Here is a 56,604-nt window from a genome sequence, read left to right on the forward strand (position 1 = left end):
AAATTGATTTTCCTTTTCTAGCTATAGGAAATTTTGGAGGGGGAAGAATGGTCTATAATCCCACCTCCCCAATACAACTATTTTCATTTTTGCCTACTTTTCTTAGTTTAAACAGCAATATAATAACATTACAAGCCAGACTACTATTTTGAGTTTTTCAAATCCTTTATTCTCCTCTTTTCAAAGGAGGAACTTAGAGAACCCAGTTCACAGAGCTTTGTAGTGCAGAGAAATTCTGCCTGGCCCATGACAGTGAAGCCAGGAGGTGAGCTACCTGCGCTTGAGGTGAAGAGGGGAAGTGAAAAAAGAAAAAAAAAAGCTCCTTACATTTCTTCTTTGCAAATACAATGGGAGAAGGGAAAGCAGAGTGAGACTGAAGCAGAGTGGACCAGAATGAGGTTTATGCCCCAGTTTCCAGACCTTTGACCAGGTGTGGGGGTCTAGAGAAGTGAAGGTAATTTTGAGGGAAGAGTGGTTTGGATTCCCATAACCCACAACACTGGCGCTGCTTCCACAATATTCCTGAGGTGTCCACATCAACCTGTTTACAATGTATGGAAGGAAAAGCAAGGGGCTAAGGTTTCATTTTCTTTCTGTTCCCCTGCAATGCGGGGGCTGGCCCAAGAGCCGCGGGCAGGGCAAGAGGACAGACCAGTCAGCAAAGGGTAGTAAGGCTGGCCCCCTGGGGCTGTCACTGGAGCACTTGGAAGAGATTCAGGAATCTGCAGCCAGCAAGAGCTGAAGTAGGGCCCTGGCAGCAGGGACTACCAGAGGCTGTGGCCAAACCTGGAGACCAGAGCCTACAGTTGCTGTGAAGTGCAGCACGTATGCCTGCTGGTGAGCAGCAGAGACGTCTTTCCGGAGTCCAGTGGGGTGGGGGTGCTGTGCCTGAGGACCCCACTGCTTCCCGCAGCCAGGAGCACATTGCTGTGCACTAGCTTCCATGACATGGACACCTTTTTCGGGAGAAAAAGGGAAAGGGGTCACTCTCTGGAATACTGCAAACTAGATAAAAGGTTATTTAAGTCAATCCCACAAGAAGAAAGAAAAGTTGATTTTTATCTTTAAGCAGCAGTTGTGAGTTTGTGAAGAAGACCAGGCACATAGTAGAAAAAAGAAAGAAATCGAATATCCATGCAATTTGTGAGAGGTTCATTTGGGCCCCTGACATTAGCTCAAAACGGCTGGACCAGCCCTTTGAACTGGGGAATGAGGGGTTAAGCAGAGAGACCTCAACTCTGGCCCAGCTGGGGCATCCCAGGGTCATAGTCCAGAGCCAGAACTTTGAATGGGGGAAGGGAATGAGATGCCATAACCCCATGGGTTAGTCATCATCCATTCATCCTTTATCCAGTCACGGTCTTTTTAAAAATATATATTTTATTGATTATGCTATTACAGTTGTCCCAATTTGCCCCCTTTGTCCCGCTCCTCTTGGTATCCCCTTTCAGCATTCCCTCCCCTTAGTTCATGTCCATGGGTTGTTCATATAAGTTCTTCAGCTTCTCCACTTCCTATAGTATGCTTAACATCGCCCTGCCTATTTTTTACTAGCAATTATGCTTCTTAATCCCTGCACCTTTTCCCCCATTCTTCCCCTTCCCCTTTGCAGATGATAACCCTCCAATGATCTCCATATCTATGATTCTGTTCCTGTTCTGATTGTTTGCTTAGTTTTATTTTTTAAATTCAGTTTTTAATAGTTGTAAATTGGTTGCTGTTTTACTGTTCCTAGTTTTGATCTTTTTCTTTTACTTAAATAAGTCCCTTTAATATTGCATATCATAATGGCTTGGTGGTGATGAATTCCTTTAGCTTTACCTTGTCTGGGAAATGGAGCAAGTGCCTGGCAAACCTCCAGAAGCCAGGCAGCAGCATTGTCCCCTCCCCAGGTCCTCCCCCCACACAGAGCCACAATACAGTGAAGCAGGTTGCCTTGCCCTGGTGATTACCTAAGGCTCCACCCCACACAATTGACAGGTGCTTTTTCTACAGCAGGCCACAATACTAAGACAAGGAGTCAAAGCATCTCTTCCTAATCTTTAGGCCCAACACTTTATCTGCCCTTCCATTCTAAGCAATAGCTTTGCTAGATAGAGTAATCTAGGTCATAGGTCCTTTGTTTTCATCACTTTGAATACTTTTCTTTTTATCTTTAGCTTTTGGCATTTTAATTATGATGTGTCTTGGTATGGTCCTCTTTGGGTCCAACTTGGTTGAGACTCTCTGTGCTTCCTGGACTTGTACATCTATTTCCTTCACCAATTAGGGAAGTTTTATTTCACTATTTTTTCAAATAAGTTTTTAATTTCTTGATCTTCCTCTTCTCCTGGCATCCCTATGATTCAGATGTTGGCACATTTGGAGATGTCCTAGAGGTGCCTTATACTATCCTCATTTTTAAAAAATCTTTTTTCTTCTTGCTGTTTTGGTTGAATACTTATTTCTTCCTTATGTTCCAAATTGTTGATCTGAACCCTGGCTTCCTCCCCTCCACTGATGTTTCCCTGTAGATTTTTATTTCACTTAGTGGAACCTTCATTTCTTCCTTTATGTTGTTGACATACTTGATGAGTTCTTTGAGCATCCTATTCACCAGTGTTTTGAACTCTGCATCTGATAGGTTGGTTATCTCTGTTCTGTTTAGTTCTTTTCCTGGAATTTTGTTCTGTTCTTTCATTTGGGCCATATTTCTTTGTCTCCTCAATTTGGCAGTTTTCCTGTGATGTTTCTGTGTGTTAGGTAGAGGTGCTTTGACTCCTTGTCTTAGTATTGTGGCCTGCTGTAGAAAAAGCACCTGTCAATTGTGTGGGGTGGAGTCTTAGGTAATCACCAGGGCAAGGCAACCTGCTTCACTGTATTGTGTCTCTGTGTGGGGGGAGGACCTGGGGAGGGGACAATGCTGCTGCCTGGCTTCTGGAGGTTTGCCAGGTACTTGCTCCATTTCCAGTCATTTCACCCACTTCCCATATGCAACTGGCACTCTTCCAGCTGTTGCCCTGGTGGTGAATCACAGAGTGGGAGGGTTGCCTATGTTCTAAGACTGTGCAGGCCCCTTAAAAGGAATCTCCTGAAAATCTAGCAGTTTCTTCCACCACCCCAACTGCCCCTGGTTTTTCCAGTCAGAAGTTATAGGGATCTATCTGACTGGCACTGGAACCCTGGGCTGTGCGGTCTGGCCTGGGACTGGGATCACTCACTCCCAAGGCATCCCTCCCTGTTTTTATCCACCACATGTGAATGTGGCGCTGTCTGTTCCATCGCTGATGCCATCCCGGCTCTCTGTGCCTCACTGTGTCTCTGTGCCTCTCTGGGCAACTCCACCCCTCCCACCCACCTGGATGAATGTGGCTTTTTTAAATCCTTGGTTGTCGAACTTCCACACAGCTCACTTTTCTGATGGTTCTGGGTGTTACTTGTTTTGAGATCTGATTGTAATTTTTTCTATGGTTGCATGAGGAGGCGAAGCGTGTGTGCCTATACCTCCATCTTGACCAGAGGTCCCCCCAGACCCGTCCTTGTGGGACCATTGCACACCAGACCCTGAGCTCCATGGGGAGGACAGAAATGAATAGTAAAGTCTTCAGGAGATCATTCATGGTCCAGTAAGGGAGACTGAGGCACAAAGAATTACCACACAGTGAGATGCCCATCACACATGGAGACACAGACACTGCCTAGGGAACACCAGAGAGGAACACTCAATCTTACCTCTTTCTGAAACAAGCAGGAGGCTTTCGCTGAGCCGACAAAAGTTAGGCTGACTCTTAAATGATGAGCAGGGCTGAGCCAGGGGCGAACAGGTGTAGCTGGAACAGCATGGGTAAATGCCTGGCAGAGTGGCATTTTTAGGTCAAGGCTTCAGAGGCAGGAGGGTATCTTGTTAGAGGCTGAAGATGGGGGCAGGGGGTGGCGGACAGTGTTTGAAACTAGGTTGGAATCATGTTGTATACATCTTTCTTTATGCACCACTTTCTACCTTGAGTTGTTGTTTTCAGACACACCTGCAGTCCCCTCGACTGCAACGCCCAGTGCTGTGTGCTGTGCCTCCAAAGCCGTCAACAAGTATTTGTTGAATAAAGAGTTAAATGTCTCTATCTAGACTATATGGGGTCCAAGATGATGAATTCTATAAATCCATTTGACAAGTGCCAAGACCAAATCAATTAAGTTTAGGGATTTCCTCTGGGGAAGTTAGTAAAATTCTGCAGTCACCTTGAATCCCTTTAGGAATTATTGACTTCTGCGTTTCCCACCAAATTGTTCAGCCTTATCCAGCATCTGATTTTGCCCAGAGATCCCCCTTTTCCCTGCATTTTCCCAAAGCACTGTACCCTACCATTAAAAAAAAAAATTCGTCTCCTCTGCAAGGAAACTCGGCTGCTGCTGAAGGAAGAAACTGATAGCAATCCATTCACTGTATACACTGCCACCATTACCGTTCAGAAACATAAGCAGTCACCACTGGAGGAGACAAGGCCAGCAGGTTATATTGCCCGAAGAGCTGGCTAAGGCCTGGAAATAGTATCTCTCTTCCAGAGAGCAAGCCAGCAGCAGGACTAGAATGCCAATTTCACTGCCTAGCTGAAAGAGTACACCTACCAGTGAGGCATCTTCCTCAGAGTGAAAGGTGACACAGAGGATTTTTACAAAAGGCTGTTACGGTAAGTGGGCACGCAACTCCTGTGAAAGATAATTCAGAGACTTGTATCACAAGCCAAAGATATCCATTCATGCCTTCAAATTCACTTTTAAAACCCGGGCTTAAAGAAGAACCTAAAACTTAGCAAGAGCTTTATGCATAAGGAATGCTCACCATAGTGTTATTTATGTTTTTAAGTTGGAAACAATAAAAATCTTCAGTTGAATGTGGCACAAAGCCATTTTGTATACCCTCCACATTTATTTTCTCGGCAAAACCATTGTGGTAGTATTATCACCTGAAAATCTACCTAGGAAAAAATGGTGGGAGTATGGGCAAGTTATTCTTTCATCTGTTTGCCAAACAATCGAGAAGATAATTTTGTTTTTAAAATTACTTGTATTTATTTTTATTCTTAAAAGGAATTTTTCCTATTTATTTTTAGAGAGAGGTGAAGGGAGGGAGAAAAGTGAGGGAGAGAAACATCAGTGTGAGAGAGAGCATCGATCAGCTGCCTCTGGTACACACCCCCAATGGGGACTGGACCTGCAGCCTGGGTATATGCCCTGCCCAGGAATCAAACTGGTGGCTTTTGATTGTGCAGGACGATGTCCAACTGAGCCATACAGGTCAGGGCCTAAATTAGTTTTAGTAGCATGGCATATTTATTATATTGATATATATTGGTGTTTTATTACTTATATTTATTTTATAGTCAAATTTATTTAAAATTTCCAAAGCTAGAGCATTGACTGATTCGGTTTTTTTAAATTTATTTTTTATTGTATTTTTTTCCCATCACCATCTATCCTTCCCATACCTCCCTTCCCACTGATTCAGTCTTTTCTACAAGGAATTCACAGGTGCTGGAGGGTCTGTGGAGACACATTCAGTCTGAGAGGCAATAGCAGGTGCCTGCTTTCTTGGGACTCTCTATGCAAGTTCAGGTAAAACCTGCCCGTCCACAGGAAATACACCTACAGGAGAAACACAGCCATGGGGCTGGAGAGAACTGACAAGGGCGTGACTGTGAGGGGAGAGAGATGTGGGGAAACAGACAGAGCAGAGGGTGCGGGGCTGAGCTGTCCACTCCCATCGCTTCACACCGAGGCCCAGGAGGTGAGCGTCACCGCCCAGGCCGCACAGCTGCTCTGAACCCAGAGCTCAGCTCCTTGTACAGCTCCATTTTGCACTCCATGCAAAAACACTGCCCCTTGCTTCTTAATAAGGGATGTGTCTCGGAGCCCACTTTTCTCCTCATTCCCTCTCACTGTAGCCTTTCCTCCTCTCCCCCATTCTCGTTCCCCCGGCTTCCCCTCAGCAGATCGGAGCCTGAGGACTGAGGGCTCAAGTGTCCCCAGGAAGGGAGAGTGTGGTCAGTGGTGTCACATTTCAGCACAAGAAAGAAAGATCAAGGATGGAAAAACACACTTTGTTTTCTTGACAAATTCTTTGCAATCAGAACTGCTTCCTCAAAGAACTGTTTTTTTGTTTGTTTGTTTGTTTGGTCTTTTAAGCAAATTACTGATATATGCAACAACATGGTTGTATCTTAAAACACTCTGAGTGAGAATCTAGACACCCCCATAAAAAAGAGAGTACCTGCTGGCCCAAGGACTCAGAGTGGGGATTTGAACCCAAATCTGGGTGGCTTTAAAGCTTACCCTCTTTCCACTGCTCCCTAGGGACCCCTGACTCACCGCCACCCCCTCAGTTTCTAGTCTGAGCTCTAGGGAGGCACTCGGACAAGTCCCTTCCTGTGTCTGAGAAATGAGAAGCTTGCATTGGATTGCTTCTAAGATTCCTTACCGTTCTACCATCCTATGGCTCTGTAAGTTGGATTCTGTGTTAAAATTTACTTATTTTTGACTAGCTAGTAGTCAGATATACAAAATTCCAAAAGTCTGAAGGGCCTCCATGTCAAGGACCACGGAGACTACAGAGACGTGCTGACTAAGTGCAGTGTGGCCTCCAGGGCTGGGTCCTGGAACGGAAAAAGGACATTAGTAGAAAACCTGGCAAAAGTCGGATAAAGTTTGGAGCATAGCTGATGGCAATGTACCGCTGGTTTCTTAGTTTTCACAAAAACACCCTGACCATGTAAAATGTCAACACAAGGAGAAACTGGGTGAGGAGGCATATGAGAACTCTTTGTACTGTCTCTATAACTTTTCTGTAAATCTAAAATCACTCCAAAATAAAAAGGTGTCTGTGTGTGTGTGTGTGTGTGTGTGTTTAGGAGCATATAATGAAGTGTTTTCCTCCCTCCTCTTGTCTTGGGGCCACTCAGTCCCCTCAACCAAGCAACCAATGTTATCCATTTCTGATATAATCTTTCAGAGATATTCAATCATCAGAAAATATTATATTCTATAAATACCATTTCTCAAAGTAGAAAGTATGCCGGTGAGACTAATTCCTGGAAGTGGAATCCTGAGCTGCTAGTTTTGATAGTTATTGCCCAGCTGCCCTCCATGGAAGGTGTGCCGATTTCTTCTCCCACCAGATAATGTGTGTAAGGCCCTGTCATCTCAGCAGCACTGACGGCTGTCTGAGACCAATCCGCTTCAGTTTAAGGGAGACTGTCCACTCTCAGACCTCTCTGGAATGCCGTCCCAGAATGGTGGTTCCGTTCGGAAGCACACAGCTGAGGCCAGTGGGGCAGCCCGGGAGCAGCCGGGCCCTGAAGAAGTGATGGCAGAACGATTAGCCTTCCCAGCATCAATTACTACTGCCCTTGGGCGAAGATGTTCACAGAAGGGCATTGTCTCTGCTCCACAGCACACAAGAAGTCAAGCCTCACGAATTTGCTCATAGTGGGGGGGAAAACACAACAAAACCCCACAGGTCAAAAGTGTTCAGATTACAGGTCCAAGAAAATCCCTTTGCAGAAAGACAGCAAATCCCCAGGGCAGTTGAAAGGACAAAACTTTCTTCACCTCAAGACTCTTCAATGCATAAACCGGTTAAACATGGTCTGGATTTACTGAACATGAAAACAACTGGATTAAAGTATAATCTAGCTAGAAAGGAAAGAAAATGCACTGAGAAAGCTAAGTGACGACAAAGCAGCAGTGTTTACATCTGCCAAGCAGGGATGGCCACTCCAGTTTTATAACCAGGTTCTCTTAAATATTTAACTTTCCTTTAGATGAAGACAAGGAGTCTGCTCTCCTTGGCCTCTTTGACAACAACACTGGTGTCAAGGCAAACTGTGCATGCACCAGGGGCACTGACACCCAGGAGGCCAGAGGCCCCGCTCAGCAGTCCGCAGGCTCCAGCTATCAGGGCCACATGCTGGCACAGGACCCTGCCCCACTGCCCACAGTCTAGCCTCACATGGGCACAGGTGTCGGAATGTCAGATCCAAAAGACCTGGATTTGAATCCGTTTCATTGTTTACTGACTGTGTGACCTTGCGCGGATGACATCAGCTCTCAGTTCTTCTCTTGGTAAAAGGGGGATAATACCCACTGCATAGGGTTGTTTTGAGAATAAAGTAATAACAATACATGTAAAGAGCCCAGGCTGAAACCTAAGCGCTCAAGAGATGGTAGGCTGGCTGTTTCCCAGTCTCTCTCCCTCCTCCTCCACACACAGTGGACAGCAAGCTCCCTGCTCCTCATGGTGCAGACTCTGGGCATCCCACATCACACTCTGGGGTGGGAGGGTTCAGAATCTGTTATTTCCAGGGCTCCTAACTTTTTTTGTACCAAAGATCCCTACTCAGGTGTTTTTAAAATAATACAATAAAATATATAGGATTGCAGAAGAAACCATTCTGTTCAAATACATCTATCAAAGTGTTTTTTTAAACTGGTGATAAAAATGTGTCTCTTAAGCAAGATCTTGGGGCTGGTGTAATAACTACAATAATTTTCAAGTAGTGAGGGTACATATTTCAAGATCTGCAGCAACAAATGTGATATTTACAACTTTTAACTAGCAACAGTCACAAGATCTGCTTTTCTACTCTTAATGGTTTGTTCCTATATTCATAATGGAAGAAACACTAAATTTCACTCAGAATAAATACTAAGTATGAAGATGTGACTTTTTTCCCATTCAAATTCAGACTGTAGGTTAATAACTCAGATGTTATAAAATATCACCAACTCTGGTGAAAACACCTCAAAACTACTGATAAAAGGTGTTTCAAAACTGCTAAACCTGCAGAGACTTTGCTTGGGGTGGTGTGCAGTGTGCAGAAGATGTTTTATCAGGCTGTACACCTGAAACTTATGGTTTTGCAAACCAACGTCACCCAATAAAGTCAGTTAAAAAAAACAAACCTGTCAAACCTGACCCTAGTCAGGTACCTCAGTTAGTTAGAGCATTGTCCTAGTACTCCAAGGTTGCAGGTTCAATCAGGGCATGTATAGGAATCAACAAATGAATGCACATGTAAATGGAAAAACAAACCAACATTTCTCGCCATGGCTGGTGTGGCTGAGTGGATGAGCGTGGGCCTGTGAACCAAAGGGTTGCTGGTTCGATTCCCAGTCAGGGCACATGCCTGGGTTGTGTGGGCCAGGTTTCCAGTAGGGGGCATGGGAGAGGCAACCACACATTGATGTTTCTTTCCCTCTCTTCCTCCCTTCCCCTCTCTCTAAAAATAAGTAATTAAAATCTTTTAAAAAATAGTTTCTATCAATAACAAAATTTAAAGAAAATCTGTCAAAACTGCACTGCTTTATCGCACACTTTTCCTCTGGTTTTTTGAAGATTTTCTATTGGTTTTTGATTTTCTGCAGTTAGAATATGAGATGCCTGTGTTGTTTTTTGAAGTTGTTCTCTCAGCTTCCTGGATCTGTCATTTGGTATTTTTAATTCTGAAACATTTTCAACCATTATTACTTCAATAATCTCACTCTGTTTTCTTTTCCTTCTCGTATTCCAATTTACACCTATGTTATACTTTTTGAAAATGATCCCAGTTGTTGGATGTTGTTCTGTGTTTTCTATTTTTTTCTTTGCATTTCATTTTGGGAAACTTCTATTGACCTACCTACACAGTTCAAATCTTTCCTACACTATTTTGAGTCTATGGACGAGCCCTTGAGTCCATGGAAATCATTCACATCTGTTATGGTGATTTCTAGCATTCCCCTCCTTAAAGTTTCCATTTCGTATTACACTACCTTTCTGTTTTTGCGTGTTGTCTTTTTCCATTAAAATCTTTGACACATTCATCAGTTATTAAAATTTCATTTGATAATTCCAACATCTGTGTCCGGACTGTGGTTCTGATGATTGCTGTATCTCTCGAGGCTGCTTTGTTCTTGCCTTTTGTCATGACTTGTAATTTTTTTGTTGAAAGTCAGACACGTTGCACTCAGTAACAGGAACCAAAGTCAGCAGGCCTTCTGTGTGAGGGTTTATCTGGTTAGGGATTGACTGTGCTTACTGTTCGCTGTGGTTATTGTACCAGAGGCTTCAAATTCTTGTCTTTGCTTTTGTCTCTACCTTAACTTTTGTTACCCTTAATTATTCTTCCTCAAGAGTCTGTCTTGCAGCTTTTACCTGTAATCCACTATGATTACACTAGAGCCCTGACGTGGTAATGGTGGGGGATGGGATTCTAAGCTCCAGGTCAAATCTGTGTTTTGTGGCCTGTGATCTTCACAGGTGTTTCCTTGGTGGTATAGCTTCCCTCCTCCGGCCCTTCGTCCCTTGCCTGCCTGAAGCACTCTCAGTACATTTCCTTTAAGTCTTGACCCCTGTTACATTTTTTCCCCCTTAGGTGAGAGAGCAAGGCTAGATGGGCTGGTGTGAGAAGAATCCCCTTCTCCTAACAGGAATAAGGCTCTGACATCTTTTTTCCTGCACAGTAGGCCTTTGTAATAAAGTTCTATGCATATTTTATGATGATTATTCATCTCCTCCCTGCTAGAGCCATAAGGAAGATCTTTCTTGTTCTTCAATGTGGGACTCTGGTGAGGTTCCTGGAGGTTAAAGCCCAGGAATTTGTGGGGACTCCCCCAAGACTGCAGTCTCCACTCAACCTCCAGCAACTCATCAATATTACCATGTAAGTGTTCCTGCCAGTTTATCGATCCAGCAGTTTCTGCTCTGGGAAAACAGGTTCTAACTGTCTCTAGAAGAGCCTGTTTCTTGAGATTTGGGGGTGGTAGATTGCCCTGCAACCTCAATTCTCTGATGGGTGGGTACACAAAAAGTCATTTTCTGTCTGTTTAGGTATTTCTTGTTGTGAGGACAAGACCTACACATTTCAGGCTCTTTAGGTGTCGGAGCTGAAACCACAAGTCCCCTTTATTTTATTTCCCTCCCCTCCATCTGAACTCCCATGTTCTTGTTGTCCTCCTCACATCTGCCACACCCCTGACCTGGCTGTACCAGCAGTGAATCTTTCAATGACAGTGTCCTAACAAGACTGAGTTTCTTGAGAAAAAAGCTCATGTTTCTTGTCTATGTTAACACTTTGCACATATAGAATGCCTAATGCTGTTGGGTTTTGGGGGGGTCACTTCATTTATGGTGATCATCTCCCAGTGGAAAGCATCCTCTGAACTGCCTTTTGCACTTTCGAATAAATTTGCCAGGCCTCCAAATGAAGGTCTTATTTTCTTAGCAAGGTTGGAATAAGGCAAACTTCATCTACTATAAGTCACTACTTATGAAGTAATTCCTCAAGATCTGATAAGTCCTGACTCTCTTGATTTCCTGGTGTCTTTGTGTAATGACGTAAGTAGCCACGTTAAAGTAGCCAAGATAAAATCTGACCAGATTCCTGGAAATCAAAGGGCGTCCTAGCTAAGTGCCCAAACCTGGCTGTTTCAAAATTATCTGGGAAGCTTAAAAAAAAAATCTTAGACTTAATCCTAGAGAGTAATTGTGGTGCACAGCTAAATTTAGGAAAATAAAATACTTCTGATCAGCAAGCTCTTCATGTCCAAAACCAAACTTAAAAACAAAACCCAGACATTTAATCACTCGTGTTCAGCCTAAAGGATGTAGGAAATGTTACTGAAAATTCACCCTTCCATTCATTCAATACATTTACTGAACATCAAATAAGGCCTGAGTACCAAATCACAGGCACTGTCCCCAAAAGTCAGATAGACTTATTCCAGGGCCATCAACATCCAGACTAACCTCGAGCATCTTTAAAGGAGAATATTATTTATTTCATAGGAAGGTTCTGTGACAAAGATCACAAAGAAACTTGAGGAAGACTTTTATTCTATCCTCCTAAAACAGTTTCTAACTCGTTTCCCAGTCCAAACACTTGCATACTGTATTAAATCCCAGCTAGCATCTATATGCCAGGCAGTGCACTAAGCCCTCTGTCCACCCATACTTCAAACAAATCTTATCTGTCAAGACCTAGGCGCCAGAAGACTCCTCCTTTCATTTGCTACATGTATCCTTGCTCCTGTAACCAGAACAGGCAAAAAAAAAGTGCTGGTGCAACAGGACAAGGACTTTTAAAGCAGAGTGGACCATATGTAATAAGAGGGTCAAGTTGAAAAGCCACACGATGTAATAAAGAGATGTTCTCTGGCACCCCCCCACCAGAGATCTTCATCACTAGTGAGGGTCATGATGGCAGAACCTCTAAGGAACAAACCAAATACCAGCTAAACCCACCCCAAAACGGCCACTGGTTTAGTGGTAACACTTGCTATTACTACTAATGTACGTCTGATTACCACTGCCCTGATTACCACTGCCATCATAGAACTATGATTAGGGTTTTATGTGTCTCAGACACTGCTCTCCTATGGATTTCACATTTAGTTCTCGACAAGTCTGAGTTATTAAAGGTCCCACAGGGGTTTACCCGCTACAACTGGCAGGAGTTGAGACAAGGAAATTGGGTACTGAAAAGGCACAGAGCCTGTAACTTGTGCTGCATAAGCCACTGCCAAATTCACTTCTATTCTTTTGGGAAGACTCTTAAGGGCTTCTGGAACATCCTCCTATGTGCAGAGTTAACAGCCTCTGCAGTTTTACTCTACAGGGTTGAAAGTGTAGTTTTAACATAGACCACGGTTTCAGTTCTTTCCAGTGTTGAGAAACAACACCTCCCCTGGCAGAAACACATTATCTGGAATAGAACAACTTTTCACCTAACTTAAAACCTTCAGCTTTCTTACAGTATGCCTGCCCTTAGGAAACTGTAGGGGTTAGAAGGAAGCGGGGCCAGTACAATTCACCCGAGACCACATTATTCCCTCATATATAAGTGACCCAAATCAGAAGAATTCCATGGTGAGTGGAAACCTCAGCACTACTGACATTGTTCTGTTGTGGGAAGCTATCCTGTGCATCGTAGATTTAGCAGCTTCTCTAACTTCCGCCCACTGGTTTTCAGTGTCCTTCTCCAGTTGTGACAAGCAAAAATGCCTCAGGACGTTGCCAAATATCCCCAGGGAAGGAAGTCATCCCTGGATGAGAACCACTGCTTTCAGAGGCATCATGCCATTTAGCAGAGCTTCCACTACTTTGTTCTGAATACCCCAAACTGACAGACTTTGATTTTATTCTGCTAGCTCATTGATAAAATTCACATTGTTTAGCGTTGTGTGTTAATGCATAGCAACTGAAAGGTCCAGTACTATGGCACTGTGAAATACTAAGGCCTTAATACAGGGCAGCTCTGACTTCTTCCTGTGGTTTCCAGTCTTCTTGGTGGACATCCTAGTTGGGCCAAGATCTAAGCTGGTTTCCTCTCCAATGACTGACTTGTCTCCAGGTGACACTCTGGTGTGGGTGGACAAACCTTCCTTACCTTACACCTTGAGGATTAACTCTAGGTCACAGTGGGTCCCCAAAGCACCAAATGTGCCATTCAAACAAGAGGCCGCATTCTGGCCACAACACAGGTTAGGCAGCACAAAGGCATGTGTTTTCTCACTTTGTATCATACCAGTCAGGGAGGACACTGTGTCCCTCTCCCTTGGTTAAAGAGGACCAAGACTGCCATTATCCCAAGGCAAACCAGAGAGGAAGCATGAATCTGTTGACTGAAAAAGGAGTTATTCCACCTTCGCTAAATTTGTTTAAGCACGTCATGGAGATGAGCTAGGAAATATTCTTCTAAATAACAGGAGGCATGGCACTGATAACCTTAAAAGGGCTTTTATCAAAAGAATGACTTGAGATTATAAAGCATTTTTCAAATACACAAAGTGCTTCATAACGACTCAAGCCTTAAGGAATGCTTTTTTTTTTTTTTTTTTAGTACATCACTTTTTTAGTTGTTTAAAAGAAAATACCTCATTCAAAGGGTGGTGGCATATTTGATATCACCACTGTTTAAAGAGGATTGAAGTTACAGGAATGAGAAGTATATAATTAGTAAATAATCCCTCTCAACAAGTGAGTTAAGTAGAAAAGCCATAAAAGAAGAAAAGCTGGATGCAACACAATCAGTACATATCAGAAATGCATTTTTATTTTTATTTGAAAACAACTTAAATTTTTAGACAAATGATTTTAGTATATAAATTTGATTTTGTTCTTATACAGAATATAAAGATTTCCCTCACTGATCTCCTACGTGAAGGGCACTGCAAGCCTGCAGGGAGATACTTTCAGCATATGAGTGTGTGTCTGATGTGCGGGATGCTGGCGACCGACGGTGCAGGGCTCCTACACATCAATTAGGGCGAGTGACGTCACATATTAAAAAGGGGATAAGAGAAATATCCTAGTTATTCAAGAAGCAAACATGACACAAAAACTGTGCAGATAAGATCAGGTCAGTAATTTTAGTTAGGACACTGGAGCTTATGCTGGAATAACAACGTTGTGAGGCTAGAGAGTGCACCATGTTAGAACAGCAAGGAAGAGTCATTGTACAGAAAGGCTGGAAGGAGGGATTTTCACTAAAGCAAATTAACTTCTTGTCAACTGCCCAAACAAAACAAAACAAAGCAGAGCATATGAGTGTTAGTATACTAAAGGCATGATATACCAGTTTCTGTGCAGCATGCTAAAGTTAGAACTTCTTCACTGGTGCATACGGATCATTAATAGTCACAGAAAGTTTGTTTTTGTCCCCCTTCTCGCCAAATTTCAGGCATGTCTTATTTTAGATGGAGTATAGCTTTTATCTATTATTTCATCCTGTAAAAACATGTGAAGACAACGTTCATTCTGTGCCAGAGGATGACCAGCGACCCTAGGAATAAAAAAAGACAAATTTAGTCCAATATTTTATAAAAACACATATTTTAAGCTTAGGAAGCATAAACAATTTAATAATAATAAGTGTTAGTCTGAACTGCCTGTAAATCTATGCTTTACCAACTTAAAGGAAATTCTTTTTACTTTGGTTCACAAGGATAATTTAGAAAACATTCAGACATGAGCTTTGCACTGCTTCTGGCCTAGGTACCCAATTTAGCTTCTTTACCTATCAGATGGTGCATTTATAAGAAACTTAAATTAATTTTAAAATTAAAAGTGAGTATGTGCTGACTCTAAGAATCCATGCTGAAGAAGGAGAAGGCCCAGCGCTGGAGTCAGAAGCGCACTGGAGCTCGGGGAAGGCCCCAGACAGTGACAGGAGCACGTGCACAGGGTTCTTGGGGGGAGGGGGGGCAGTGGGGCCGGGCTGCTGGCTTTTAAAAATTTTAAAGGTTTCCATTAGACTAAACACAAGATCAGACTGGGCAAACAGACTTCTATTTCAGAATTTAAAAACATCTACTCTAGCACTGCCTTCTCTAAAGGGAAAGTTCATAAAAAGACAATGAAGGATGTCTAAAATAACAAAAGTTAAAGGCTTTATATAACTTTTCTTTCTGTTTACCTACCACTCACAGATCTTCCAACCACTAGACAAAAAGTGAAGTGCTTCTAATAAATAGTTCACACAACCATAGTCTCAATGATCTGACCTTATTTGGTTGATTTTAAGGTCAATACTTAACTATAGTGAACCCTTTCTTGGTATAACTCTCACTATCTAGCTTTTTAAAAATGCCTATATTTTAAATGGAAATAAAATTTAAAGTTACAAATTTTGCTTTGACCTTAGGAGTTTCTAAAGTAAAAGGTAACCTCATCTTCTCACATTTCCAAAAGAATACATTTTGCCATGAAAATTTTAAATGTGCACATTTATAAGACATGCCGATAATACCTCCATCTGCAATCAAACAAAATGATTTCAAGGATATTGTAAGTTTTATTGTTCATACTAGAACATACCTTAAATCAGAAAGAATCATAAGTAAAACTGTATTTTTAAGTGCTGTAATTTTAAATGTAACTTGCATAAATTAACCAAGAAAAACAAATACATACAAAACTTAGGTCAAAACTAAGATACTCATTTCAATCACTAAGTAAGTGTGTTACTATTTATCACATGATATTTAACTTGTTATATACTTTTACTTTGTTTAAATGATACAAAAAGTTAGGAAATGGCCAAAAGGAAAGGCAATATTACAGAATTTAGCTTAATATCAAAATTACTAGCAGTCACATAACATAATCTTAGAGCACTGTCCACTCTTACACCCTGAAAAACAGAAAGAACTTACTTGTTTATAAACTGCTCCAGCCCTTGCTTCCTTTCTTCAATAAAATTGTCATCAAATATTCCATCATCTCCTCTAAAAGGAAGCTGACGCAAAAATGCTTTCCCAGGGAGTGGGGGAACTACAACCTAAAACAACGTAAGGAAAGAAAGTTCTCGAACATGCTGGCTGAGTTGTGGACATCTACAGATCACAACATGAAGAAAAAGTATATCCTCACTATAAGAGCCATCCCACTGTCAAACTTGTTTAAATATAAAAGGGAATTTGTAAAAAACACTGAAAAAATATTCAATTTTTTGGAGACAAGATAACCAAATGCACAAGAGCTGATCAGAACAACTTTCTCTTCAATAGCTGGGCTCCTAGCTTAATTATCACTTTTCCTGGACTTATTAGCAAAGCACAGTACACAAAGAAAACATTTAAGAATGTTGAGATAAAAGCTACCATGCCCCTCAGACAAGTTCTGACGTCACCTGAGGAAGACAATGTTTCATTACAGTGGAAAAGGTAGAAATCAAAATCAACTCTCAATCCAATAAAGAAAAAATCATGTAGGAACTTCTGGCCAAGTTGGAGGCATAGGTAGATACACTCTGCTTCCTCGTATAACCAAAAGAAGGATAATAACAAATTTAAAAACCAAAAAACAACCAGAACTTCCAAAAATCAAACTGTATGGAAGTCCAACAACCAAGGAGTTAGAGAAGAAACATTCATCCAGACTGGCAGGAAGGGTAGAGACAGGCAGTCAGAGTGGAGAGCACATTTGGCAAGGCAGCGTCTGGTGGTCCCATATTTGCAAGCAGATAAACCAGGAAGAACAACTTGGGAGGGAGACAGACCGTGCAACTCAGGGTTCAAGTGAGGGGAAAAAAAGCCTCAAAACTTCTGGGTATAAAAACCTGTGGGGGTTGCAGGGGCAAAAGAAATTCCCAGCTCACAGGAAAAGTGTTGGAGAGACACACAGGGTCCTAGAACGTACACAAACCTATCCACACCCAGGAATCAGGACCAAAAAGGCCCCAATTTGCTGTGGGTAGCAGTGGATGTGACTGAAAGCAGCCGACAGCCCAGCAAATGGCACTGTTCCCTCTTGGACCCCTCCCCCACATAAAGTGCCACTAAACAAAGCAATGTGGGTCCGCCCCCACCCTGGTGAACACCTAAGGCTCTGCCCCTTACAGGATAACACACGCACTGAGACAAAGAAATATGGCCCAAGTGAAAGAACAGATCAAAGCTCCAAAAATAGAACTGATGAAGAGATAGCCAACCTATCAGATGCAGAATTCAAAAACACTGGTAATCAGGATGCTCACAGAAATGGTTGAGTATGGTCACAAAATAGAGGAAGAAGTGGAAACTATGCAAAGTGAAATAAAGAAAAATAAACAGGGAACCAACAGTGATGGGAAGGAAACCAGGACTCAAATCAATGATCTGGAACAGAAGAAAGAAATAATCATTCAACCGGAACAGAATGAAGAAACAAGAATTCAAAAAAAAATGAGGAGAGGCTTAGGAACCTCTTGGACAACTTTAAATGTTCCAATACCTGAATCATAGGGGTGCCAGAAGGAGAAGAGGAAGAGCAAGAAATGGAAAACTTATTTGAAGAAATAATGAAGGAAAACTTCCCCAAACTGTGAAAGGAAACAGACTTCCAGGAAGTCGAGGAAGCCCAGAGAGTCCCAAAGAAGTTGGGCCCACAGAAGTACACACCAAGCCACATCATAGTTACATTACTTAAGATTAAAGATAAAGAGAGAATCTTAAAAGCAGCAAGAAAAAAGGAGACAGTTACCTACAAAGGAGTTCTCATAAGACTGTCAGTTGATTTCTCAAAAGAAATCTTGCAGGCAAGAAGGGGCTGGAAAGAAGTATTCAAAGTCATGAAAGCCAAGGACCTACATCCAAGATTACTCTATCCAGCAAAACTATCATTTAGAATGGAAGGGCAGATAAAGTGCCTCCCAGATAAGGTCAAGTTAAAGGATTTCATCATCACCCAGCCCTTATTATATGGAATGTTAAAGGGACTTATCTAAGAAAAAAAAGATCAAAACTAGGAACAGTAAAATTGACAACATACTCACAACTATCAACAACTGAACCTAAAACAAAAACAAAAAGGAACTAAGCAAATGACTAGAACAGGAACAGAACCACAGAAATGGAGATCACATGAAGGGTTATCAGTGGGGAGTAGAAGAGGGGAAAATGGAAGAAAAGGTACAGGGAATAAGAAACATAAATGGCAGATACAAAATAGACAGGGGGTTGTTAAGAAGAGTATAGGAAATGGAGAAGCCAAAGAACTTATATATATGGCCCATGGACATGAACTAAGGGGTAGAAGGGAAAGCTGGTTGGGAGGGGCGGTGCAGGGCGGAGGGGGATAAAGGGGAGAAAAAAATGGGACAACTCTAATAGCATAATCAATAAAATATACTTAAAATAAAAAAAATAATATTAACAATGTTCAGACATGGTCAGATAAAAATTCTGTTATTATCAATTTCTTCCACCTCGTACCATCTGCACATAGACTTCCCTACTTGTGGTGAGGTGATGCCAAGATCACCAACAACTACTTGTCACCAACTATTCCATATCCTAGGCTAAGGAGCATGTTATCTTCCTCCCAAATCAGCTATCCTATCTTTTCTCAAACCAGTCATTTCTTTCAACACTACAGGAACACCCCAAATTTCCACCTTCAAAGCCTGACTATACTCTCGAGTCAATTTATACTGATTCCTATCTTCTGGGAAGTATTTGGAGCTGAGATATTTGTTTTTGAACACTGTTAAAAGAGCAGCGAGTTATTTATTTTACATATGAGTCTGGTCTCTATCCTAGTTTTCTTAACCATAGCACTACTATATGATTCCCTGTATTAGAGGAAGGCTTTCTTGTACACTTAGAATGCTTAATAGCATCCCAGGTCTCTACCCATGGTCTGCTACCATGAGTAGCACTCCTATTTATGGCAATAAAATAGTGAGATATATCAATATATAATATCTCAGATGGTGATATCCTCTTAAAAAATTAAACTAAGAGTTTAAACTAAAAGAGAGCTACTCTCATATAAGATGGTCAAGGGAAGGCCTCACTTAGAGGTGGCATTTTAGCAGTAGACTTGACAGAAGACAGTATCTCCTAACTTATTTACAAATCAATAAAATTCTAACAAAATTAATGAGGGTCTTTAAAACTTGCAGATTTATATATGAACTTTAGAATTTGATAAAGCTCAAAAACAGTCAAATTATTTTCAACATGTATTAGGTAACTGAAGACATCAGAACGTATCATCAGGCTGTTCTGGAGGGCAAATAGATTAGTGGAATGTAATAGAATTTAGAAACTGTCCTGGCCAGCATGGCTCAGTGGATTGAGCACCAACCGGACTGTGAAGCAAAGGGTCACCGGTTTGATTCCCAGTGAGGGCACATGCCTGGGTTGTGGGCTGGATGCCCAATGGGGGAAACATGTGAAAGGCAACCACATATTGATATTTCTCTCCCTCTCTTTCTCCCTCCCTTCCCCCTCTCTAAAAATAAATAAAATCTTAAAAAAAAATAGAAACTGTTCCATGTGTTTATTGGAAATTTCGTTCATAACAAACATAAATTGTTGACCAGTGGAGAAAGGAATTTGTATCCAGTAAACGGGGTTGACAAAACCGCCCCTGTGGAGAACCACCAATCTAGCCTACTGATACCTTCAAATCAAGGACTCTCTTTCAGGCTACTTACGCTTATTCTGATAAAAGCTGGGCATATTACAGAAGCCTAAATATCTGTTAAATGACCAACCACTTCACTGGAACCTTATCTTACACCAAAACAGAAAAAAGATGGAAGTAAACAATTAAAACAAGGAGAAATATAAATAGTAAACACCAGTAATACAAATTATACCTATCGTAAGAGATAAAACTTCAAATTCTTGGTGCAGAGTTTCTATAACTAGGAATTATCCTAAAACAATAATTCAACAAGGTAAAAAAGAGCAACACAACTTCATACAGATCAGCAATGATGATGATGATAATAATAATAATAAATAAAATTATAAAAACAGCAAAAAAGAAACATAAAACCAAATGCCCTCCCTTTACCAGCACCCAAACTCACCCAACAGAATATAAACACCATGAAAGTTGGGGATATTAATTTGTTCACAGCTCTGTTACTCAAAGAACACACAGAATGAGCTCTCATATGTTTATAAAATAGATACATCTTCAAAAGCGAATATTTCAAAGCAAGAATGTAGTATTTCTATTTATTAAGGTCTTTTTCTGTCTTTCAGTGAAGTTTTAAGTTTTTATTACATGGGTCTTATATTTCTAATTTTATTCTTAAGTACTTTATCAATAAAATCGTTTTCTTTTACATTTTGACAGAATGCAATGACTGGCATATGTGCTCTTGTATCGAGCCCCATCTATCTGGTTAAGGAACTTTCCTTCCATTTCTATCTTATTATGCTTCAGAAATAAGCACAAGCTACCCCTTAATCTACTTACGAGCTCCTATTCCTACTATACTCTAGTCGCAAAATAACTTTTCATCATTCTGGGCACACCATGCCCTATGATGTTATTCTGACATAGAGCTGAAATAGGGATATTAGAGTATGACCATGCTCTAATTTATTTTGCAGCCAAAGCTTATGAGAGAAGACAATTCTTACTGAGGTCTATGACTGTTTTCAAATTGCAGGTAGATCATGGTCATCATTTAAAAACACTAATCTGAAGAGTATCAGCATGTATCACAAAGAGTAAGCAAAATACTAGTTTATAAACTTTTGTTATATGTAAATGTATGATGATGCAAAGTGTATTTATTATGAATCAGTAAAAAATACTGCAAATACACTGACCCATGAGATGTATGGAGGGAAGAAACCTGGCTAGGGGTGGAGGGGGAAGGTGGAATAGGAAGATGAGGGAAAGGAAGTAATAGTAAGTAAAGTGCCATCCCAGTGTAAGTCAGCAAAGGCCTCAATTGGGACACTAAAGTAGACAAAAGAAAGATAATTTTATAGAAAAACTATAGACTTCGTCCATCTTGCATGAAATAAGGTAAAACTGAACTCTCTGAAAAGGAGAAATTGTATTTACTTTTACTCATTTTATTCAAGGTAATTCTCCTGAGAAATCACACACAGAAATTTAGAATGTTTTGCTTCAAAGTTGCATTACATATAATTCTTACCTTGCTCTCTCTTTCTAATTCACTTCGTAGCCATTCAAAGTCACTGTATCTCCTTCTAACAGTAGATTCCTTCAGCTTGAAAATAGGCAGATTTGTCTGAAACAAAAAATGTCACTCCTAAGTTGAAGCATATTACAGGGAGCTCAAAACAAAGAGGGGTGAGATGTGTTTGTTTAATTAATGACGTGGCAAGCCTGGTTACCTTAAGATAAAAAATCAAAGTTATTAAGGTGTCATTTTTACCTTCAACAAAATAAACTTAGCTAACTATTAAAAAACATTATTTACACTAGAAGAAAACTTTCAATATGAATGTTAGCACATATGCTACTCGATGTCATTCTGCCTGAGGTTAGTTACATAAACAAAGGTCATTTTTTCTATTTCACTGACCTATAAAAATGTCAACTGAGCAGGGGTGAAGATAAAGCCAGCTGATTGTGATCCATTTTAGATAGCAACTTAATATATAATGCTCAGTGGAGAAATAGACCTTAACTACTTTGAAATAAAATACAAAATACTTTTGTTATTTTTTCCACTATATTGCATATTCTTAATGATCTTTAAAAGTGCCAGAAAAATCACTCAATAGAAGTAGGAAATTAGGAACCATACACTTTATATCAGATTCATAGGTCTACAGCTTTACAGACTGAGGGCAAATTTAAGAATGGGAAACACAATGCCCAGTACTTTGAGGTTACAACAGAGTGGAAGAAAACTTTTATTTAGAGATTATTCCTTACAAGATTGCAAAAATCACTTCTGTCAACTTTTAAACTTAAAAGTAACAAGACAGATTTCTATTATCTTTTAATGATCTTTAAAAAAGAGAATACATATTACCAAATCCAGTGAAAAATGGTTTATGATTAATGACAATTAGCTGAAGCTGTGTAGCATCACAATTTTACCATCAAAAGTAGATTTTATGAACCCCCATTCATTGCTTGTGGGAATGTAAATGGATTCAGTTACTGTGAAAAACAATATGAAGGTTCCTCAAAAAAATTAAGAATAGAGTTACCATATGACCCAACAACCCCTGAGTAGATACCTGGAAAATTTGTTCATAAGAACATATGTACCCCTATGTTCACTGCAGAATTATTCAAGTGGCCAAGACATGGAAACAACCAAAGTTTCTTTTGATAGGTGATTGCATAAAGATGTGATACTTATATACAGTGGAGTACTACTACTCAGCCATAAAGAAAAGATGAAATACCATCATTTCCAACAACACAGAACCTGAGATACCATGCTAAGCAAAATAAATCAGGACATAAAACTGAAAACAACAAATGAACAAACAAGACAAACAAAAAGAAACCCCCCAAATTCACAGACAGAGAGAACAGTACGGTGGTTACCGGAGGGAAAGTGGGTTAGGGAGTGGTAGTAAATGGTAAAGGGGGTTGAATACAAGATGATAGAGGGAGACTTACTTTGGGTGGAAACACATGATACAGTATACAGATGATGAATTACAGAACTGTACACTTGAAACATAATTTTATTAACCATTGTCACCCCAATAATTTTAATTAAAAAAGAACAGATTTTAAAATGCACATAATATCACAAAGTTTGGAGGGGACAGAAAGGGCCTAACACAAATAATGCTATATCATACTGAAAATGCTATTTAATATTATAGTTGACCTTTGAACGACAGGTCTGAGGTGCACAAGTCCACTTAGGTGTGGCTCCCCCCCGCCCCTCCCCATAAGTACACTGGAAACTTTTTTTTGAGATTTGAAAGGATTTGAAAGAAACCCAAACTACTGGCCAAGATGGAGGTGTAAGTAGATACACTATACCTCCTTGCACAACCAAAAGGAGGACAACAACCAAAAAGAAAACCAAAATAAGGACAAAAACAAATTTGAAACAAAAAACTACCAGAACTGCCAGAAAATCAAAATCAAACTGTATGGAAGCCCCAAAACCAAGGAGTTAAAGAAGAAACATTCATTCAGACTAGTAGGAGGGGGCAGAGAGGTTGTACGGCAAGGCAGCGGCTGGCGGTCCCACATATGTGTGCAGATAAATCAGGAGGAACAACCGGGGAGTGAGAGAGACTGCACAATCCAGGGTTCCAGTGTGGTTAAAGAAGGCCTCAAAACCTCTGGCTGTAAAACCTGTGGCAGTTGCGGCAGCTGGAAAATTCCCAGCCTCAAAGGAGAGTTTGTTAGACAGACAGACCCACAGTGTCCTAGAAAGTACACAAACCCACCCACCTGGGAATCAGTACCAGAAGGGCTCAATTTGCTTGTGGGAGGTGACTGAAAGCCAGCTGAGAGCCAAGCAAGCAGCATTGTTTCCTCTTGGACCCTTCCTCCACATATAGCACCACAACAAAGTGACGCAGGTTCCCCCCTCCTTAGCCAACACCTAAGATTCTGCCCCTTACAAGGTAACACATGCAGTGAGACAAAGAAATATGGCCCAAATGAAAGAACAAAGCCTCAAACACAGAACTAAGTGGCAAAGAGATAGCCAACCTATCAGATGCACAGTTCAAAACACTGGTAATTAAGATGCTCATAGAAATGGCTGAGTATGGTCACAAAATGGAGGAAAAAGTGAAGGCAATGCAAAGTGAAATAAAGATAAATATACAGGGAACCAACAGTGATGGGAAGGAAACCAGGACTCAAATCAATGATCTGGAACAGAAGGAAGAAATAAACATTCAAAAAAGTGAGGAGAGGCTTAGGAACCTCTGGAACAACTTTAAACGTCCCATCATCCAAATCGTAGGGGTGCCAGAAGGAGAAGAGGAGGAGCAAGATACTGAAAACTTAATTGAACAAATAATGAAGGAACTTCCCCAATCTGGCAAATGAAACAGACTTCCAGGAAGTCCAGGAAGCTCAGAGAGTTTCAAAGAAGTTGGACCAAGGAAGCACACACCAAGGCACATCATAATTATATTGCCCAAGATTAAAGATAAGGAGAGAATCTTAAATGCAGCAAGAGAAAAGGAGACAGTTACCTACAAAGGAGTTCCCACAAGACTATCAGCTGATTTCTCAAAAGAGACTTTGCAGGCAGGAAGGAGCTGGAAAGAAGCATTCCAAGTCATGAAAGCCAAGGACCTACATCCAAGATTACTCTATCCAGCAAAACTATCATTTAGAATGGAAGGGAAGATAAAGTACTTCCCAGACAAGGTCAAGTTAAAGGATTTCATCATCACCCAGCCCTTATTATATGAAATGTTAAAGGGACTTATCTAAGAAAAAAAAGATCAAAACTAGGAACAGTAAAATTGACAACATACTCACAACTATCAACAACTGAACCTAAAACAAAAACAAAAAGGAACTAAGCAAACAACTAGAACAGGAACAGAATCACAGAAATGGAGGTCACATGGAGGGTTATCATGGGGGGGGGGAGAATTGGAATAAAGGCACAAAGAAAAAGAGGCATAAATGGTAGGTACAAAATAGACAGGGAGATGTTAAGAAGAATATAGGAAATGGAGAAGCCAAAGACCTTATAGGTATGACCGACCCATGGACATGAACTAAGGGGATGGGTGGGGGGTGCTGGTGGGATGGAGTAACAATGGAGGGGAATAAAGGGGAGAAAGAAATGGGACAACTGTAATAGCATAATGTATAAATATACTTTAGAAGAAAAAGACCTCACTCATTAGCCATGTAGCCTAGAAATATCAAACATATTAAGAGGCACATTATGAATGCATTAATTATATAAATACTAGTCTATTTTACCATTTACTACCATAAAACATATACAAATCTATTGTAAAAAATTAACACACACACACTTATAGACCATACATGGTGATATTGGCTGTCAAGAGAAATGTAAACAAGTGTAAAGATTAAGTCACAACTGCATAAAATTAACTATAGTACATACTGTGCTACTGTAACAATTTCATAGTTACCTCCTATTGTATTAGTTACACTAGGCTACTATAAAGCAATCACATATGCTGGTTATCAATGCATGAATCTTTATACCTGTAATAAATATGGATTTCTTTTTCATAGTATCTTTTCATTTTTGAAAATTACTAGTATAATACCTCTAATATCTATAGTGTTTTATATCACATATGACAATATTGATGTAGGTACTGACAAAGATTCACTTAGAAACAGATGACAGACTTAATGGTATCAATAAAGAGTGCTGCAAATGTAGTTTATTATCCTTATGATTTTGTTTTCTGTAGCTTACTTTATTGTAAGCATATAGCATGTAATACATACAACATACAAAACATGTGTTAATAGTGTTTGTGCTATTGGTAAGGCGCCTTTCCAGTCAACAGTAGGCCATTAGTACTTAAGTTCTGGGGGAGTCAAGTTATTGGTGGATTTTTAACTGTGTGGGAGATTGGTACCCCTACCCTCAGCATTATTCCAGAGTCAACTGTATATACCTTGAGATTATATTTTGTCCTTTAATCAATCTTTGTAGTCGTAGAACTGAAAACTCTCTTACAGCTGAAAAGTTAAGTGCCACTAGAAGGAAACACTGGCTTCCTATGTTGTACACAGGAACATCGTTATTATATAAAATTCACTCGTAAGAAGATTCCAATCATTTGTTAAACTTAATGCCACTGGTAATTGTCATTCAGCTAAAGAAAAGCTTTGTATGTAGGATCTTAAACCTACTTTGTACTGGTCTAAATTTTTTCCAAAGTGTATTAACTTCTCTATGTTGTATACCTTATAGCTTGGAATCTTCTACAGATGCTATTGGGCATAACACTGTATAGGTTTCAAGCATGAAACTAAATCTCACAAGAGGTTTAAAAGCACTTGAATTTTCTTTCCCAGGTAACCACAACATTTGTTCATTGTATTAATGACCAGGAGCAAATTGTACCTAACAAGACTCTTATTATACTAGAAGTCAAGCTTATATTTAGAGATGCTGGCTTGCTGTACAGAGAGGTATTCTCATTCCCCACAGGGAATAAAATTAGGTCCCCTGGAGAGTAGGATGATAATTCCCAGAAAGAAAGCACTGGATTATTTATCTCTAATTTCACCCATTGGCTTTTTAACCAAGTTCACCCTTCCGCATTAAAATATTAAGTCTTTGTAAGTGTCTAAAGATAGAAAGGCCTTTACAGAATTGAGTGTTTTCTGCAGGTGAGATTTTACATTTTGAATTCCCTCTTCTCAAATTACTTTACAAAGGGGATTAGCTGCTCTCTTTATTCAATATGTTAAGATCAAGCTTGTGAAAAGCGTTCCCTAAGAATTTTCATACTTCTGGGCACGGAAGTCTATAAAGTTAATCTCTGAAACAACATATCAAGCTTACAGGTACAATGTTGGGGGGAAGAGTGCCAATCCAGCTCATTTTACCTTCCATTTTCCCTTTTGAACTTTTGACATAATCATGATTATATCTCATTCACTTTAATAGAAAGGGGGTGGGTGGGAGGGAGAAAATCCAATCCTTTCTACGATTAGCTAATAGTTTGACAGATTATACATTAAAAAAGGATCATGGTTAGTTTAAGAAAATTCTTTTATTTAGTTTTCTCAGCTGGCTATGATTTCTCTTTATACGAAGACAAACTATACTTTTGATGAAGTCTCAAGTAATTCTTAATATTATTTGCTCATTACACTTAGAGTGGTCAATTTGCCTGTTAATGTCTTCCATCATAAGGAATTTCAGTTCAACCTGATCAAAATACAAGTGAAAAATGTGGAGGTTTTTTGTTTAAGTCACTGAACTATCACCACTGATTACAAACTCTTATGATTGGTCACTTTCAACTTGTTAAACACATAAAATGTTCTACTTTGGTTTTTAAAGGATGAAGAGTAAGGACAATAATTTTTCCTATAGTTTTAGGAGGATTCAACTGTTATTACAGTTGGAAGCATCTGTAACAGGGCATAGTGCCAGGTAAGGTGGGGGATATAGTAAGACGTCCTGGCTCTCAAGAAACTTATGTTAGCAAGGTTAAGACAGAAGTATATATAAAGTTACATTTACATGGTTAAAAATACCATGCACCTAAACAAAAACAAAGCTGAAACAACAAGAATAAGCTGTAGACAAATACCTGCAACATAAAACAAAGAGACAACTTCATTAAAAGGTAAAGAACTTAGAAAACAGTGAGAGATAAAGATGAATAACCTGACAAATAAACATGCAGAACACAGAGAAAGGTGTATCTCCAATGAATAATCTAACATCCCACCTTGGGAAACTAGAAAAACAAGCTAAACACAAAACAAGTAGAAGAGAGGAAATATTAAAGCAGAAATAAATAGAAAAAAAAACAATAGGAAAAACATAAATGAAAAACAATGCTTCAATAAAGTAATGGGAGACTTTTAATCAAATTTGAGATTATTTTTGATATGTTGTTTTACAAAACTTTTGACATAAGTCAGTCATACTATTTCTTCTATAGGAGAAGAAAATCAAACTTAGTGACCCTAATAACTCTTTCTCATTCTTACCTTCAAATTCAGAAATTCATTCATTCAGTATAAAACTATGTACTTTCTAATATTCTGTATTATAGTGGTTAAAAGCTCTACCTCTGTGTAGGGTCAAATTACCAGCAATGCCACTTAGCTATGTGAGTTGAGCAAGTTACTGTATTTTTTGGACTATAAAACACCCCCCCCCCAAATTTGGGAGGAAAAGGGGGTTGCGTTTTATAGTCTGAATGTAGCTTACCTGGCTCACGAGGGGGGGGGGGGGTGGAGCCGGGTGTCACAGTCTATTAAATATTTTACCACATTTTTTGCCTCAAAATTTTTTTCCTATTTTTCTCCTCTAAAACCTAGGTGCGTCTAATGGTCCGGTGCGTTTTATAGTCCTAAAAATACGGTAATCTCTTTCTCAATTTGCTCACTTAAAACTAGAAATAATAGTGTGAATGTGTATCAAAACAGATGATTTAGAAGTTAAACTAACCTAGATGATTTCTACTACTTGAGAAATCATACAAAAGAGAACTATCTTAAAATAAATAAGATTTATAATACTGTCATATTCTTATAATCCTACCTCATAGAGTTGCAATGATGAAATGAGGTTATATACACATGCTTAGAACTAAACCTGTCACCCAATAACTGTACCACAAGTTTTTTATTTCTTTGTTTTTCTTACATTACTCATATTGTGTCTTTTTAAACCTAGCAAAAAGTTCTATTATTATAATACTATCCTTATACCTTTAACCAATTGTTATTGTTATATTTTGCTCTACACAGTTAATTTAGCTAAACCATTTGAGAGTATACTGCAGACACCATAACGCTTTACAACTAAGTACACTTCAGTATGCATTTCCTAAGGACATTCTCTTATATAATCACAGAACAAGGACTAAATACAGTACGTTTAATATTAATATACAGCCCATATTAAATTTTTACCAGTTGCCCCAACACTATCCTTTATAACTTCTTAAAACCCAGAATCCCATGAAGAATCAAACGCTTCCCTTGTTAGTACTTTAGTCTCTTTTAATCCAGAAGTTATCCTGCCTTTTAGCCATTCAAGTCACTGACAGTTTTAAAGAGTGCAGGCCAGACATCTGAAATACATGACACATCTGACTTTGTCTGTTTCGTCAGGGCCAGTTTCACGTCCTGCATTTTTGGCAGGAATGTTGAAGCCTTCTCAGTGCATCACATTAGAAGGCACATGATGTCAGTTTCTCCTAGTATCGGATCATTTGGTTATAATTAGGTAAGCTAGGTTTTTCTTAAGTCACCTTTTTCCCTCTTTATTGTAAATTTTTCTTAGCCTTGCACCTGCCTTCATAATAAAATTTGGACCCATTTGAAATTTACCCAGCTACATTTAAAACTTACAGAACTGAAAAAAAAATTTGCTTCTTGCAAAAATCACACTTTTAGGTAAAGTTACTTGCTTGGTTTAGCCATTAGGAGAGAGGCTGGATTATTGCAGGAAATCCCTACTCTTTGCCATATATAGTGTGGACATGCAGAATCAGAAGATTTATTGTCTTTCCGGCTATATAATGGAGCCATGGATATTTGTACTTGCCTCAGGAGAAATTAATGGCAATTCTCAAGCTTCTGTACATCTTGCCTTTTTATGTGGATAGGTTTTGTGTAGCTCATGAAAAAGTAAGTGATGGACTGTTTACATAAGATACCTGGGAAGTACAGAAAACTAGAAAAAACAAGCCTAAAAATCTGGAGACAATTGTTCAATATTGTTTTGTTGCTGCTCACTTGTTCTAATACTATACCAGAAACAAAACTCCAAGGAGATGAAATGCTATGACGCCTGTATGCCTGATATCCTTAAACTGCTATTTATATAAGAGATCCAGCTGTTTCCCACAAAGTATTACTAATCACATGGCATAAAATCATCAGGAATCCAAACAAACTATACACAAAAGAACAGATTTTTGAAACCATGTTACAGAGCCCTAAAACAAGTGCTTCCTTCACATCTAAGCAGAGGAAACTGTCACGTTAGTAGTCTCCAAAAAGCTGGGTCTTACACACTTACACAGGCTGACCTATTAAAGTCAGCAGCTCACAGATAAACCCTATATGTAACCTGATTATCACTGATAGCTAAGCAGAAAGCCAAGCCTCAAAATGTGATAGCCTGAATATAGTTTAACAATAGATACTAAAAAAATGTTTACTAGGTGTTTCTAGTATTTCTTCAGATAGTGTCACGTGTACATTTGAAAAGAGACTGGCAACGACATCAAACGTATACTCAATAGACCATACTCTATTCAGTCAATCCTAAGAGATGTAAATGGATGCCTCACTACAGTTCTCATTAAACGGTTGCATTTCTCCAAATATCTACATCTAGAGATAAAGGATAAGCTGAGAAGTGCTTAAGCTATTACCTCGCCCTTCAGTACTTTTGATACTTGTTTTACCCAATCTGGAACAGCATGAATAACTGGAGATATGGTTTATAACCTAGATGAACTTTAAATATGTCTGGGGAGAAGTCATTTAAGTGAAGAATAAGCTTTTAGTCTGGTGAACCTTTGAAATGTAGATTGTTACTAAGCCAAGGTATTCAGTTTTCTTTCTTTTTCTCTCTCCCTCTCTTTTTTTAAAATAAGGATATGGCCTTCCAGTGATATAATTTCCTGTTATTTTAAAAGTAGTATTCTTTATGGTATAATTTCCAAAACTGTAGAGAAGAAATTATCTAAACTGCTTTAATGCATAAACCAAGTAGTTTCATATACTTTCTTCTTTGTCCCTATTCATTTGTGAAACTGGCAACAAGAATCATTTACAAGCTCATGCAAGGTTTTCAATGAGCAACCTTTAATGGACTTGTGCAACAATAATTCCACAGTAAGGAAAAATTCACTCATTATTTCACGAACATGTACACAATCCAACAGACTTCTGCTGAAAGAAAACCGCCTATTAAGACCTTTTCTGAACAACTTTAAAAGTGCAAAACTATTTCCTATATCTTCCCAATTTGCCTATTCCTAAGAATTGCCTCAAGAATTCTGAAACACCACCCACCCTCACACACCCCAAGCACTACCTCCTACAAAATCTCATTCAAATCAGTCTGGGATGGAATCTGAACATCAATAGTTTTAAGTGATTCTAAGGTGCATGAACCACTGTCCTTGACCTACCAAATGTTGAAATGGTGAGGGGTGCAGGGGGTCCAGGTGGGAAGGGTCAGTGGTCAGGAATTGGTATAATCACCTAGTGATTCTAGATTAGTGGGGACAGATCTGGGCAAATATATATTTTACCTTCTTAAGGATAATGATTTGGAAGTAACACTGTGAGAATACTGAACTGAAAATGGGATGCAAAGTCATTGTAAGTAAAACTCTGAAGTGGGAACCAATGAAAGAAAATTAATAAGCTCTATTGAGTAAGTGTATTACTCAATACACTTACAGTGTTAGGCACATATAACTACAGGGATCTAAAACAAATACCCTCAAGAGATATTCACAGCATGAAATAAGGGGGACAGTTACAACCATTATCATCATGGACCTTTACTGTTTAGAAACAGTAATCAGAGTAGAAATAGATATAAAACAAATACATAGGAATATATTAGATTAAGTCTGTATGGTAGGTTCATAAAAAGTATCCTTACAATTAAAAAAATAGAATAGAATATATTCATTTGTAGATTTCATTTTGATAATATCCTTTCAGACTCATATATATACAAATTTTATTCTGGCTAAATATACCTACATTTTTAGCTCCTCATCTGATATAGTTAACATGATTGCACAGATGGCATACATGAGATGAAGTGTAAGTACAATGGTAAAGCGCAAAGCTCTGGAGCCTGACGATCTGACTTTAACCCCAACTCCTGCATTAACCAGCTATCTGACCCTGGGCAAAATGCTGGGATGACAGCTAGATGAAACCTTGATACAGATCCAAGGAATTCATATACTCTCTTTGGCACAAACCCCTAGGTGAAATTACTGGGTCAATGGCTATGAATGTTAAGGCTTCAAAATGTCTTTCAGAGAGGCCACTTTGCTGTAGACTGAAGAGGTGCGTAAGTGTAGCAGGCTATTACTTTGGTGGCTCACAATAAACTGTGCCTCTTGGTATCTTTCTGTCTGTTTCCTCTCTAGTATTGACTTGGCCATATGATTGCCTTTGATCAACAGTACATAAGCAAATATTTGTGAATTGCAGCTTGTCTTCATGAAACACTTAAGGAAAAAAATTTGTTTCTGGAACCCAGTCACCATTATTCTGTTCAAAGTCTAGCTATCCACATGGAGGAAAACTCAGGACCCAATCAACAGCCCTAGCTGAGCTCCCAGGTGTTAGTCAACACTAACTTGCCAGCTAGCCATACAACTGTGTAACCTTAGAAATAAATCTTCCAGCTCCAGTCAAGCTGCTACAGCAAATGTCAAGGAGAACAGAGATAGCTGTTCCTCCTAAGACCTGACCAAACAGAACAACTGTGATAACGTGAATAACTGTTATTTTAAGCCACCAACTTTTAGAGTTACTGGTTATACAGAAATAGATAACTGAATCAGTAACCTAATTAGGGAGAATTATGCTAAATAAGAAACAGATTGAGGTCTTCTCCACACTGGGAGCAGCTCTCCTGCCACAGCCCCTCATTCCCTGAAAATATACACCTGCGCCAAGTTTGTCTCCATCCCCACCTTGGCCAGGAGCTCCTCTCAGCTGCTGAGCTGGTCACTATCTGCAGTGGTGCTGAAAGGAATAGACACTGATAGATGAGAGCCTCAGCAGCTTGGCAGTCCCAAGTCCTCTGACCTCACTTATTTCTAGCTGCAGCTTCCAAACCAGTGCCATTGCAAGGGACTTGACACAGCAGCCAAGTTCATTGGGGCTGGGGCTGCCACAGTAGGAGTGGCAGGTTCTGGGGATGGAATTGGGACTGTGTTTGGGAACCTCATTATTGGTTATGCCAGGAAGCCCTTCTCTGAAGCAACAGCTCTTCTCGTACGCCATTCTGTGCTTTGCCCCCTCAGAGGCCATGGAGCTTTCTTGCCTGATGGTGGCTTTTCCTCATCCTCTTCACCATGGGAAGGAGCCGTCACCAGCTCCCATAGTTCTTCCTCCCATGTCTTGTCTGCCCTGTATGTTCTTTTTCCTATACCTCCTTAGGCAGCCTGGGGAAAGTGGCTGGCTCAGGGTTTGACAGAGGAAAGACAAATAAATATTGTGTTAATAATAATAATAAAAAAGAAACAGATTGAGGACAGTATTCCATACATATGTGTGTATATATCCCTTTTATGCTATATATAGTGTACTATAGAAACTTTACAATTTTTAAATAAAAAGTAGAGACAAATTTTTTTATATAAAAAGTATACTGACCTTAAAATTTTCAAACTCTTTGCTGTTTACATTTTTGCTTCCTTTTCAGCTCTTGACTATGAACTGAGTAGCAGAGGTTCCTAGAAAATCACTGATTCTGGATTACTCAGCAAAGGAAGTATCCCTCCATGATTTAAGAAGCTCATGAACTGAACTGAGGGTTTTCTACTCTAAACAAAAGTTTGAAAATAAAACTTGTAATTTGATTGAATTGCTTTCTCTACAGTAACTTGATAAACCTCTAGGAATAGACAGTATGAAATAATTTGCCACCTATATTATAAAAAAAAGAAGCTGAGGTGTTTCTTTACAGAATGAAATACTACCTGGAAAACTGATCTATGGTGTGGCCACATACAGGAGACAACTAACTGACACTTCTTTCTTGCATCGATGTTTCTATCTTTCCCTTCCCTTCCCTCTATCTAACAAGCAATGAAAAAATGTCCTTGGGTGAGGAAGGAATAAACTAAGAAACAAACAAATGACTCCCTTCTCTTCTAGTCAGAGTAATTAGCTATATATAAGAGCAACTGGACAATGACATTAAACATATTACATGCACACTTTAAGTTTACAGATTGACTACCAGCACCCTTGTAATACTTTATTCCTTTCGTATATCCACAAATGATTATTGTTCTAATAACCTGAAAGTACTCAAATCACTAACACAAAATCTTTTTACTAGAAATAGTAAGAATCCTCATAATAAACCATGGCTGAGAATACAGGTCACAAGTAGCTGTAAATGGTCATCAAAGGTTTCAATACATTAATAATTAGGTTGGTCTAATTTAAATTTTTTTCTGGGCAGTGGATACTCTTTAACTGTTGAGTACAATCAGTGTTTGAGGTGGGGCTGGAGAGAAAGGCATTCTGGATTTTTTTCTCATAATTTAAGTTCATTTCTAAGTACTCTGTCTAGCCTTTTTCCCCTCACAATTCCCCTTCCTTGCCCTCTCCTCTGAGTAATGAGGTTTGTAAGAAAAGGAAATCATTTCAAATCCTTCACCTCTAGCCCCCAAACCATACTTGTAAGTATAGTAAAGAAGATATTTTAAGTCATGACATTTATAAACATTAATTATGAAGTCTCATAAGCCAACAAATTGATGTTACTTAGAATGCCAATAAGTATAAAAGGTGTTGAGAATCTACCATGAACACTGACCAAGTGTATGGATAGGTTCCCTGACTTAAGTCTTTATACACTGACAAAGACAGGTCAGGGGAAGGAGAGGTAGTAAGGATACTGGAATACTATGGGGGAAGTTTTTGTAAGAGAGTACACGATTTGTCCTGATAATGATTTATCGTTATTATAAACACGTATGTAAAATCTTTGAGGCTTAAAGCCTTTAAAAGGTAAGAGAAAATGTTTTCAAGTATACTTTTATGGCTGCTTACACCATTATGAATCACAAGTTTTCAAGTTTAGATGTTCAACGATATAGATGAAGAGTTTAAAGTCCCTGTGTTTTTCCATTCACCTAAGATATATTTTTAAAAGATTTTATTTACTTTTAGAGAAAGGGGAAGGGAAGGAGAAAGACAGGGAGAAAAAGATCAATGTGTGGTTGCCTCTTGCATGCCCCTCACTGGGGACATGGCCCTCAACCCAGGCATGTGTCCTGACTGGAAATTGAACCAGAGACTGGTTTGCAGGCTGGCACTCAATCCACTGAGCTACACCAACTAGGGCTATTCACCTAAGATATTCAAGGTTAGAGACATTAAGATTATATCTTAAGAGAGACACTTAAGGTTCAAACAATTGCTATACCTCTTTTAGTGGTGGAAGTTCCTAACATGCTATATTGTTGAGGGGAAAACACAAGCAAATATACGAGGTCTGTCCCATAAAAGTCCCACTGTTAATATAATGAGAATGGTTTGCGTAACATTGATATAACCTGGCAGTCAAGGAGAGTGTACTGGAATGCACATGCATGAACAATGACAATGTCACTGTAATAGTCAGTGGGTGCAATGGATGCACTTTTTTAAAATAGAGAGCAAAGCTTGCTGCCTGCATCAGCACCACGCACCAGCGCCCAGCCTCCTGTTCCAGCAAATCACTTTTTTTAAGATTTTATTTTTATTTATTTTTAGAGAGGGAAGAGAGGGAGGGAGGGAGAGAGAGAAACATCAATGTGCGGTTGCTGGGGGCCATGGTCTGCAACCCAGGCATGTGCCCTGAGTGGAAATTGAACCTGAGATGCTTTGGTTTGCAGCCTGCACTCAATCCACTGAGCTACGCCAGCCAGAGCTGCAATGGATGCCCTTGAATAGGCATGTGTACTGCGTAGCCACTGCATTCAAAATGTACGAGCAGAGCAATAGATCTGCATCATATTTTGCGTTAAGCTTGAACATTTCTCTGCAGAAACCATTCGGATGATTCAGACAGCCACAACTATGGGTAACTGGTCACGACAACATGCCTGCTCATAAATGTCTCGTTCAGAGTTTTTTGGCAAAACATCAAATCACCCAGGTGACTCAGATTTGTCTGAGATTTGTCACCCAGGTGACTGGGCTGTACTACAGCCCAGATTTGGTACCCTGTGACTTCTGGCTTTTCCTAAAACTAAAATCACCTGTGAAAGCTTATATACGAGGTCTGTCCAGAAGGTATCCAGCCATTTGCTATGGAAAGGAGAGACATTTATAAAAGAAGATACAAGAAACATTTGTTCACAGGACAATGATGCCTCAGTTCCCCTCAAAGTAGGCACCTTGGAATCTCAGTTCTGCCAATCACCATCAGCTGCCCTGTTGTATTTTCCTGAATCTCATCGACTGTTTGAAATTTCTTCCCTTTCAAATGCTACTTGAGTCCAATGATGAGAATGATAGAGTCAAATGTGAAAATGAAAGTGATCTAGAAGATAAAGACTATTTGGAAGTTCATTCAGAAGATTTTGATACCAAGCAAGATATTTCTAGTGAAGAAAGTGAAGATGAATTTGACATGAATGAAAAGTATGTGCCTTTTTTTTTAGAAAGGACAAAGAAAATGGAAGAAAAATCCAGTAAGACGACAAATTAGAAAACAACCACAGAAAATGTTGTGTCAACTTCTATTAGTTCGGCCAAACAAAAAAATACAGAGACAGAACTGGAAACTTGGCACTTGCTTTATCATAAATGGTATTTCAGATCTAATCTTATTATATTCAAATAAACATATTAATTCTATCTGAGCCGGTTTTCACAAGAAAGAGTTGCTAAACAAATAAACAAAAACAAACAAAGTATTTTTAGGTCTCTTACAGCTATCTGGTTAACAGGGCAGCAATCGGCTAAATCTGCAGGATTTATGGGCTACAGATAGTAGTGGCACCGAACTTTTTAGACTTACAATATCTTTACAGAGATTTAGATTTATTTATAATTTTATCAGGTTTGATGACAAACTCCTCTGAAAGTGGAGAAATAGTGGCTATTAGAGACATTTTCTCAGCATTTGTAGAAAATTGTAAATCATGTTACTCTATGGGACACAATGTAACAATACACAAAATGTCTCCTGGATTTAGAGGCAAATGTGGGGTTAGACAATATATTCCACCAGAGGCCAGGAAATATGATGTAAAAGTTTTTGCTATGGTTGATTCAAAAGTATTTTACACTAGAAATCTTGAAATACGACAGTAAGCAGCCCAAAGGTCTTTACTTGATTACTAATGAACCAGCAGAAGTAGTCAAGAGATATTTCACTCATCAGGATGTAACATTACAGCAGTTACCTGGTTCACTGATACAAATTGTATCTCTGGCTTGAAAAAGAAGCAACTTTCATATTTAGGTACTGTTTATAATAAACCCCAACTCCCCCTGAATTTGTGTTTTCTAAAAACAGTCCCGAAAAATCCAACCTACTTGCTTTTGGTGCAGAATGCACACTTGTATATCACATACCCAAGAAGGGAAAAAACCATAACTTTAGTTTCATGTATACATTTCAATGATGCCATAACTTTAGAGTCACAAAAGCATGATGTAGTAGAATATTAAAACCAAACAAAGTCAGGAGTTGACACTGTAGACCAAATGATAGGTACATATAATGTGATCAGGAGCACCAGAAGATGGCCTATATTATATTCTATACAATTTTGAGTACTGCAAGAATAAATGCTGTTACTCACATGCTGTTTGTGAAAATATAGAATATTTATTAGAAATCTCATAACGCAGTTAGTGTCAGAACAAATAAAAAGGTGTTCTGAACTCTCTACAGATGTGCATGAGCTTTTACACCTGAAACTTCATCAATTTCAAATGCAAATTGAAGGAATTGCTAATGATGACATAAATATGGCTCCCCTGACAAGCAGAAAAAGAAAGAAACGTTAGGTGCTATGCATCCAAAACGAATGGCTTTTCAAAATATTTTTACAAGGGTTATGAAAAATATGTATGCCTTGAGCACAGCAATATTGTCTCTGATGTCTGTTACAAACATTTTGCAAAGCCAGTTATTGAAGACTCTGATTAATTAATGTTAAAGAATGTTTTTGGTTGAATTTTTTAGCAATATCCATGCTTCTGTTATTTGAAAAGAAAAATTTTTTATTATGTTTTTATAGTTCTTTGTTAAAAAATTTCTAGATTGTAACTGTACATAAAAAATCATGTATTTTAGTATATAAATACAATTAATGCAAATTTGGCCCAGGCTGGTATTGCTCAGTGGATTGAGTGCCAGCCTGTGAACTGAAGAGTTGCTGGTTTGATTCCCAGTCAGGGCACATGCCTGGGTTGCAGGCCAGGTCCCTGGTTGGGGGAGCACAAGAGGCAACCAACAGTGATGTTTCTCTCCCTTCCTTCCCTTTTCTCTAAAAAATAAATAAATAAAATCTTTTAAAAAGTAAATGCAAATTTGCAGTTTTTAATTTTTTTTCACATTTCAGCACATACTAGTAACGAATACATGTCTTGGATACATGTGGCTATGCTGTAATTTTTTTGACCATGACCTTAGCAGGGTTAAAAGTGGGCTTTAGTTTCTGTGAGATCAAGGAAATTTTCCCACTAGCCTTGAAAAGGAAGACTATTTCTTTAGCTGCAAGAATTGACAACAACCATGTGAGCCAAGAAAGAATCCTGAGCCTCAGATGAGACCACAACCCTTGACTAGAGACTTTGTGAGAGCTCAGTAAATGGCTCAGTTAAGCCATGTTTGGATTTTTGAGTTATAGAAAACTGATGAGGTAATATTTTAAGATGCTACATTTCTAATAATTGTTAATGCAGCTATAGAAAATAGAAAACAAATACAACCAACAAAAATAAAGATTAAATTAGACATTTCAAGATGAACAAAGACTGCAAGAATTCATAATAAGTATATTTGCCTTACAAGAAATACTACAAAAAAGCCCTTCATGCTGAAATGACACCAGATGGTAACTGGTATCCACACGAGGAAATAAAGAGCAGCAGTCAATGCTTAAGTAAATACATACGTAAGACATAAAAAATATTCTCCTCTGTTCTTGTCTTAGCTGATTAAAAAGGCAATTGCATAAAACAATTGTAAAACTGTATGATTACCTTCACATAAAGTTGCAAGGAACATGACAACAGCATAAAGGAAGAGGGAGTGGAGGTATACAGGAGCAAAGTTTCTATATTTTATTATTTTTTTAAAAAAGGCTTTATTTACTTATTTTTAGAGAGGGGAAGGGAGGGAGAAAGAGAGGGAGAGAAACATCAATGGGTGGTTGCCTCTCACATGCCCCCTACTGGGGACCTGGCCTGCAACCCAGGCATGTGCCCTAACTGGGAATTGAACCAGCAACGCTTTGGTTTGCAGGCTGGCACTCAATCCACTGAGCCACACAAACCAGGACCATAGTTTCTATATTTTAGAAGAATTAAGTTAGTATTACTCTGAAGTACACTGTGAAAAGCTAAGTATAAGATAAATCATAGATAAAACAAAAATATTAATTTTTAAAAAGTTAAAGTCTCAGAAATTAAGATGGAACACTTAGGAAATATCTATTTAACACAAAAAGAAGTACAAAAGACAGAGACTGTCAGACTAAATAAAAGGAAAATCCCATTATAAATCTTTCACAGTAATATTCAAAATGAGCCCTGGCTGGCATAGCTCAGTGGATTGAGCACAGGCTGCGAACCAGGCATCGCAGGTTCGATTCCCAGTCAGGGCACATGCCTGGGTTGCAGGCCATGGCCCCCAGCAACTTTACACTGATGTTTCTCTCTCTCTCTCGTTCTCTCTCTCTCTCCCCCCCCCTTCCCTCTCTAAAATACATAAATAAAATCTTTTAAAAAATAAAAATAAAAAATTGGTTTCTAAAAAAATAATAATAGTAATATTCAAAATGAAAAACAGGTTAAAAAGTGACTTCCATTTATTGCTAGTCAGATGGCAATAAATTAAAAACCTATTTGAAAAAATAACTCCCAGAAAACTCCCCTAACTTGGTGAAGGGAATAGACATGTAAGTACAGGAAGCTCCGAGAGTCCCAAACAAGATGAACTCAAAGAGGCCCACACCTAGACACATCATAATTAAAATGCCAAAGGTTAAAGATAAAGAGAGAATCTTAAAAGCAGCAAGAGAAAAGCAGTTAGTTACCTATAAGGGCACTCCCATGTCAGCCAATTTCTCTATGAAATTTTGCAGGCTGGAAGGGATTGACAAGAAATATTCAAAGTGATGAAAATCAGAGTCCTACAGCTAAGATTACCCAGCAAAGCTATCATTTAAAATCGAAGGACATAGAAAGTGGTTCCCAGGCACGAAAAAGCTAAAGGAGTTCATCATCACAAAGCCAGTTTTATATAAAAATGTTAAAGGATCTTTCTTAAGAAGATCAAATCTATGAATATAAAATAGTAATAAATACACATCTATCAACAATTGAATCTAAAAAACAAATGAACAAGCAGAACAGAAAGAGAGTCATAGCTACAGAGAACATTTTGAGGGTTGCCAGATGGGAGGGGGGTTGAGGAGATGGGTGACAGACAGAAAGATGGGCAGAGGCAATTGCTTGCTTTCTGAGCCCTCGCCACAACAGAGCCACAGATCCCACTGGCTGGTACCATATCTGAGACTCCATCAACCTGGCTAATCCTGCCCCAGCTCTGGAGATTCCCGGAGACTCTGCCTCACCCAACTTAGGGGCCCACCCAAATTACTTTTCCATATGAATGGCTGGCCGTGGCTCATGCTTTGCAACTTCCTAAATCCTCTCAAACAGCAACAGCCAGCCTCAGTGAGACCTGAATCCCCATATGCCTTCCTAAGTGGCCCCAGGCATGGCACTAGCAGCAGCTAGCCTATATTCACAGCTTGGCTTCACCTGGGGCTCTCCAAGCCCAGCAAAAGTAGCAACCATCTCAGACTGCTTCATAGCTCAGGCAGGGTGGCCCTGGCAAAATACAGGTGGGTCTTGTACCACTTGGGAACCCCTAGAGCATGCACACCATGTTGACAGCTACAGACCACATCACAGCACCACTACCCTGCCCCTTCACAGCTGATCCTCTACAGAGGGCAGAGGTTGGTGGTCAGTGGTCACAGCTAGTCCTTGCAGTTGACTGGCCTTGGTAAATACCTTCCATTGACCTGCCAATAGCAATCAAAGCTCAACTACAGAAGAATCGTGTACTCAGCCCATACAGAGGGCACACCTACTACATCAGGCCATGTTACCAAGACGGAGTCATAGCAACTCTACCTAATACATAGAAACAAACAGAGGGAGGCCGCCAAAATGAGGAGACAAAGACACATGGCCCAAATCACAGAACAGATCAGAAGTTCAAAAAAAGAGCTAAACAAAATGAAAATAAGCAACCTATCAGATGCAGAGCTCAAAACACTGGTTATGAGGATGCACAAGGAACCTAGGAGCTGAACAGCATAAAACACATCTAGTCAGAAATGAAGGATACACTAATTGAAATAAAGAACAATTTACAGTGAAACAGCAGTAGAGTGGATGAAGCCAAGAATCAAATCAATGATTTGGAACATAAGGACGCAAAAACCAACCAATCAGAACGAGAAGAAAAACAAATCCAAAAAAATAAGGATACTGAAGCAGCCTCTGGACAACTTAAAATGTTCCAAGTGAATTTTTTTGACCCCTCTTTCAACACATTTGCCCATTTTATGGTAGGTGATTTATGAGGACACCTGCCCACACCATGTGGAGTGTTGAGCAGTTTTTCACCAAAACTGGCATGACCCCAGTGCCCCACACTCCCTATTAACCTTATCTCACCCTGAGCAGCTTTTTTTGTTTGTTTCCCCAGATAAGAAAAGCCATCCAAGGGAAACATTTTGCTGATGTGGAAGAGGTGAAACAAAAAACAGCAGAAGCACTAAGAGGCATCAAAATCAATGAGTTCAAAACTGTTTGAGCAGTGGAAAAAAATGTCTCATTAGTTGTATTGCATTAAATAGAGAGTACTCTGAAGGTGACTGATGTTTAAACATGTAAGAACAAATGCACAATGTTTTATAAACAAACTGTTTTTTTTTGAGTCCCCCCTCATACCAACATCATCTGCCCTTTTAAACTAAGATGAAAATTCTATCACTTCACTATATTGCCCCATTTTAATAGTTGATTTCACAGTCCTGGCCAGGTTACTCAGTTAGTTGAAGCATCATCCCATATACCAAAAAGTAGGTAGGTTTGATACCTGGTCAGGGCCCATACCTAGGTTGCAGGTTCAATCCCTGGTTGGGTACGTATGGGAGGCAACTGATCAATATTTCTCTCTCTCCCTCTTCCTCTCTCTAAAATCAATAAATATATCCTTGGGTGAGAATTAAAAAAAAAGACAATGACAAGTTAATATCAGTTTCTCAATTTTCAACTTCACCCCTTTCTATAACCCAGACATTAAACTTACCAATGTCAGTTCAACCAATTTAAATATTAAAGATCATTTAATAATGGCATACTGCCATATTATATAGAGGGTTTACACCTAAGAACACAAAATGTTAGTGGTGATATGGTGTAAGAAATGACTTCTAGACTAGAAAATATGTAAACCATGATGCTGGCTAGAACTGATTGTAGTCAGTTCTGTCAGGCATCATTTTCATTTTGCCACTGGTTTATGATGACCCCAAAAGCACCATAATCCAGTTGCCTATTAGTTTTATCGGCAGCAATTTTTTGTCTTTAAATAGTTATTCAAAGACTTTTACATAATGCTTCAGATGGGAACATAAGCTTTTTAAATTGAAAATCCTTGTGGTTGGCCTTAATATGAGTAGTAGATGTAATCGAATAACTCACAAAGTTAGATTTTGTCTCTGCAGAAGAAAAGAATGGTGTCTTAATGATTTCATTCAGCAGCCGGCAATAGGGCTACACTGGAAAATTCTATTAGTATTTGATGAATGTGTAGGGAAAAAACCTAACTAGCAGTATTATATTAACTACCATTTCCTCAATCATTTGAAATTAAGACTCGCCAAGTGTTTTTCATTTCCATTATGCCTCATAATCTCTAGACGAGGGACTGGCAAACTTTCACAAAGGGCATGACAGTAAATATTTTAGGCTGTCAAAACTACTTATCTCTGCCATTAGTGCAAAGGTGGTCATAAATAACATGTAAACAAACAAGTATGCTGTGTTCCAATAAAATGTTACAAAAACAGGGAAGCCCTCAGCTTGCTGCCCCCTGCTCTCAGCTCATTAGTGTCTTAAGAATGTTCTTGGTGATACAATACAGGAGAAATTTTGGGGTGTAAATTTAAACAAAGACCTGGTGATACATAAATGCCTAGCTAACAAGATTTTTATGTACTTCTGTTTCCACCTGGAGATAATCAATAATGCCAAGGCAAAACAAGACTGAGACACTCAGAACTAGACACAAGGAAAGGCGCTTTGAGACTCTTTTGCTTCTCTGTATGGACCAGAATTCCCAAACTTACAACAGAATGGAGAAGCTCATCCCACAAAGGCAGAAATGGAAAAAAAAAAACCAGAAAGCAAACAAGGTAAAGGGGGCAGGTACGGAAATTATTTTAGAAAAGCCAAGTAAATAGAGACATTAGTGACAAAATCAAACTCTAGAGCCAAAGAATTAAGAAAGTGATCATTCCAATATTGTGAGACACAAAGAAATTTTATAAAAATTATTTTCAGTCTTCCTAAGATTCTCTGGTTGAGACACTGATATCATTTATTTTGGTGGCTCAAATTACATATTCCATCATTTAATGTCATCAATTAAAATGCTGGACTTAAGATGCCTACATAGTTTTAACCAGCCACTGAAGCCAACAACAACAAAAATGTTAATTACCTACTTTCAGTACCTCTAACCCGACTCAACCCCATGATATATTCCTGTCAGATTTAGCACGTCTTCATGCTTGTCTCCTTTTTCTACCCATCAACATTAATTCTCCAGAAGGGATAAAAATTCATTCACATTGAAGGTTAACAAAACTAATGAATGCTCAATTTATTCCTGCCAAATCCAGGGAACTTTCTCAAAACTTTTAAATTTCAGACATCAGCAAAAAAGAGAAGAATTAGGAGAGATGATCAGAATGTTGTTAAAGCCACACCCTAAAAAAGCCAATCCCAATCACTTTCTTGCTACTGTGGCAGAGCAAACAACAGTGTCTGTTCTTCCTTTCTTCTCAGGGCTGCCCAACTAGACTAAATTTTCCAGCTTCCCTTTTGGCTTTATATTGGCAACAGGCAGGAATATGCCTTTCCCTTGGCTAGAATGTGGATACAATATTGAAGGCCATTAGCCACAGTATCAGCCATGCATTGTGTGAGACCTCTTCATGTGAAAAAAATAAACTCTGCTTGTATTTTTCAAGCCTCTGTGAGAACAGACCAAACTACATTCTTTTTTTTTTTAAATCCAAAGGTGTTTGTTGGATAGTTCCCCACTCATCTTGATTCAGGGTGCTTTTAATGCTGCTTCCTTCTCAAGAAGCATCCTTCTGTAAGCCTTGCTTTTTCTCCTGTGGGCTGACAGAGGGCAGTGGAGCAGCCAACACACAAAAAACTACTGTTTGTGTGTGGCTAAATATGGTGGTGATTTATAGCATCCTGGGCATTTCACATCCATGAAGTAGGAATTGAGGCTCTGCACCAGGAGCTTCTCGAAGTTTCCTCTTCTCTTCTGGAGGGAAGAAGGAGATCCTTAGTGAGAGGCATGCTGCCGTGGGGAGGTTGTCACTGCCAGAAAGGCTACATTCTAATAGATACAACTTTTCTGGCAAGCTCTAGCCAATGTCACACTTTACTACCATGTCCAAATTCCTAAGTTAAATATTTATTTAAAGAAGTAGGACACAGCAGTTCCAAGATTATAGTATTGCTTTTTCTTTGACACCATCTTCCTCATCTGATGTTCAAAAAACTGCTGACTCCACTTACATGGAAGCAGAATATGGTACAAACATCAAAGTATCTAAAAATAACAGTTCAGTGCCTCTTTCTTTCCTTTTTTTTTCTTCTGCCTTTCCTCCTTCCTCTCCCTCCCTCTCTCCTTCCCTCTCTCTCTTTTCTCCCCCTTTCTTTTGTAAGTAGGATTATGAAGGGGAGGAGAGGAAAACCTCTACTACATGGAATCACCGTGAGAGCTAAATGTTAAGCCCTTTTAGACTTTCTCCTTTAAAGCTGTAGAGTGTAGACATTAATAAAATATAAAGATTTACGTCTTAAATGGATATATATTTTCTCTTTTCTTGACTTCTGGCTTACTTCCATGATTATTAAACAGGAATATGAACATGGATGGTGCAAGACAGGCAAAAAATTTGGTATGGCTGAATATAGTCAATGGCTCCCTTCTTCCCCCAAAACTAGGTTGTATGGGTTGGCATGCTTTCAGATAGTATCCAAATTGCCTCCCCTCTAAAAAACAGTTTTCTGCCCTTTAAAAATATCCTCACTGAGGATATGTTTTTACAGATTTTATAGAGAGAGTGAGGAAGGGAGGGAAGAATGGAGGAAAGGAAGGAGGGAGAGGGGGGAGAGGAAGATGGAAGGAGGGAGGAAAGGTGGTGGCAGGGGAAGGAGAGAGAAACATTCCCAACCAGGTCCTCTAGGAGCTTATAGTGGAAGATACAGGAACCAAAGGTGTTGGAAACCACCCTGCTTGGTTTCAGAAGCTGTAATCCCCCCATGGCTAAGGCTGAGTGAGAGACATTGGGACCTTAAGCTACTAAGAGACAAAGCTTATCTCCCTGGCAGGGGCGCTGCCTCTGCCCCCTTTACTGCACCCTGCTTGGCCCCAGGCCTGGCCGGTTAGCTAATGATGGGTAAGATTCCTCAAGGGAGGGATGACCTAAGACAGGCATGGTCATGAAGGGGCCCCCAGGGAAGGATCTGGGGGGCTATAGAAAAAGAGGGTGAAGGACCCTTGCCCCTTGGCTTTCTCATAGCCTGAGTCCTCATTCTGTCTGCAAGAAGTCTCCTAATCTCTTAGCTGCCTTACTTCCCCTGACTTAAGCCTGAAACAATGACAGAGGGCAGTGGAGCCCTGTACTGGAAAGGGCAGGTTCCCTGGGATGATCCAGCCTAAGAAAGAATATGGAAAAATCCTGTGAAACCTACTTTGCTAAGAATGCCCTCAATTTTTCTGATAAGGGTCCAAGCAGGAAATGAGTTTGTTTCCCAAAGTTTTATAGCCCCTTAGCTAACCGACCCTGATTCAGAATAAGCCCTCCTAGTTCTTTTCCTTACTGCCTGACAATGATCGATAAGCTTTACCTGTATTCCTGTGCAAACTGAACCCAGTAAAAACCCACTGAGGGACAGGTTCCTGGCCCTTTTTCTTCAAGAGATTGGCCACCTGTCCTCCCCAAGCAGATCATGTCTTGGTAGACTTATTCTCATCTGTGGTGGATGGAAGGCCCTGCGGGCAGAGCCCCCTCCCCCTATAAAGGAAGCTATAGACAATGAAACAAACTTACTTTGGATAGACAACCTCTGTGCCTTGGTTCCCTAATCTGTTAAAATGAACAATATAGAATAGAGTCCCTAATAACTCAAATATAACAGAGCTACCTTTTAATTGCCACTGCCTCCCTTCCCCCCACCTTAAGGGATGCATTAGGTAAGAATCTTCAAAGGTGGCCACATGCCTCTCCTTAACAGAGATCCTGGAAGTCAGCCATAGCTGGCAGCTAAGATGTGTATCACACAACATCTCATGGTCAACTGAAAAAGCCACATTTATTGTACAGATGTCCTTTGGCACCAAAATGCCTTGATTGTCCAAAATATTATTTTGGCTCTCTAATAAATACATACTTATAAATCCTAAAAACAAGTCTAAAAATTAATTTATTCCTCAGCTCTCAATTTGGATATTAATGGCTTCCCATGAAAAATTAGGGACTCAATTGTTTTGGCCAAAATGGAGGCACTGGTAGATACACTTTGCCTCCTCACGTAATAAAAGAAGGAAAACAAATTTCAAAACAAAAAATAACCAGAACTGCCAGAAGTCTGAACTGTATGGAAGTCCGACAACCAAGGAGTTAAAGAAAAAACATTCATCCAGATCGGTAAGAGGGGTGGAAACTGGAAGTCAGATGGAAAGGATGTGGGGAAAGGATGCTCGGAGAGGCTGGGGCTGAAGCACACAGGGTGGCTGGCAGATGGGCAGTCCCACATCTGCGAGCAGATAAACTGGGAGGAATGACTGGGGAGCAATATAGACTGCACAACCCAAGGTTCCAGCACAGGGAAATAAAGCCTCAAAACCTCTGGCTGTAAAAATCTGTGGGGTTTGCAGTGGTGGGGGAAACTCCCAGCCTCACATGAGAGTTCATTGGAAAAATCCACGGGGTTCCAGAACATACACGAAACCACCCACCTACCCCAGAATCAGCACCAGAAGGGCCCAATTTGCTTGTGGGTAGCAGTGGATGTGACTGAAAGCTGGCAGAGAGCAAGTGGCATTGTTCCCTCTCAGACCCCTCCCCATATTCAGCCCCACAACAGCTAAGTGGGTTGCCCCCCCTTGGTGAATACCTAAGGCTCCGCCCCTTATACTGTAACACATGCACCAACAAAAAGATGCGGCCTAAATGAAAGAACAGATCAAAGCTCCAAACATAGAACTAAGCAATGAAGAGATAGCCAATCTATCAGATGCAGAGTTCAAAACAGTGGTAATCAGGATTCTCATAGAAATGGTTGATAATGGTTGCAAATAGAGGAAAAAGTGAAGGCTGTACAAAGGGAAATAAAGAAAAATATACAAGGAACCAACAGTGAAGGGAAGGAAATCAGGACTCAAGTGAACGATTTAGAGCAGAAGGAAGAAATAAATATTCAACCATAAAAGAATAAAGAAACAAGAATTCAAAAAAAGGAGAGGCTTAGGAAGCTCTGGGACAACTTTAAACACTCCAACATCCAAATCATAGGGGTGCCAGAAGAAAAGGAAGAGCAAGAAATGGAAAACTCATTTGAAAAAATAATGAAAGAAAACTTCCCCAATCTGGCAAAGGAAACAGACTTCCAGGAAGTCCAGGAAGCCCAGAGAGTCCCAAAGTAGTTGGGCCCAAGGAAGCAAACACCAAGGCACAACATAATTACATTACCCAAGATTAAATATGAGGAGAAAATCTTAAAAGCAGCAAGAGAAAAGGAGACAGTTACCTACAAAGGAGTTCCCATAAGACTACCAGTTGATTTCTCAAAAGAAACCTTACAGGCAAGAAGGGGCAAGGACCTACATCCAAGATTGCTCTATCCAGCAAAGCTATCATTTAGAATGGGAGAGCAGACAAAGTGCTTCCCAGATAAGGTCAAGTTAAAGGAGTTTATCATCACCATGCTCTTATTATATGAAATGTTAAAGGGACTTATCTAAGAAAAAGATGATGATCAAAAATATGAACAGTAGTCCTGGCTGGTGTGGCTCAGTGGTTGAGTGCTGGCCAGCAAACCAAAGGGTCGCTGGTTTGATTTCCAGTCAGGGCACATGCCTGGGTTGCAGGCCATGTCCCCAGTGGGTGATGTGTGAGAGGCAACCACACACTCACGTTTCTCTTCCTCTCTCCCTTCCCCTCTCTAAAAATAAATTTTAAAAAATCTTTAAAATAAATTTTAAAAAATATGAACAGTAAATGACAACAAACTCACAAGTATCAATAACTGAACCAAAACCAAAAACAGACTAAGCAAACAACTAGAACAGGAATAGAATCACAGAAATAGAGATCACATAGAGGGTTATCTGCGGGAGGGGGGGATGGGGGGAAAATGGTGATCATTTCACAAATGGTGGTAAAGGCACAGGGAATAGAAGCATAAATGGTAGGTACAAAATAGACAGAGGAAGGTTAAGAATAATACAGGAAAAAGAGAAGCCAAAGAACTTATACGTACGACCCATGGACATGAACTAAGGAGGAGAAAAAATGGGACAACTGTAATACCATAATTAATAAAATACATATTTTTTTTAATTAGAGGATTCACTCAAGAAAAATCACCAACACAGGTTTAGAAAGGTAAACACTAGCAAGATGTTACTTTTACTAACCATCTCTTGTTATAATTTTATTAGCAAACTTGACTCAGCTTTATTTTGACATATGCCTCAATTTCAAAAGGCTACTTGTATAATTATGTGAGGTGATAAATATTAACTAAATTTGTTGTGGTGATCATTTCACAATATATCATATAACAAATCATTAAATTATATACCCTGAACAAATACAATGTTGTATTTCAGTTTTATCTCAGTAAAACTGGAAAAATACTAGTAAAATAAGAGCAATAATACCTTAAAATATGGAATATTCTATTTAAAATTTTCTGTCTTTAATGTGTCATTTCCCACATACTAAATGGCATTAAAACTTTCCACATGGAATCACACAAAATATAATAAAAATGTGAAACATTAAATAAAAAACCCTACTTGATTAAATACTAAACAGGATGGCTTTTTTAAAGTACCACATATGAGGGGGGACCCAAAAACCCCCCAGAATTTATTTATAAAGAGTTTTGTATTTATTCGTACGTGTTTAAACTTCAGTCACCTGCAAAGTACTCTCCATTTGATTCAATACACCTATCAAGATGTTTTTTTCCACTGCTCAAAAGTTCTTGAACTCATCAATTTTGATGCCTTTTGATTTTTTATTTCACTTCTTCCATATTGTCAAAATGTTTCCCTTGGAGGACTTCTTTCATCCAGGGACACAAAGAAAAAAAGTTGCTCAGGGTGAGACTGAGTGAATGAGGGGTGGGGCACTGGGGTCATGCCATTTTTTTGGCCACACACTGCTCAACACTCCACATAGTGTGGGCAGGTGTGCTCATAAAATCACCTATCATGAAATGGGCAAACACACTGAAAGAACGGTCCAAAAAAATCCACTGAAGCTGAACGCAGACTCCCACAACAATGCCAACTGGTACAGTGATACAGATGGATCCCTAGAATATTCACCCAGTGGGGAAAGCCAGTACTATATATGGGGCCCACCCTCAAGAAGGTAATTCCTTTTTTCTTTTTTAGGTGCCACCTTGTATGCCTCAATGAAAGTATACTTTCATGCCAAGTAGGCTTCTTGATGGGATAATCTAACAGTTTTAGTAACTCACCTGCGTATTAACCCAGATAATGTAGCTGTTCAGTGACTTTTAATTTAGAAGATATTTGTATTTAGAAGAAGGTAACCTTTAGGAAACTTGACTTTGGGGAGTGAACATACAATGCAAATACAGATGGTGTGTTACAGAATGTACACTTGAAACCTATATAATTTTATTAACCAATGTCACCCCAATAAATTCAATGAAAATGTTTAAAGAAAGAAAAAAAGAGAAAAGTAACTTTTGAGTGCTTGTCATGTACCAGTCACTGTGCTAAAGAGAGTCGTGTGCATTATCTCACCTAGTCCTGTGAGGTAGGTACTATTATTGGCATACCTCTTCTACCACGGGAGGGTGGAGTTTAGATTTTGTACTTAACTCTGCTAACAAATAATATATCCAGTCTTTCAAGTCAGAGCTCCAGAAAGATCCTTAACTTAACTACTGTTCAAAACAGTTGTCTCTTGGTACAACACTTTCAGTAAAATCTCCAGAAAATTAAAGTTACATTATAGCACAAACTTCGTAGGTGGTGACTGAATTTCTCCTTTAGACTTCTCTTTAATATGCCAAAATAATTCTAGACCCTGAGCTTTCCTAAAGCTTTCATCATTTATGGTGCTCTCTGCTGTACCTACCTATTAGAATAATTTAAAAAAACATTAACACTACCAATTATTTCCAAAAGCCCAAAGATACTAATCAAGCTATCTTAATAGTCTTAAACACTATCCTCAAACCAAAAGATAAATGGAGATGGAGAAACTTGCATTCTAAAGTGCCACCATCCAGATAAAATTACTCTGTGAATTAGGGTAATTTCAATCAGATCCTATAAATTGAACATTTTTCTCAAGACCAGCATTAAAGAGTAACTATAAGACAGTTTAAGGGCCCAAACTCTGGAAAGTAAAATTGGCTTGCCACATGACAAATTCAATAGCAAAAGGTGGGCAGTAGGGGCCTGGGAGAGCAGCAACAGTTTAGAAGAGCAATAATAAAAACAATTACAAAATGATTTATCTATTCAAATTTCACTGGTCATTCTGCCTTAATATGATTAATTACTCTCAAAAACCATATGCGGCTTAAAATAAGGCCTAATATCTTACTAAATAGTGTCCTGAATTTTCACACATTACATATTAAGAGAAACCACAATGGCATTTTGTAGCACTAGAAACCCAATTACATTTTCTTATAGGGCACCTGTATTTATGATTTTAACAGTCATTAACACACAACAAACTGTTTTATATAATACAAACCAGTGTATGTGTACACTGTTATTTCTGTAACTTCAAAAGGATTATTTCCTTTAAAATGCAAATGATCACACCATAAACACAACTTGTAAGTGTCACATCAGCTGTTTGGTAATGAGTATCAGATATATTTTTAAAATAATTAAATTATCAGATTAGAGTCTTTTTTAATATAAGGCACTAAGCAAGATAAACACAAAATTATTACTAGAGGAAGGAAGTGTAGGCAGGAGATTCCACTTCAGTTGTGTGACAGGAAGTTCTAGCTATGGAAATTTAGAAACAGGAATACCAAGTTCTGTTTCAGCAAAAGAAAGGAAGGTGAATAAGGGTAAAAGAGGAAGTTCTTTTTAGTCAACAATATGCCATACATTCAAGACAATCCAAAGTCATTGCAAAAGTTTTACAAAAGGTCCAGTTTTTCACTAGGCTTAGGTGGTAATGTAGTTCCCTAGATACAATGGAGCCTGGATTTGCAGTTTCACTGTAACAAGACTGGTTATGGGTCACATTTTACACATCTGTGTAGGGAGGTATGGGTTGCTTGTATCATTAAACTGTTAGTGTCATATCTTAAACTAAAGTTTGAAGATTAATTTTTAGCAACATTACATAAGTAAATCATTTTTAAAAAGTGCATAAGTTTCACAACACTATGAATATACTTAACACTACTGAACTGTACACTTAAAAATGGTTAAGAAAGTAAATTTCACGTTGTTTTTACCACAAAGTGCGTAAGTTAATGAGAAACTATTCCTCTTAAATGTTAATAGTAACTTGTTATGTAAATTTTGATTACTCTAAATTCTTATTATGCTTAATTTTTAATAAAATAATTTGTTGTCATCTTTAACAGCTGGATCCATTTTATGTAATTAATTTTTAAAGATATACACATGAGGATGAACTACAGCGTGAAAATGAAGCACTATTCTCAATTAGCATCTTTCAAATCATCTGAATTCCTTATTGCCAACAAACACTGGTTATAAAATTACAAGTATGTTTCTACTTCAGCTGATTCATTCATTCAGTGAAGAGCAAATCTCGAAATTAATGGAGCAAGATCCCTAACTGAATAGGCTTTTGTTAAAGCGCTGTAGTTTTGGATTGTGAGGTAGGCAGCACTCGCTACACCTCAGACACTGGCGGCCCAGAACGCTAAGGTCAATCATTTCCAATCACTGTCTCAGCTGGCTCAACCCTACCAAATTTGTCAGGCTTTTGTGAATTTCTATCAGGTTCTGTTCAGAAAAGTGTACAAACAAGCTTAGTCTGGTGGCTTGGGAAGAGCCAGAAGCAACCCAGCTTGGCTCGGCCACCTCTGGGAGAAGTGTCCAGGAAAAGAAAACTGGGAAGGATCCAACTTTGCGCAAACCCCCTATCTCAGTCACATCTACCTCCCTTCCTGAAGGGCTGTGTTCTGCGTTCTCGAAAGATCTACCCCTTTCCAACTCAAATGTCATTCCCAGATCAGCTGGTTGAAGGGCAAGCGGCGTCCAACCCACGCCCTTTTCTTCGAACACCTTCTCCAAGTGCCAGCACTGGGTTCAGCTCAATCTGTAGCCCCCATCCAAGCCCTACACGAAAAGGAGCCCTGGCCCACGACCCCACCCGCGGACACGGCTGCCCTACAGAGTCAGCCGGCCGATCCTGGCCTGGGCTGCTTCAGCTGCCTGAGGGGATCTGCTTCTGGGTCTGCTAAGGGTGACCCAGGACGGCCGGGAGGGGCGTCTCACTGTTACAGGGGGGAAAGATGGCCTCACCTTGACTCTGATTTCATAGGTGGTGAAGCGGCCCCGGCCGACCCCCACTGTCTGAGGGTTGCTCACATCGATCTCAAGGAAGTTGCTGGGCGGCCCGTAGGCGTCGTTCAGGTTCTGCGGTTTGGTGATTAGTCGCCGGGTGTCCGCCACTGTCTCCGCCATTTCGCAGTCGCAGCAGCCGCTGCTGTGGGCTCCCTTCGCCCCCGCTGCGTTCCACCGACGCCGCTGCCGCCGCTGCTGCTGGCCGCCGCCGCGGGGACCCCGGCTCGCGCGCAGCAGTGGCGAAGTGAACGAGCACGTAAGGAGGGCGTTCACCCCGAGCGTTCACCAAGCTCCTCCCCCCTGCCCCTCAGGCTTCCGCCCAGTGTGCCTAGGGTAGAGACAGCTGACTCGGGGGAACGGGGAACGCCTCCCCCGGGCAAGGAGGCCCAGCTGAGGCCTCAGACGAGCAGGGCTAACACGGGCGGATTAGTAGGGGCGTCACGGGACTTGTAGTTAAGGGCTGGGTCGGGCCAGACTACAGCGCCCACAATGCACCGGGCAAGCGTGTTGCTGTGGGAAATGCGGACGGGGTGCAGCAGGACCCAGGGATGCAGGGGGCCGGTGCTTCCAGTCCTTCTGTGTTGTCCTGGGCCTGGAGCACTGGGAAGAACGATGGAATTGGTTTAGCGCCGTTTGCAACTGCGGGGACAAAATTTAAAAGGCAAGATATGAGAGGTTTGCGGTGTATAGAAACAAACTGCCTCCGCTAACTCTACGCCAGTCTATTCACTGTCTCACGTTGAAGCACGTTGTGCCTTTCGAGATAACCATTAAACATGCCTCAATAATTTTGACACCAACTTTGAGAGTTGCACCAGACACGTGTCTGCTTTAATAAGTTAAATTACGTAAAATAGGACAGTGGGATAAAAAAATTGCGAAATCACAGCACTAAGATCAAACCGTCATTGACTGGTGGGCCCTCTGAAACAAGATGACAGATTGTAGGTAGGATGAAACCTGCCTTGAACGCCGTATGTTTGGGTGGTCGGCAACTTTTTTTCTTTCATTTGCCATAGACTCTGTAAGATAAAAATTTTAAAACTGGTATGCGTATCTCTACAGCATTTGAAATGAAACTCAAATAAAACTTTATAAAAAATGAAAAGTAGACAAAAGTATAACATAGTTCATATGTAATGAATGCAGGTTTTGAGCACTGAAGTAGAAGGATAAATTTCTGTTCCTGCCTGGAGAGTTAGTTCCCTTAATGTTATATAGTCCCTCAACTCTTTTTGAATTTTTTATGTTGTTTCAGAAGCCAACTTACTTTAAACGATCTGTCCCTTAAAATGGAAAGTTGTCCAGATCACTAGCAACCATTCCTAATAACACTGAGAACAGTTGAAATACACAAATTATTTAAATATGATATGATTATTCCCAAAAAACCCTCAACATTCATTGATTCAATAAACATTGAAAGCCTACTAGGTATTTTCAATTCTAGATACTAGAGGAATAAGGGTAAGACATGGAAATTCTCTGATCTCATTGGATTTATAGTCTAATATATCTTGGGGGAGACAAATAAATAAAATAATTTACCTGCCAATATGATTGGTGTTATAAAGAAAAAAAAAACGGGATGATGTGATAGGGACTGCGGCAAGCTCATTAGACAGGGTGGCCAGGGGAGTCCTCCCTGAGTATATCCCTCTTTGAAAGTATAAGGGTGGCCCTGGCTGGCGTAGCTCAGTGGATTGAGTGCTGGCTGTGAACCAAAGTGTCACAGGTTCGATTCCCAGCCAGCGTACATGCTTGGGTTACAGGCTATAACCCCCAGCAACCAACCACACATTGATGTTTATCTCCCCCCCTTCCCACTCTGAAAATAAATAAATAAAATCTTTTTTTTAAAAAAAGGAAAGTACAAGGGTAATATCAGAATAAATATGCCCAGATAGGACTCCCTGCTGGGCCTGTCTCCTGTTGCAAGAGACCAAATGAGAACTTGACTGTTATGCTTAAAGCAGTGAGCTCAAGAGATGAGTATAGATGACTTTGAATTTAAGAGACTGGGAACCACACTGTATTGTGTTGTTATCCTTGACATCTGAACAAAACAATCATGGTGTAGTTTCATAAAAAGCTTCTGCCTCATTCATTGCAGGCCACGTTAGAGCAGCCACAAGCAGTACAGTTGAGAGCTGTGGGAGAACAGCTACAGAGGAGAGCAGCATAATAAGCAGCATAGCACAGTCATACTGCCTAAAGAAGAGCTTCCTAGTATAAATGTCAGGAAAAACTTAGCTTCATGTTTTTGGTGGTATTCCTAGAAAAACACAAAAAGAATAAGCTACTAGAATTAAGTGGAGAATTTAGCGGCTGAATAACAGTAAAGAATTTAATCTCTAACTTTTCTCTGTCTAGGAAATGTGTAGTTAGAATGGAGATGGAAAAAATATCCTATTCACGACATTGACTAAAAGTTAAAAAAAAATATCCTATGAGGGAAGGAACAGGATCTAGAAGAACAAAATTATAAATTTTTATTAAAGGCCATAAATTAAAACTTGTATAAAAAAGAGTCCATGTTTCTGTATAGAAGAAATTAATATCAGAAAAATGTCACTTAATCCAAAATTAATGAGACAATTATAATTAGAAAACCAATGTGGTTGGTTTGCCCTCCCCTCTGCCTTGGGTGGGTAGGTGGTACTGGACAAGATTTTTTTTTTTACATTCACATGTTGGAGAATAACCAAGAAAATTATGAAAGTAAAAAAAACTAAAGTGGGGTTTGCTTTACCAAATGTTAAAATTTACTATAAAACTACTATAAACAAGAGAGTGGTTTTGGCTCTATATAAAATAGAGTATAGAAACAGATCTCAGTAGAGAACGTGATATACAACAAGAAGCATTTCAGTTCCTTGGGGAGATGGTGTTGACACAGTTGGATGTCCAATAAGATATTTTTTATCTTACCAGGATTCTGGGAAATGAAAGAAAAAAGTTGCAGATCACCAAACATAGGAATAGAGGGGATCACAGAGATGGTCCCCTCCATTATATCATATATGAAAAAATTCCAGATTTAAATGAAAAAAATACGTACATTAGGGAAAAAAATTGGGAGGAAGTTGTATAACCTTGAATAAGAAAGTGCTTCCTAAGCAATGTGGGAAAGAAGCTATAAAGAAAAAGTCATTTAAGTACATTAATTTTTCAATAAAAATTATATAGTAAAAAGCATAATAAAAATTGAAGGAGCTATATGTGTATATAGCAAATAGAATAGTAAAAAGCTAATATTCCTAATATAAAAACTCCCATAAATTGATAAGAAAAAGACCACCTCATAGAAAAACAGGCAAAGAATGTAAATACTCTTCTACATGTTTTTTTCATAATAAACATCAAATCAGAACAATCTTATAAGTGAATACCATTATTGTCCCCATTTCACAAATGGGTAAACTGAGGCACAGAGGCTAAATAAATTAATGATCACTTGACACAAAGTGGCAAAACTAGCTCCAGAATTTATATACTTAAACACTATTTCATGCTGTTTCTTAGATAAATTCAAATGCACAATAAGCATAAAAATGTTCAACCTCAATAATCAAATGAATACGTTAAAGCAAATATGAAATACTATTTTCTACCATACTGGCAA

The 56,604-nt window shown here is 39.4% G+C and overlaps 1 protein-coding gene and 2 pseudogenes across 2 annotated transcripts; 1 reads left to right on the plus strand and 2 right to left on the minus strand.

Moving 5' to 3' along the window:
• Positions 1–14,037: 14,037 nt before the first annotated feature.
• SNX3 (sorting nexin 3) lies at positions 14,038–53,246 on the minus strand. Of its 2 annotated transcripts, XM_028509938.2 has the most exons (4): positions 52,938–53,238; positions 21,402–21,497; positions 16,165–16,289; positions 14,042–14,792 (listed from the first exon to the last, which is right to left on the minus strand). In XM_028509938.2, exons 1-4 carry the CDS (start codon positions 53,097–53,099, stop codon positions 14,687–14,689), a joined length of 489 nt encoding a protein of 162 aa, XP_028365739.1. In that variant the 5' UTR covers positions 53,100–53,238; the 3' UTR covers positions 14,042–14,686. The 2 variants fall into 2 exon arrangements, with proteins under 2 accessions (XP_028365743.1, XP_028365739.1); XM_028509942.2 differs by lacking the exon at positions 16,165–16,289 and having other exon boundaries at positions 14,038–14,792; positions 52,938–53,246.
• On the plus strand, positions 31,702–33,148 carry LOC118500398 (annotated as a pseudogene).
• Positions 43,718–44,788, minus strand: LOC118500292 (annotated as a pseudogene).
• Positions 53,247–56,604: the final 3,358 nt, after the last annotated feature.

Source organism: Phyllostomus discolor, chromosome 4, assembly GCF_004126475.2.
Source record: "Phyllostomus discolor isolate MPI-MPIP mPhyDis1 chromosome 4, mPhyDis1.pri.v3, whole genome shotgun sequence".
NCBI classification, from domain to species: domain Eukaryota; kingdom Metazoa; phylum Chordata; class Mammalia; order Chiroptera; family Phyllostomidae; genus Phyllostomus; species Phyllostomus discolor.

Excerpts from the sequence above, each read along its gene's own strand:
- SNX3 (XM_028509938.2), bottom strand. The coding sequence starts at position 53,099 with ATGGCGGAGACAGTGGCGGACACCCGGCGACTAATCACCAAACCGCAG. Across the intron at positions 16,290-21,401 it reads AATTAGAAAGAGAGAGCAAG|GTTGTAGTTCCCCCACTCCC; the intron begins GTAAGAATTATA and ends ACGTTGTTTTAG. Across the intron at positions 14,793-16,164 it reads CTGGAGCAGTTTATAAACAA|GGTCGCTGGTCATCCTCTGG; the intron begins GTAAGTTCTTTC and ends TTTTATTCCTAG.